Below are 71,732 nucleotides of genomic sequence, written 5' to 3' on the forward strand. Positions count from 1 at the left end.
GGGTTCCAGATCTTGCGCTAGCTTCAGATTACTACAGACTGTTCTGTTTTTGACAGATTCTGTTTTTCATGTGTTGTTTGCTTATTTTGATGAATCTATGGCTAATAAAATAGTTTATAAACCATAGAGAAGTTTTAATACAGTAGGTTTAACACCAACATAAATAAATAATGAGTTCACTACAGTACCTTGAAGTGGTCTTTTGTTTTATTTCGCTAATGGAGCTCACGAGATTTTCTACTTTAAGTTTTGTGTGGTGAAGTTTTCAAGTTTTGGGTAAAGATTTGATGGATTATGGAACAAGGAGTTGCAAGAGCCTAAGCTTGGGGATGCCCATGGAACCACCAAGATAATCTAAGGACTCCTAAAAGCCAAAGCTTGGGGATGCCCCGGAAGGCATCCCCTCTTTCGTCTACTTCTATCGGTAACTTTACTTGGAGCTATATTTTTATTCACCACATGATATGTGTTTTGGTTGGAGCGTCTTGTATTATTTGAGTCTTTATTTGTTAGTTTACCACAATCATCCTTGCTGTACACACCTTTTGAGAGAGCCATACATGATTTGGAATTTGTTAGAATACTCTATGTGCTTCACTTATATCTTTTGAGTTATATAGTTTTGCTCTAGTACTTCACTTATATCCTTTAGAGCACGGTGGTGGATTCGTTTTGTAGAAACTATTGATCTCTCATGCTTCACTTAGATTATTTTGAGAGTCTTAAATAGCATGGTAATTTGCTTAAATAATCCTAAAATGCTTGGTATTCAAGAATAATAAAACTTTCTTATGAGTGTGTTGAATACTATGAAAAGTTTGATGCTTGATAATTGTTTTGAGACATGAAGATGGTGATATTAAAGTTGTGCTAATTGAGTAGTTATGAATTTGAGAAGTACTTGTGTTAAAGTTTGTGATTCCCGTAGCATGCACGTATGGTGAACCGTTATGTGATGAAGTCGGAGCATGATTTATTTATTGATTGTCTTCCTTATGAGTGGCGGTCGCGGACGAGCGATGGTCTTTTCCCGCCAATCTATCCCCCTAGGAGCATGCGCGTAATACTTTGCTTTGATAACTTGTAGATTTTTGCAATAAGTATATGAGTTCTTTATGACTAATGTTGAGTCCATGGATTAGACGCACTCTCACCCTTCCACCATTGCTAGCCTCTCTAATACCGCGCACCTTTCGCCGGTATCATACACCCACCATGTACCTTCCTCAAAACAGCCACCATACCTACCTATTATGGCATTTCCATAGCCATTCTGAGATATATTGCCATGCAACTTTCCACTGTTCCGTTATTATGACACACTCAATCATTGTCATATAGCTTAGCATGATCACGTAGTTGACATCGTATTTGTGGCAAAGCCACCGTTCATAATTCTTTCATACATGTCACTCATGAGTCATTGCATATCCCGGTACACCACCGGAGGCATTCATATAGAGTCATATTTTGTTCTAAGTATCGAGTTGTAATTGTTGAGTTGTAAGAAAATAAAAGTGTGATGATCATCATTATTAGAGCATTGTCCCAGTGAGGAAAGGATGATGGAAACTATGATTCCCCCACAAGTCGGGATGAGATTCCGGACGAAAGATAAAAAAAGAGAGAGAAAAGAGGCCATAAAAAGAGAAAAGGCCCAAATAAAAAAATGAGAGAAAAAGAGAGAAGGGACAATGCTACTATCCTTTTACCACACTTGTGCTTCAAAGTAGCACCATGATATTCATAGTAGAGAGTCTCCTATTTCGTCACTTTCATATACTAGTGGGAATTTTTCATTATAGAACTTGGCTTGTATATTCCAATGATGGGCTTCGTCAAATTGCCCTAGGTCTTCGTGAGCAAGCAAGTTGGATGCACCCACTTAGTTTCTTTTGTTGAGCTTTCATATACTTATAGCTCTAGTGCATCCGTTGCATGGCAATCCCTACTCACTCACATTGATATCTATTGATGGGCATCTCCATAGCCCGTTGATACGCCTAGTTGATGTGAGACTATCTTCCCCCTTTTTGTCTTCTCCACAACCACCATTCTATTCCACCTATAGTGCTATATCCATGGCTCGCGCTCATGTATTGCGTGAAGATTGAAAAAGTTTTGAGAATGTCAAAAGTATGAAACAATTGCTTGGCTTGTCATCGGGGTTGTGCATGATTTAAATACTTTGTGTGGTGAAGATAGAGCATAGCCAGACTATATGATTTTGTAGGGATAACTTTCTTTGGCCATGTTATTTTGAGAAGACATAATTGCTTTGTCAGTATGCTTGAAGTATTATTATTTTTATGTCAATATGAACTTTTATCTTGAATCTTTCAGACCTAAATATTCATACCACAATTAAGAATGATTACATTAAAATTATTCCAAGTAGCACTCCGCATCAAAAAATTTGTTTTTATCATTTACCTACTCGAGGACGAGCAGGAATTAAGCTTGGGGATGCTTGATACGTCTCCAAAGTATTTATAATTTTTGATTGCTCCATGCTCTATTATCTACTGTTTTGGAAATTATTGGGCTTTATTATCCACTTTTATATTATTTTTGGGACTAACCTATTAACCGGAGGCCCAGCCCAGAATTGTTGTTTTTGCATATTTTAGGGTTTCGAAGAAAAGGAATATCAAACGGAGCCCAAACGGAATGAAACTTTCGGGAACGTGATTTTCTCAACGAACAAGACCCAGGAGACTTGGACCTTACTCAAGACACAAAAGAGGAGGCCACGAGGTAGGGGGCGCGCCTCCCCCCCCAGGCGCGCCCTCCACCCTCGTGGGCCCCCTGTTGCTCCACCGACGTACTTCTTCCTCCTATATATACCTACGTACCCCCAAACGATCAGAGACGGAGCCAAAACCCTAATTCCACCGCCGCAACTTTCTGTATCCACGAGATCACATCTTGGGTCCTGTTCCGGAGCTCCGCCGGATGGGGCATCAATCACGGAGGGCTTCTACATCATCACCATAGCCCCTCCGATGAAGTGTGAGTAGTTCACCTCAGACCTATGGGTCCATAGTTATTAGCTAGATGGCTTCTTCTCTCTTTTTGGATCTCAATACAATGTTCTCCCCCTCTCTTGTGGAGAACTATTCGATGTAATCTTCTTTTTGCGGTGTGTTTGTTGAGACCGATGAATTGTGGGTTTATGATCAAGTCTATCTATGAACAATATTTGAATCTTCTATGAATTCTTTTATGTATGATTGGTTATCTTTTCAAGTCTCTTCGAATTATCAGTTTGGTTTGGCCTACTAGATTGATCTTTCTTGCAATGGGAGAAGTGCTTAGCTTTGGGTTCAATCTTGCGGTGTCCTTTCCCAGTGACAGTAGAGGCAGCAAGGCACGTATTGTATTGTTGCCATCGAGGATAACAAGATGGGGTTTTCATCATATTGCATGAGTTTATCCCTCTACATCATGTCATCTTGCTTAAGGCGTTACTCTGTTTTCATTAACTTAATACTCTAGATGCATGCTGGATAGCGGTCGATGAGTGGAGTAATAGTAGTAGATGCAGGCAGGAGTCGGTCTACTTGTCTCGGACGTGATGCCTATATACATGATCATACCTAGATATTCTCATAACTATGCTCAATTCTGTCAATTGCTCAACAGTAATTCGTTCACCCACCATAGAATACTTATGCTCTTGAGAGAAGCCACTAGTGAAACCTAAGGCACCCGATTCTACCTTCATCATATTAATCTTCCAATACTTTGCTATTTACTTTGCTTTTATTTTACTTTGCATATTTATCATCAAAATACCAAAAATATTATCTTATCATATCTATCAGATCTCACTCTCGTAAGTGGCCGTGTAGGGATTGACAACCCCTTATCGCGTTGGTTGCAAGGATTTATTTGTTTTGTGCAGGTACGAGGGACTCGCGTGTAGCCTCCTACTGGATTGATACCTTGGTTCTCAAAAACCGAGGGAAATACTTACGCTACTCTGCTGCATCATCCCTTCCTCTTCGGGGAAAAACCAACGCAGTGCTCAAGAGGTAGCATACCCATATTGGCTCCCACATGTTCCATGATGATCTCATCGGATGAACCATGATGTCGGGGATTCAATCAATCCCGTATACAATTCCCTTGGTCCATCGGTATGTTACTTCCCCGAGACTCGATCATCGGTATCCCTATACCTTGTTCAATATCGTTACCGGCAAGTCTCTTTACTCGTTCCGTAACACATGATCCCATGACTAACTCCTTAGTCACATTAAGCTCATTATGATGATGCATTACCGAGTGGGCCCAGAGATACCTGTCCGTCACACGGAGTGACAAATCCTAGTCTCGATTCGTGCCAACCCAACAGACACTTTCGGAGATACCTGTAGTGCACATTTATAGTCACCCAGTTACGTTGTGACGTTTGATACACCCAAAGCACTGCTACGGTATCCGGGAGTTGCATAATCTCATGGTCTAAGAAAATGATACCTGACATTAGAAAAGCTCTAGCAAACAGACTACACGATCTTGTGCTATGCTTAGGATTGGGTCTTGTCCATCACATCATTCTCCTAATGATGTGATCCCATTATCAACGACATCTAATGTCCATGGTCAGGAAACCACAGCCATCTATTGATCAACGAGCTAGTCAACTAGAGGCTTACTAGGGACATGTTGTGGTCTATGTATTAACACATGTATTACGGTTTCCGGTTAATACAATTATAGCATGAACAATAGACAGTTATCATGAACAAGGAAATATAATAATAACCATTTGATTATTGCCTCTAGGGCATATTCCCAATAGTCTCCCACTTGCACTAGAGTCAATAATCTAGTTCGCATCGCCATGTGATTAACACTCATAGTTCACATCGCCATGTGACTAACACCCAAAGAGTTTACTAGAGTCAATAATCTAGTTCACATTGCCATGTGATTAACACCCAAGAGTTTACTAGAGTCAACAATCTAGTTCACATCACCATGTGATTAACACTCAATGAGTTCTAGGGTTTCTTTTAGTGGAGCATGGTATAGTTTCTTTTAATGGAGCATGGTATTGTTGGTACTCCTGGATCTCCTAGTTTCTTTGGTATTCCACCTTTAAAAGTATTATTGGCAAGCATGGTGGAAATTTCAGCTTCCAGTATCTTTCTTTTATTTGTAACAATATCTTTCATATACTTAGCATAAGGATTCATTTTAAGCATATTAGTCAAACGCATATGCAAAAAGATAGGTCTAATCATTTCAGCAAAGCATTCAAAATCCTCATCATCCTTTTTCTTGGATGGTTTATGAGGAAAAAGCATGGGTTTCTGAACTGATGGTTCTCTTTCTTTACCGTGCTTCCTAGCAACGAAGTCTCTCTTATCATAACATTGATTCTTTGATTGTGGGTTATCAAGATCAACAACAGGTTCAATCTCTACATCATTATTATTGCTAGGTTGAGCATCAACATGAACATCATCATTATCACTAGGTTCATGTTCATTACCAGATTCTGTTTTCGCATCAAAAATAGAAATATCATTGGGATTCTCAGGTGTCTCAACAACAGGTTCACTAGAAGCATGCAAAGTCCTATCATTTTTCTTTTTCTTCTTCTTAGAAGGACTAGGTGCATCAACATTAGTTCTCTGAAAATCTTGCTCAACTCTCTTAGGGTGGCCCTCAGGATACAAAGGTTCCTGAGTCATTTTACCCCCTCTAGTCATAACTCTAACATCATTATCATTTTTCTTATTATTTAATTCATTGAGCTAATCATCTTGTGCTTTAAGCACTTGTTCTACCTGAGTGGTAACCATAGAAGCATGTTTACTAATAAGTTTAAGGACACCTTTAACTCTAGACATATAATCACTCAAGTGTTCAACCATAAAAGCATTACGTTTCAATTGTCTACGAACATAAGCATTGAAGTTTTCTTGTTTAACAATAAAATTATCAAACTCATCCAAGCATTGGCTAGCAGACTTATTACGAGGAATATCACCTTCATCAAATCTATAGAGATAATTTACCTTTACTGCCTGTGTCGGGTTATTAAGACCATGTATTTCTTCAATAGGTGGTAAATTCTTAACGTCTTCAGCTTTAATACCATTTTCTTTCATATATTTCTTTGCCTCTTGCATATCTTCAGGACTGAGAAATAGAATACCCCTTTTCTTCGGAGTTGGCTTAGGAGTTGGTTCAGGAAGTGTCCAATCATTATCATTACTCAATATATTATTCAATAGAAATTCATTTTGCTCAACAGTTCTTTCCCTGAAAACACTACCAGCACAACTATCCAGGTGGTCTCTGGAAGCATCGGTTAGTCCATTATAAAAATATCAAGTATTTCATTTTTCTTGAGAGGATGATCAGGCAAAGCATTAAGTAACTGGAGAAGCCTCCCCCAAGCTTGTGGGAGACTCTCTTGTTCAATTTGCACAAAATTATATATTTCCCTTAAGGCAGCTTGTTTCTTATGAGCGGGTAAATATTTAGCACAGAAGTAATAAATCATATCCTAGGGACTACGCACACAACCAGGAGCAAGAGAATTAAACCATGTTTTAGCATCACCCTTTAATGAGAACGAAAATAACTTAAGGATATAGTAGTAATGATTTTTTTCCTCATGAGTGAATAGGGTGGCTATATCATTCAATTTAGTAAGATGTGCCACAACAGTTTCAGATTCATAGCCATAAAAAAGATCAGATTCAACCAAAGTAATTAACTCAGGATCGATAGAGAAATCATAATCCTTATAAAAAATACAGATATATGAAGTAGCAAAAGCAGGGTCATATTTCATTCTAGCATTCAAAGACTTTTCTTTCAGCTTAGCTGACAGTTTCTTAAGATCATATCTATCTTTGCAAGCAAAAAGGTCTCTAGCAGTTTCTTCATCCATAACATAACCCTCAGGCACATCAGGCAATTCATATCTAGGGGAGAATCTTCATCATCACTTTCATCGATATTATCTGTTTCAATAATTTCATTCTCTCTAACCCTAGCAAGTTGTTCATAAAAAATCACCTAATGGCACGATATTACCAAGCACAGAAGTAGTTTCATCATAAGCATCATGCATAGCAGAAGTGGCATCATCAATAACATGCGACATATCAGAATCAATAACAGGTGTAGGTGTCGCAAGTTTACTCATAACAGAAGGTGAATCAAGTGCAGAGCTAGATGACAGTTCCGTACCTCCCCTCGTAGTTGAGGGAAAAATCTTGGTTCTTTCATCTTTCAAGTTCCTCATTGATCAACAGATATAAATCCCAAGTGACTCAAAGAATAGAGCTATGCTCCCCGGCAACGGCGCCAGAAAATAGCCTTGATAACCCACAAGTATAGGGGATCGCAATAGTTTTCGAGGGTAGAGTATTCAACCCAAATTTATTGATTCGACACAAGGGGAGCCAAAGAATATTCTCAAGTATTAGCAGTTGAGTTGTAAATTCAACCACACCTGAAAGACTTAATATCTGTATCAAAATATTTAGTAGCAAAGTAGTATGGAAGTAACGGTAACGGTGGCAAAAGTAACAGTAGTAGTTTTTGTAGCAATCATAACAGTGGCAATGGAAAAGTAACTAAGAAAAGATCAATATGTGAAAAGCTCGTAGGCAATGGATCAATGATGGATAATTATGTCGGATGTGATTCCTCATGCAACAGTTATAACATAGGGCGACACAGAACTAGCTCCAGTTCATCAATGTAAAGTAGGCATGTATTCTGAATATAGTCATACGTGCTTATGGAAAAGAACTTGCATGACATCTTTGTCCTACCCGCCCAAAGCATTAACACTTAGTGAATACATGAACTCCTCAAACTACGATCATCACCGGGAGTGGTCCCGATTATTGTCACTTCGGGGTTGCCGGATCCTAACACATAGTAGGTGACTATTGACTTGCAAGATAGGATCAAGAACTCACATATATTCATGAAAACATAATAGGTTCAGATCTGAAATCATGGCACTCGAGCCCTAGTGACAAGCATTAAGCATAGGAAAGTCATAGCAACATCAATCTTAGAACATAATGGATACTAGGGATCAAACCCTAACAAAACTAACTCGATTACATGGTAAATCTCATCCAACCCATCACTATCCAGGAAGCCTACGATGAGATTACTCACGCACGGCGGTGAGCATCATGAAATTGGTGATGGAGGATGGTTGATGATGACAATGGCGACAGATTCCCCTCTCCGGAGCCCCGAACAGACTCCAGATCAGCCCTCCCAAGGAAGATTAGGGCTTGACGGCGGCTCCGTATCGTAAAACGCAATGAATCCTTCTCTCTGATTTTTCCCCTCCCAAAAGTGAATATATGGAGTTGGGGTTGAGGTCGGTGGAGTCCCAGGGGGCCCACGAGGCAGGGGGTGCACCCTGCACCCTCGTGGATAGGGTGTGGGCCCCCTAACGCTGATTCTTTCGCCAATATTTTTCATTAGTTCCAAAACGTGTGTCCATGGATTTTCAGGTCATTCCAAGAACTTTTATTTCTGCACAAAAATAACACCATGGCAGTTCTGCTGAAAACAACGTCAGTCCGGGTTAGTTCCATTCAAATCATGCAAGTTAGAGTCCAAAACAAGGGAAAAAGTGTTTGGAAAAGTAGATACGTTGGAGACATATCAAGCGTCGGGCACGGGGTTGGGGTCTGGCAGTGGCGCAGGCCCATGGCACGGGGTGGGGCATGAAGGGCTCAGGAGGGTGCTGCTCTCCCTTGATCAAACGCGGGAGGCTGCAGGGGCACTCAGAGATCGATGGAGGGAGGGATTGGCTGGTGTGTGAAATCGAGGAGGGGATGGATCCCAAGAGAGAGAGAGAGATAGAGAGAGAGAAGGTAGGTAGGTGGTGGCGGGCAGGAGGATGGATGGGACAGGTTCCTAGAAATTAGGGTTCTGTATGATTATATAGGTAGGGAACTAGGCTTAGGATCATACGGTCCCTTCGATCGTAATCGGACGGTCCGAGATAAATATGTTAGGAGAGTCCAACGAGAAACCGATGATGATCTAGGGATGTTTGGGGATGATCCAAATCCAACAGTTGATACGTCTCCGTCGTATCTACTTTTCCAAACACTTTTGCCCTTGTTTTGGACTCTAACTTGCATGATTTGAATGGAACTAACCCGGACTGACGCTGTTTTCAGCAGAATTGCCATGGTGTTATTTTTGTGCAGAAATAAAAGTTCTCGGAATGACCTGAAAATCAACGGAGAATTGTTTTCGAATACATAATAAATACTAGAAGGAAGATCCACGTCAGGGGGCCTCCACCTGTCCACGAGGGTGGGGGCGCGCCCCCTGCCTCGTGAGCCCCCACCGACCTCAACCTTGACTCCATATATTCACTTTCGGGGAGAGAAAAACCAGGAAGAAGGATTTATCGCGTTTTATGATACGGAGCCGCCGCCAAGCCCTAAACTCTCTCGGGAGGGCTGATCTGGAGTCCGTTCGGGGCTCCGAAGAGGGGAATCCGTCGCCATCGTCATCATCAACCATCCTCCATCACCAATTTCATGATGCTCACCGCCGTGCGTGAGTAATTTCACCGTAGGCTTACTGGACGGTGATGGGTTGGATGAGATTTATCATGTAATCGAGTTAGTTTTGTTAGGGTTTGATCCCTAGTATCCACTATGTTCTGAGATTGATATTGCTATGACTTTGCTATGCTTAATGCTTGTCACTAGGGCCCGAGTGCCATGATTTCAGATCTGAACCTATTATGTTTTCATCAATATATGAGAGTTCTTGATCCTATCTTGCAATTCTATAGTCACCTACTATGTGTTATGATCCGGCAACCCCGAAGTGGCAATAATCGGGACCACTCCCGGTGATGACCGTAGTTTGAGGAGTTCATGTATTCACTATGTGTTAATGCTTTGGTCCGGTACTCTGTTAAAAGGAGGCCTTAATATCCCTTAGTTTCCAATAGGAGCCCGCTGCCACGGGAGGGTAGGACAAAAGATGTCACGCAAGTTCTTTTCCATAAGCACGTATGACTATATTCGAAATACATGCCTACATTACATTGATGAACTGGAGCTAGTTCTGTGTCACCCTAGGTTATGATTGTTACATGATCGATCGCATCCGGCATAATTCTCTATCACTGATCCATTGCCTACGAGCTTTCCATATATTGTTCTTCGCTTATTTACTTTTCCGTTGCTATTGTTATCATCACTACAAAACACCAAAAATATTACTTTTGCTACTGTTACCTTTTACCACCGTTACCACTACTATCATATTACTTTGCTACTAAATACTTTGCTGTAGATATTAAGTTTCCAGGTGTGGTTGAATTGACAACTCAGCTGCTAATACTTGAGAATATTCTTTGGCTCCCCTTGTGTCGAATCAATAAATTTGGGTTGAATACTCTACCCTCAAAAACTGTTGCGATCCCCTATACTTGTGGGTTATCAACGGTCATGACTGCCCGGGTTGGGTCCGGGAAGTTTCAGACACGCACGCAAAGGGTGTTAGGCAGTCACGGTCAAGAGGGAAGCGAAAACCCGATTGGTCTGGAATGGTCAACGAAGGCAAGGCGGTTCGAGGGAAGGTGATGAAGGCAAAGGGAGAAACGACAACGACGATCGAATGCAAGTTTTTGAAAAATGATGGCAACAGAGTGTCAACGCAATGCGAATGACGCGATGATGAATGCAACAAACAAATAAATAACAGAGCTGACACGCAAAAAATGGAAGGCATCTGGAGCGCTGGTCTTGGGGCGTCATAGCTCTGCCAGACGTTCTTAACATCATCAGTAGCATCTGCAACAGGCCTAGCACCTAGCGGTGCTTCCAGGACGTAATTCTTCTGTGCAGCAATGAGGATAATCCTCAAGTTACGGACCCAGTCCGTGTAGTTGCTACCATCATCTTTCAATGTAGCTTTCTCTAGGAACGCATTAAAATTCAAAGGAACAGTAGCACGAGCCATTTATCTACAACAACATAGACATGCAAAATGCTATTAGGTACTAAGTTCATGATAAATTAAAGTTCAATTAATCATATTACTTAAGAACTCCCACTTAGATAGACATCCCTCTAATCATCTAAGTGATCACGTGATCCATATCAACTAAACCATGTCCGATCATCATGTGAGATGGAGTAGTTTTCAATGGTGAACATCACTATGTTGATCATACCTACTATATGATTCATCCTCGACCTTTCGGTCTTAGTGTTCCGAGGCCATATCTGCATATGCTAGGCTCGTCAAGTTTAACCTGAGTATCCTACGTGTGCAAAACTGGCTTGCACACATTGTATGTGAACGTAGAGCTTATCACACCCGATCATCACGTGGTGTCTCGGCACGATGAACTGTAGCAATGGTGCATACTCAGGGAGAACACTTGTACCTTGAAATTTAGTGAGAGATCATCTTATAATGCTACCGCCGTACTATGCAAAATAAGATGCATGAAGGATAAACATCACATGCAATTAATATAAGTGATATGATATGGCCATCATCATCTTGTGCCTTTGATCTCCATGTCCAAAGCACCGTCGTGATCACCATCGTCACCGGCTTGACGCCTTGATCTCCATTGTAGCATCGTTGTCGTCTTGCCAACTATTGCTTCTACGACTATCGCTACCGCTTAGTGATAAAGTAAAGCAATTACATGGTGATTGCATTTCATACAATAAAGCGACAACCATATGGCTCCTGCCAGTTGCCGATAACTGTTACAAAACATGATCATCTCATACAACAATTTATATAATCACGTCTTGACCATATCACATCACAACATGCCCTGCAAAAACAAGTTAGACGTCCTCTACTTTGTTGTTGCAAGTTTTACGTGGTTGCTACGGGCTTCTAGCAAGAATCGTTCTTACCTATGCATCGAAACCACAACGATTTTTCGTCAAGTGTGTTGTTTTAACCTTCAACAAGGACCGGGTGTAGTCACACTCGACTCAACTAAACCTGGAGAAACAGACATCCACTAGCCACCTGTGTGCGAAGCACGTCGGTAGAACCAGTCTCATGAACATGGTCATGTAATGTCGGTCTAGGCCGCTTCATCCAACAATACCGTAGAATCAAAGTATGACATGCTGGTAAGTAGTATGACTATTATCGCCCACAACTCTTTGTGTTCTGCTCGTGCATATAACATCTATGCATAGAACTGGCTCTGATGCCACTGTTAGGGAACGCAGTATTTCAAAAAAAATCCTGCGATCATGCAAGATCTATCTAGGAGATGCATAGCAACGAGAGGGGAGAGTGTGTCTATGTACCCTCGTAGACCGAAAGCGGAAGTGTTTAGTAACGCAGTTGATGTAGTCGAACATCTTCACGATCCAACTGATCAAGTACCGAACGCACGACACCTCCGCGATCTGCACACATTCAGCTCGGTGACGTCCCTCATACTCTTGATCCAGTTGAGGCTGAGGGTGAGTTGCGTCAGCACGATGGTGTGTTGACGGTGATGATGAAGTTACCGACGCAGGGCTTCGCCTAAGCACTATGACAATATGACCGAGGTGGAAAACTGTGGAGGGGGGCACCGCACACGGATAAAGATCAACTTTGTGTGTGTATGGGGTGCCCCCCTCCCGCATATAAAAGGAGGGGAGGAGGAGGGCTGGCCTCCAGGGGTGCGCCCAAGGGGGGATTCCTACTCCTAGTAAGAGTAGGTTTCCCCCTTTCCTAGTCCAAGTAGGAGAAGAAGGACGAAGAGGAAGAAGAGAAGGAAAGGGGGGGCGGCCCCCCTAGCCCTAGTCCAATTTGGTTTGGGCTAGGGGTGCGAGCGCCACCTCTTGGCCTGCCTCCTCTCTTGCACCATTAGGCCCATAAGGCCAATAACTTCCTGGAGGGGGTTTCGGTAGCCCCCAGTACTCCGAAACTTATCCGAAACGACCTGAACCATTACGGTGTCCGAATGTAACCTTCCAATATATGAATCTTTATGTCTCGACTATTTCGAGACTCCTCGTCATGTCCGTGATCTCATCTGGGACTCTGAACAACCTTCGGTACATCAAATCACATAACTCATAATACATATCGTCATCGAACGTTAAGCGTGCGGACCCTACGGGTTCGAGAACTATGTAGACATGACCGAGACACATCTCCGGTCAATAACCAATAGTGGAACCTAGATGCTCATATTGGTTCCTACATATTCTACGAAGATCTTTATCAGTCAAACCGCATAACAACATATGTTATTCCCTTTGTCATCAGTATGTTACTTGCCCGAGATTTGATCGTCAGTATCATCATACCTAGTTCAATCTCGTTACTGGAAAGTCTCTTTACTCGTTCCGTAATGCATCATCCTGCAACTAACTCATTAGTCACATTGCTTGCAAGGCTTATAGTGACGTGCATTACCGACAGGGCCCAGAGATACCTCTCCGATACACGGAGTGACAAATCCTAATATCGATCTATGTCAACTCAAAAAATACCATCAGAGACACCTGTAGAGCATCTTTACAACCACCCAGTTACGTTGTGACGTTTGCTAGCACACAAGGTGTTCCTCTGGTATTCGGGAGTTGCATAATCTCATAGTCATAGGAACATGTATAAGTCATGAAGAAAGCAATAGCAATAAATTAAATGATCATAGTGCTAAGCTAATGGATGGGTCTAGTCCATCACATCATTCTCTAATGATGTGACCCCGTTCATCTAATGACAGCACATGTCCATGGCTAGGAAACTTAACCATCTTTGATTAACGAGCTAGTCAAGTAGAGGCATACTAGGGACACTCTATTTGACTATGTATTCACACATGTACTAAGTTTCTGGTTAACACAATTCTAGCATGAATAATAAACATTTATCATGATATAAGGAAATATAAATAACAACTTTATTATTGCCTCTAGGGCATATTTCCTTCAGCAAGAACATCAATGAACGGGCTGAACCCTAGCACATATCTGAGGCTTGGATAAAAGGGTGCTTACAGACACGATGGAGAGCCGGCGGCGCATCGGAGTTTTTTGGGTCTGATCAGGTCGATGTGGCGGCCTGAGTTGGTGCAGCGTCGGAGGTCGCGGCGGCGGAGCTCGAGCGGCAGATGAGATGCGAGCGGAAGACGAAGGAGGAAGCGAGGGGGAAATGATAAAGACTCCCCGCCCCTATTTATAAGGTGGCGGATACAAGGCATGCACGGGAATCGAGGAGGCCGAAATCATCATATGGCTATATGGGCGCCTCGATTCTCGGGACGTTTATTAAGATAAAGATTAGTTAAGATGCTCTGGGCCACGTGCGAAGTTAATGCGAAGTGACGTCATGGCGGTTTAAGAAAATTCTATGAGCTGGCGTCATGGCGGGTTGCAGCAAGGTTTATCAGATAAGTGATACAAGATTTTGACAGGTCGGGAAGATTGACATGAACAAGTTCAAATCAACCTAGGGCCTAATGTTGGAGATATGACTATTGGGTATGAACCGTGCTACCTCTTGAGCACCGCGTTGGTTTTCCCTTGAAGAGGAAATGGTGATGCAGTAAAGCAGCATAAGTATTTCCCTTGGTTTTTGAGAACTAAGGTATCAATCCAGTAGGATACCACGCGCGAGTCACCTCGTACCTACACAAACAAATAAGAACCTCGCAACCAACACGATAAAGGGGTTGTCAATTCCTTCACGGCCACTTGCAAGAGTGAGATCTGATAGAGATAATAATAATAAGATAAATATTTTTGGTATTTTTATGATATAGATTGAAAGTAAAGATTGCAAAATAAAATAGATTGGAAACTTGTATGATGAAAAATAGACCCGGGGGCCATAGGTTTCACTAGTGGCTTCTCTCAAGATAGCATAAGTATTACAGTGGGTAAACAAATTACTGTCGAGCAATTGATAGAAAAGCGAATAATTATGAGAATATCTAGGCATGATCATGTATATAGGCATCATGCACGCGACAAGTAGACTGAAACGATTCTGCATCTACTACTATTACTTCACACATCGACCGCTATCCAGCATGCATCTAGAATATTAAGTTCATAAGAACAGAGAAACGCCTTAAGTAAGATGACATGATGTAGAGGGATAAACTCATGCAATATGATATAAATCCAATCTTTTTATTCTCGATGGCAACAATACAATACGTGTCGTTTCCCCTACTATCACTGGGGTCGAGCACCGCAAGATTGAACCCAAAGCTAAGCACTTCTCCCATTGCAAGAAAGATCAATCTAGTAGGCCAAACCAAACTGATAATTCGAAGAGACTTGCAAATATAAACCAATCACACATAAAAGAATTCAGAGAAGAATCAAATATTGTTCATAGATAATCTGGATCATAAACCCACAATTCATCGGATCTCGACAAACACACCGCAAAAAAAGATTACATCGAATAGATCTCCAAGAGAATCGAGGGGAACTTTGTATTGAGATCCAAAGAGAGAGAAGAAGACATCTAGCTACTAGCTATGGACCTGAAGGTCTGAAGTAAACTACTCACACATCATCAGAGAGGCCATGGAGTTGATGTAGAGGCCCTCCGTGATCAATGCCCCCTCCGGCGGAGCTCCGGAAAAGGCCCCAAGATGGGATCTCTCGAGTACAGAAGGTTGCGGCGGTGGAATTAGGTTTTGGTGGTGCTCCTGGATGTTTGCGGGGTACGTGGACTTATATAGGAGGAAGAAGTAGGTCGGTGGAGCAACGAGGGGCCCACGAGGGTGGAGGGCGCGCCTAGGAGGGTAGGCGTGCCCCCTGCCTTGTGGCCTCCTCAATTGTTTCTTGACGCCCACTCCAAGTCTTCTGGATCATGTTTGTTGAGAAAATCACGTTCCCGAAGGTTTCATTCCGTTTGGACTTCGTTTGATACTCCTTTTCCGCGAAACACTGAAATAGGCAAAAAAATAGCAATTTGGGCTGGGCCTCCGGTTAATAGGTTAGTCCCAAAAATAATATAAAAGTGTAAAATAAAGCCCATTAACATTCAAAACGGATAATATAATAGTATGGATCAATCAAAAATTATAGATACGTTGGAGACGTATCAAACCGCCCAGAAGGGGCCGGGTCATATCACTGGCGGTTTACAAATGAAGATGGCGGGTCATATGAGCCCATTGACGGTCCAAGGCCCAGAAGAGACTTGAGGCCCGAGATGATGAACCGCCATGTATGTATGACTTATGTTGTAAGGTATGCGTAGTTAGTCACCGAGCCGGACACGTTATGTATGAGCCGGCCAGGACTCTGTGAACCGTCGGGCGTCAACCTGTGTATATAAAGGGACGACCCGGCGGCGGTTTAGGACAAGATAGAACAGATCGAGAACTAGGTCAAGCGTATTCACTCACTGGTAATCGAAGCCCTAGCAATACAGTCCCAAACTGGAGTAGGTCTTTACCTTCATCATAAGGGGACGAACCAGTATAAACTCTCTGTGTCCTTTGTCCCAGCTAACCTAGCTGCGATGGCCCTGCGACTAAGTCTTTCAGCTAGGACATCTGCCGTGACAATTCCACGACAACAGCTATGGAGCAGAATGCAACTATGACGTAGTCGCACAATAGGATCCACTCCAAATCAGCTCGGGTTGACGTAGCAGCTTCAATCCACAGTCCTCATGTGGCTCGGAGGCCGAACAATTTCTCCACCTCATCAAGGAGTAACTCCTCCTCGCCGACGTGACACATCACCGTGTCGTGGGGACCTGACTCCATGGCCACGCGAAGATCAGTACTACAACTGAGTGAGCCCTCCTCAACACAACCTGTATTCGCCTCGTCACTGGGAGCCTTCACTTCCTCAAGTGCTCGGGAACCCCCATCTAGTGCGCTCCCAAGGTGGTCGACACCATCAACGCCATGCTCTCCTGCGCGGTGACCACCTTCCACATCCCCTACTTTGGAACAGGGGCGGACCTAGAATCTCAGCTTTGGGGGTGTAACGGTTCAGAGTTTACACTAAACATCGCCATAATATCAACAAATAGTCTTAAAATAGCACCAATTTCATAGCTATTTATTGTTAAGTACAAAGAAACTATATACTTTACAATTTTGTATAGGGTGCCATGGCACCCACGGCACCCTCGCTAGATTCGCTCTTGCCTTGGACTACTACTTTATATCCGCAAGATCCACGGTTCGATGCTCTTGCCGCTCGTTGACAGATCAATGAAAAAACTGGCTGCCTGGAAGGCATCACTGCTCTCTCACGGCGAGCGGCTTGCTCTCGTTTGTCACGTGCTCATCGCCACATGTGTCCAGTCGCGCCCGCCGTAGCGCCATACAGTGGGCGATCTCCTCCACGTCGTATGGCTCCGCATCACGCAACAGGCTCTCCTAGTCGTGGAGTGTGTTGACTTTGAACTAGGGTTCGTTCAAATATGCGATATATGTGGGGCCAGGATGGCCACCGTAGGCAGGGACGACGTGACAGACGTGTCCGGACCTTTCCCGAATCTGTGTCAGATTTGGTCAGGCTTTGAAAAGTGTTAGTCAGCCTGAACGTCCGTTGCCGAAATGAGGGATGCGTCTCGGTCTGGTTTTTTTGTCCGGCCAGTGACCGACACAGAAGCTGTACTAATTTCAGTCGACTGGTTTCCATTTTCATGGTCAGTCAAATTTTGTGGCCGTCGGGAAAATTAGTGCGTGTGTGTCTGGCTTATCAGTCTTTTCCGGGCCCTGTGTGCGTAGGCAGTTCTTCAGGGGTGGGGTTATCGGGTTTTCTTTGCAAAAAAAAAAAGAGAGACCCGGTTTCGGTGGCGGGGCAATGGGGGCGCGTCTCGTTCAGCCGCGTGTCAGTGCGTTTTCGTTTTCGTTGTTCGGTGAAGGAAGGAGGGGGCGGAGAGGGAGGTAGGAATTAGGAAATGGTGGGGCCAACCATGGCGAGAAAGCAGCATTCGCCGCCGGCGAGACAGTAGACGTGCGCCACACCTCCCCCCATCTCCACACCTCCCCCACACCTCAACTTGGTCGTGTGGATTTTGGCTCAACTAGTGGATCGCCCGGCAGGCTGTTTGTTGTTTTTGATTTCAGCACCATGGTTTGTACTTCTCTTCAGCTAGGTTTTCAGATCTAGTTTTGCTGTAGAGGTTTTTTCTTCTGCGGTGAGATCTTATGTAGAATAATTTTGGGGACGACAGTATGTCAGTATGGGTGTTCTACTCGCAGAGCATTTGCTTGGTGAGAAATTGTTAATTTTGAGCAATGTCTGGTGTGCCTTTTCTGGCGAAATTTAGTGAAGATGAACTCTAAATTCACTAAACCGTACTATGCCATAGACCATAGTTATTGTGGCTGCATCGTTTATTGTTCTCATTGGCTGCTGGATGTGTCGGTGCACTGCCTGAACTTTTACCAGAGAAGGGTAAGAAATAGTTCTAAGTCTGATGTCTCAACTTGCAGTTTGATTCAGAAAGTTTGCCATGTTTTTTTGGTATTCGTGAGAAGTTGCTTTCAATTTCTCTTCTCTTAATGCATGATATGTGCTGCAGATAGTAATCATACTGCAGTTTCTGAGATCAGCTGCCATTGTTCAGCTGTTGAGAAGCAAAGCTCTTTTCTACGCCAACGTGCTTATTTCACTCTTTTTTCTCAGTTGGCTTCAGAGATATGAATGACATTTTGTTCTTGTATGCAGAAGATGATGTTTGTTGGCAAATAACTCAATCTATTTGCACCAATCACAAGACCGAAAGGAGACCATGCTACCCAAGTTTCAATGTGGATGTAGTGGCAGAGGAAACGTGTTTGTGGAAGGATATTTCAGCTGAACCAGATTTGAATCAAGCATTGCAAGCTGTAACTCTCAAGGCCAATCCCTCACACTATGGTATGGTAGTGTGTTTCTTGCATGAACATTGCCCTCTCAAGCCAACCATACTGCTCAGCAGGATCAGAAGATTGATAATCTAAGTGTACATCGATCAGACTATCAGTAACAAGTTGGTTGCCCTCACTCCCCTGCAAAGATAATTTTCGTTATTACCCTCTAATAGCTCGACTGAGATCAAAACCACTTCATGTTTATTAGTTGCAAGTCAAAGTTCAGTCATATATTCCTTTGAAGGGGCATGATCATAATCGGATTGATAGGTGCAGCTCATATTTAATGGCTTACATTATTTTGGAGGGCAGTTTGAGTCCTATTACTTTTGGTGCTTTAGTGATCATGCTGCTTATGCATGCATGGTTCATTTCGGTTATTTATTCAGTTTGTCTTTCAGTTAGTTTTCCTATTTTTTTTTCTTCAGTCCCTCAGTTTCCTAGTACCTCAATTTTTCCTTAACCCTGTCAGTTCCTAGTACCTCAGTTCCTTTTTCGTAAGTCTCTCTGTTCCTAGTACCTCAATTTCTTATTCATGTTTTCAGTGTTCACACTCTCTTTCATCACTATCAGTTTCTCTTTTTTCAATCTTCACTTTTTCTTTCTTCATTGTTTGGTCATTTTTCTCTTAAATACCTCAGCCCTCAGTCTCTCTTTTTTTGTTGTTCAGTCTTCATCCTCTCTTCAATTTCCTTTCTTTAAACATTAGAAATTTAGAACTTCCCTACTCTCTTAGTTTTTTAGTCCCTTACTTTTTAGCCTCTCTTTCTGTTTTAGTTATTAGCCTTCTCATTTTCTTCTTTTTCATTCAGTTCCTTAGCTCCTCAATACTCCAGTTCATCAGTTTATTATTCATTTGTGTATTATTATTTCATCAGTTTATTCACTCACCAGTTGTTCTTGAGACCTTTAGTTATCATTACTCAGTATTCCGTTTCTCACACTGCCTATATCTCCATTGCTTATCTCCCACCACAAACCAGATGAGGTTTGATTTATGTTCTTCAGTTTTTCAGTACATGTTTAAAGTTTTCAGTATTTAGCATTTTTTCCCAGTATTTCAGTTAGTCCAAGGTTTTTGTGGCGAAGAGGCGTTGCACGACGTGGGGGTGGGGGGTGGGGGGGGGGGGGGCTGCTTCCTTTGTGGCATTCGGCAGGTTTTGGCCCTTTCTCTTTTCTCTTTTTCAGTGCTCACTATTAAATAAAATCAGTGTTTATGCATGTGGTTTTTTTCAGAAATGCCTTTTTTAATCATAGTGGGGGTTTTAGAATGTTCATTACTTAGGAATATTCAGACAAAACAGACCTATACAATTTTTGTTAGTTAGGCCTTAGTCTGAAACTGCAATTTTCTTTTCCACCTATTCAGTCTGTCTCTTTTTCTTCGATACTAAAACTGCTCATCTTTTTCTTGGCTCTGAAACTGTAGCTCACACGGTCGAGTCTTCTTATTTTTTTCTGTAGGACCATGTGAACCATGTGTAGAGCCAGATAGGCAATGCTCAGTCAATCATTGTTTCCTTGATTTTTATCGTCGATTATTTTCCAAGCAGCAGTCAGTGTTGTTTTTTGAGGGTCACAGTCAGTGTTGTCCTATCTAGTTCTGTATACAGCAGCTGAAAGTAATGTTTGTTTTGTGTTCAGACAAACTTGAAGCCTTATTTTGCTGATTTCTAGTATAGTCCCAGTAGTTGATTTTAGTGCCAATATGCACCTTATTAGCAATTCTGAACCTATACATCTTTTTCTCCAGAAATGTCCAGCCACCATAGAAATTTTCATCTGCTGAGCGTTTTTACGTATTGGGTGGGGGGATTTTTCTCAGTAAAACCCGGCCCATTAGCCTGGGGGGGGGGGGGGGGGGGGGCGGGGACCGAGCAGGTGCATGGGTGGGGTGAGTGGTCCAGCAACCCAAATTCAACTGAGACTGCCATTGAAATCAGTTGATTTTTGCAATGGACCACACTCAAAAACAAATGAAAAGATGTGTCATCGCCTCATTGGACAGAAAAATCGACTTAGACTGAAATGAAAATCAGTCGACTGATGATTACAATCCAAATACACGCCAAATAATGACAGTAAGCCTGATAAGAAAACTAAAACTCTGGTTTCAAAAAAAAATAAGAAAACTAAAACTACTTTTTGTTGCATTTAAAGTACTAGCAAAATAATGCAAGTCTTATTGCATTCATAGTAAAATTTCACAAAGATAATGATCAAGCCAAGGTGCAGCAGATTGGAAGTGTCCTGATACATCTTTCATTAGCACGGGGGCGCTGGTGCTTCTGTCGGTGGATGATTTCATGGACACTCATATACCACATCCTCATGTCTAGAACTCAATAGGATTGACAAACAGTCGCTTAATCGTCCCCTCAAGACGGTTGCTGAACGTAAAAGCATCTGTCTTGTCATCATACATGAACGGCATGCTGATCATTATATTTGCGACTCGCTGCACCGCCGGAAGCAGCAGCTTAGGGAGCTCAAAGCGTGCTTGGTTCGTAGTCTTCCATGCATCTTCGATCAGAGAACCTATCTTGGCAATGGCAACCTCACTTGCCACGCCGTGCTCACTGATGTAACATTCCACAGAGCTGGCCACATCATTTTTGTTCTTTCCACGCTGCGAACAAACAAATGCATGCTTAATCAGGGGTGTCATCGTGATCAAAGGATAAACAATAGAGAGGTGGTAATCTTGGAGATGTAATTTGTACCTTAAATGAAGCAAGATCATTCATGAAACGTGTCACCTCTGCACAAGCCCTTACAGCATCAGTGCAACCGAGGGCCCATTCCAGTGCCTCCTTGGTTGCAGTATCGCCCATGCCAACTAGCAACCCAACACATACCCATGGTCCGCCTGAGCACACACTTGATACTTTCACTTGATCATTAAATCTTGGCTTGTGATTTTGATGAAACCATTCGGCTTCTTGGAGATAGTTGCTTGATAATATTTGAAACTAGAAGTGAGAAAACGAAAACATATTAGACTTCTGATGAAAGAATCGGATATGTCGGTGTCGTGGATATGAATGTAGACAATTAATCTTTGAAATATACATGCATTTTTCATGATATAGAATCGGATTTGCTATCCACTTGGGCTGGGAGTACATAAATCAGTACTGAACTTCTAGTAAAACTTTTGTCTCATATGATTTCTAGACCTACACAATATTACATATTTGTGCAGAGCATGCTGCATATGTAGCATAAAGTTCTGTAATCTGCAGATCTTCTGATGTGAAAAGTCATCAACTCATAGAGATAGTTTTTTTATATAAATTTAACACTACAAAGAATTGAAGTCCCAAGTGCGGTAGGTGTTATGATAAAAAGGGTAAAATTTGTGACTGAGAGCGTTACAGAAAGAAAACCGAAAATAAATATAGAAAGTAAGGAAAATAGTCATCTTTTGGTTGTGAGATGAGAGTGATGTACCGCTTTTGTGCTAAAAGAGACCCGGCACTTCTCATCTGGTTTCAATTCGTTCTCAAACTCCTTGAAGGTGCTCATCAGCTTGAGGTAGAACTTCTGCAAGTACTCTGGTAGAAGAGAAGTAGCACTCTCCTCCCATCTGCATACAGACTAGTTAGTTATTCCACTGAATGCAATTTTATGAATCATGTTTTATTATTCTGAAATTAAGAAGATCAAGCAGCTAGCATCATGCCAACTCCAACCTTTGTATAGCTTCATTGAGCTGTCTACACTCCACCAAAGTAGCACGGACATCATAAGTGTCGTCTGTCATTATTATTATTGCGATTATCTTGGCGAGAATCATCCTTGCGCATGTATACTCTTTCTCATAGTATGCCGTATACGCCCAGAAGTAGCACTCAACCACGCGATCCCGCGAGTAGTTTAGTCCCACTTCTCGGTACAGATTTTTCCACCATCTGAAAGTGAGCTTTTTGTTAGTGTTCTGTAAAAACAAAATATTGCAGCTAGGTTCATTTTATGAGAAGTATGACTGAAAGTTGTCTTTTGTTCCGGGAAAATGCAAAAGCATTATAGCATCCTAATATCAAGAACTCGACTTTTATCTATTCTTTAATGCCAGATGTATATGTTACCTAGAGAGAGCCTTGAGCTCCTTCAAGTGGAGACGCTGCAGAAGGTTAAAGTCCAGTTTGGCGAACTCCAGAATGGAGGAGTTGTGCATCGGCTCTTGTTTGTACTCTGACATATAATGCAGCGCCTCGACTCTCTTCAAGGTCCTTGGCAGTGGTAAGTGAAGGGCCCGCCTGACTTGCTCTGCCAATGGGTACTCAAGCTTACCTTCCATCGATTCGAGGTGTTGCCTCGCAAACGAGATGCTTTCTTCAAGCTCTGTCTCCCCATGGATAAAAAGGTATGCTGCATTGTATAAACTTAACAGGCCCCTTGGGTCGTTAGTTATGTTAACATGGAAGGCCCCATCTTCGTCTTTAAACTTGCTGAATACATCTGCAAGAAGAGATACATGATACATCTTATGAGCATATATGGCCAGCATTGGTGATTCTTTCTTCTTCATTGCCTGCATATGTTTTGTACTACTTTTTTGAAGCAAGCAACACATCAGTATTCCAGACAAAGTTGTTTTTAATTACGTGACATGATGTGAACTGTAAACTTATAATGTTTCTGTATACTTCTCATATAATGAACCAAAAAACTCAAAGTTTAACAGCGGCTACTTACATAAAACAAGAAACTTATACAGACAATACAATATTTCAGGAGGAGGTTTGGTTATTAGCATATACCTGGAGACACCCAAAGGCCTTGCTGCCGCAGTATGCGGAACCGAAGGGCGACATCATGAAGGCTGGAGCTATTGAATTCACCAGCATGAGTGCTTCTCAATGTGGAGTCAATTTGTTCATGAAAATGATGATCTACACTCAGGTGTTGGAGTGTGTCTACAAGGTTCAGTTGCTCAACTATGGTACTGCAGGAAAATAACCCAATTATTCTCTCCTTCAGTTGATTGGACCTCTCTGTCATCCTTTCCTCTGACATCTACATGGCATTACCAAAATATATGTTATGCAGTGTTAAATGAAACCATGTCCATGGTGACATTTATTTAACCATGTGACAAGAGAAGAAAATAATAGCGCTAGAAGGCAAGATTGTTCTTGGTTAAAGTTGCAACCATTAGCTGTTACTATTGTATTTACATAATCGTTTAGCTATTCTGCAAACAGGCAAAACAGACCATGCCATGTTTAAATATAAATAGAAACTGCTAAGGGAAACAAGAAAAGAAAAACATGAGATGATAGTTCCAAGTTACTTCTAACATCAAAATATGCAGAAGAGGTGTCATTAAAGACTATTTGTGCTGAATATGTTTTTTTTTCATACATTCCAAATGTGATTGAATGCAATCTTGAAGATTTATTGGTTTATCGAATGTCATGGGTCATCTTGTTTCCTATTCATTGGAAGCTACATAAATCATCCCTATATTAAGATGAAGTAAGAAAGCATCAGTCGCTCTTATTTTCTTTCTTCTATGAAAGATCGTAGCTCGCTCTTTCAACCCTTGTCCCCCTCTGGGAACTGTTTGAGTTTTGACATCGACCGCATTTCCTTTTGATCGTATTACGCTTGACTCCTCTACAGAGTGTACACGTAGAGGGTAGTTCCCAAATTATTTTACTATTTATGAAATCACTTAATAACAGTTCTGTGTTTTTCAAGTGTTTGGAAACAAAACTAATAGGAAGATACCAATCAGGCGTGGCTAGTTGTATGAAAATGGTATTGTACTAATCTCAGTTTCTGTGTGCAGCTAGGCGAACCAACAAAGCTGAAAGCCAACAAACAGAATCCAGGCATATCTCAACAAGGGCTCCAGACCAGGTAATTACTTTAGGTCGGACCATGAAACAACTGGGATTCGGCACATAAAACTGAATGAAAAACATGCAGAGACTGAAAACATGTACTGCTCCCAGATGCTGTTGTTACTGCTGTAACAATATGGAGCATGCCTGAAACGGTTCTGGACTGTAGTTGATGAAGAAGTCGCCCCACACCGTGGGAAGAAACACAGGCGCCACCTCTGGAACGGCGGCGGTGGCGGTGTCGGTAGCATCATGGGACGCCATGTGAAAATGTGTAGTCTGGTAATTGGTGTAGTGGTGGTGTGGCTTTGAGAAAACCTGGAAGGGATGACGGCCTTATATATACACAGCATGGCTGCGCGGGAGCACTCATCCAGGAAAGTGCGTCTTTGAACGGAGCAGACTCCTTTATTTCCGCCGGCCGTCAAAGTCCCGGTAAACTTCCGCCGGCTGCAGGCCGCAGTCTACTTCGCGAGACGGCGACGCGCATATGATATCCGCGTCCGTCATGACCAGTTGATTTTGCTGGACCGCGCGATCGAGCTGGTTCTGAAAGCGCGAAAAGTAGTAGTAGTAATCCGGCCCATTCATGCATGCATGCATGGATGGCAGCCGCGCTCTCGTCGTCGGCGTGCCGTGCCGACCGATCGACGACGTCCGGCTGCCGCTAAGCTTGACGGCTATAGCTGAAGCTGACCGACCTGGTGGATAATAAATTAATAATGAAGTAAGAACAGAAACCTTCTCTGGCTGCGTACGAACTGGCTCCTCCTCTTCTAACAATGTCAACTTGTACACAGAGATATGGCTTAGCTTGTCATTAATGCGATATAGCAGCCGCGCGCGCTGTGTTCCGGTCAGCGTATCGGCGAAAACACCTTACGCCGCCGCAAATTACGAAGGCGCGCTCGACCGCGAAGGCGAAGACGATGCCGATGCCGACATGGAGGACCTTTCCCCCCTTGAAGATAGCGTGCATGCAGGACTATTGGGCTCCGCCGTGCTCGATCATTCTGGTCGACGCCATGTCGGGCCCATTGATTTGCCTTTCTTTGTTTTTCTAATCATAGCAGGAGGTTAAGCTTGTGATTCAGCGCATTCCTCTTCGTCGTGCTACTGACACTTTGCTCAAATGGTCTGGTTACTTGCAACTTTGACGGCCGCTTAGCCGTCCCCGGAGGAGAGACGCCATCACCTCCTTCATCACCCAGCTTCTCTCGATGACGCTCCGGATGGCTCCTCCGCTTCCTCCACCATCGCCGGAGCCGGATTAGATCATCTACACCTCGTTGCCGTCGCCTTGTTGTGTTGTGTTTGTGTGGCCTCGGTGTTGGGCTTGTTGTGCTGTGCCCACAGCTGAACCTGGGTATCGTGTGTGACTCTGTGTCGGACTGAGTGCGGTGGCCTTGGGTGAGTGCGTGTTTGTATGGTTGGAACCTTGGTACTGTATGCTCGGCGGTTGCTTTATTTATAAAGCGGTGCGAAAGCCTTTTTCGGTAATCATAGCAGGAGGTTTTAGAATGTTCATTACTTAGGAATATCCGGACCCCTTCGCGTCGCCTCCTCTCGGCAACGCCAGGGGCCCCCAAACCCTAGCCGCCAGCCCGCCTTTGATCCTTCCTCGGCCGCTGCTTCTACCAGCAAGGGATGCGGTGGCAGCGGGCCCGGCGCCAAAGGCTCCTGGGTGGGTGGTCGCGGCGGGATCTCGCGTGAGGTGGATGAGACGCTTCATGGGGGGATGCCGGAGGCGGCAGTTAGGGCGGCACCCCTACTGCATGGCGACGATCGAGGCTCCATGGCCGGCAGAGTGGTCGACCTGGAGATGGATGGTGGCGGTGGCGGCGCTCCATTCATCGAGGTGGGCTGTTGTGCGTGCAGATTGGTGGCAATGGTGGCTGCGGATCTGGTGCCCCGCCTAGGTCCATCTCGGTGCGGCATTTGCCGGACGGTGGCGCGAGGAGGGACTGGTGAGGGGCGGCTGGAGGCTCCTGCTGGTGTGCCGTCGATGGCTTTCATCTTCACGGCAAGGCTCCGTACGGTTCCAGTCAGCGGCAAGGTCAAGGGGGGAGGGGGGCGACTTCTAGTGAAAACCGTGCCAAATACGATCATGGCGGACGAGGCGTCTATGCCATCGTTCCCTTCTCGAGGCATCATTGTTGCGGGTTACGGAACCATTCTCGGGATGCTCTGGAGGAAACCCTGGATCTGGGTCTTGTCCTCCTGGATCGGACGACGACGGCATCTTCGGTGCCGTTTTCCCTCCTGGGGGCGTCGTTTTGGAGCAGGTGCTGACTGGAGAGGCCCAAAGGTGGAGCGGCGTTACATCTTCTGCATCGACGACGGCGGATCTCGGCGGCATGGCGTACTGGAGTCTCGGCGTCTGATGCGTGTAGATGGACTCACACAGGAGGAGGACTCTATGTGGCATCATGGTGGCGTCGGCGACAAAGAGGCCTAGCAAGGTCGGTGCATTGATGCCTCCTAAAGATGGGGCAGCGGAAGGTGGCGGCGGCAATGCCTACAGCATGGCATGCGGTGCGCGCTCAACGTCTGTTACAACCGGTTGGTTCTCTAGACTTGCCGGCAGGCAGTTTGGGGAGACCGCCGGATTAGATGGTGCTTTGGCGCGAGGTCAGGCACTTCATGAAGCTTGTCGGCTGAGCTTGTCAAGTAGGTGGCTTTGGGTTCATCAATGTATTTACTTTGTTAGACTCTGTTGAATAAGTTAATAAAAATGGTTGTGTGCATTCTTGGGTGCAAAGGCCGGGGGTTTCAACCTCCCTTTCGGAAAAAGGAATATTCGGCCAAAAGAGACCTATACAATCACTGTTAGGTAGGACCTAGTTTGAAACTGCAGTTTCCTTTTTCACCTTTGCAGTCTGTTTCTCTATGATACTGAAACTGCTCATCCTTTTTGTGGCTCTGAAACTGTAGCTCACACGGTTGAGTCTTCTTATATTTTTCTGCAGGACTATGTGAACAATGTGTAGAGCCAGATAGGCAATGCCCAGTCAATCATTGTTTCCCGAAGGTCGTTTCGATTTTTATCGTTGATTATTTTTAAGCAGCAGTCAGTGTTGTTTTTTGAAGGGTCACAGTCAGTGTTGTCCTATCTAGATCTGTATACAGCAGCTGAAAGTAATGTTTGTCAGCATTAGCTATCCTCTACTTTTCTTTGAGAAATGTTCAGCCATCATAGCAAAATATTTCATTTTTACTTTTTGTTTTGTGTTCAGACAAACTTCGAGCCTAATTTTGCTGATTTCTAGTATAGTCACGGCAGTTGATTTAGTGTCAATGTGCTGATTAGACAGTTCCTTTATATTTTATTCATAGTATTGTTCACAAAATACACACCAAATAATGCACAGTAAGCCTGATAAGAAAACTGAAGCTACGTTTTGGTGCATTTCAAGTAATAGCAAATAATGCAAGCCTTATTGTATTCATTGTAAATTGTTCACAAAAGATAATGATGAAGCCAAGGTGCAGCAGATTGGAAGGATACATCTTTCATTAGCACAGGGTAGCTGGTGCTTGCTTCTGTCCGTGGATGATTTCATGAACAGGCATGTACCACATCCTCATGTCTAGAGCTCAATGGGACTGACAAACAGTCGCTTAATCGTCCCCTCAAGATGGCTGCTGAACGTAAAGGCATCTGTCTTGTCATCATACATGAAGGGCATGCTGATCGTTATATTTGCGACTCGCTGCACCGCCGGGAGCAGCATCTCAGGGAGCTCAATGCGTGCTTGGTTCGTAGTCTTCCATGCATCTTCGATCAGAGACCCTATCTTGGCAATGGCGACCTCACTCGCCACACCGTGCTCACTGATGTAACATTCCACGGAGCTGACCACATCATTTTTGTTCTTCCCACGCTGTGAACAAACAAATGCTTAATCAGGGTAAGGAATACGGCTGGTAATCTTGGAGATTGTAATTTGTACCTTAAATGAAGCAAGATCATTCATGAAACGTGTCACCTCTGCGCAAGCCCTGACGGCATCAGTACAGCCGAGGGCCCATTCCAGTGCCTCCTTGGTTGCAGTATCGCCCATACCCACTAGCAACCCAACACATACCCATGGTCCACCTGAGCACACACCAGATACCTTCACTTGATCATTGAATCTTGGCTTGTGATTCTGATGAAACCATTCGGCTTCTTGGAGATAGTTGCTTGATAATATTTGAAACTACAAGTGAGAAAGTGAAACCGTATTAGTACTTCTGATGAAAGATTTCGATATGTCGGCGTCGTGGATATGAATGTAGACAATTAATATTTGAAATATACATGTGTTTTTCGCTATTATGATATAGAATCGGATTTGCTATCCACTTGGGCTGGGAGTACCTATATCAGTACTGAATTTCTAGTAATACTTTTATCTCATATCGATGTATATGATTTCTAGATCTAAACAGTATTACATATTTGTGCAGAGCATGCTGCATATGTAGCATAAAGTTCTGTGAACTGGAGATCTTCTGATGTGAAAAGTCATCAACTCGGAGAGATATATTTTTTATACATTACCACTATTTTTTTTAAGTCCCAAGTGTGGTAGGTGTTGTGAGAAAAAGGGTAAAATTTGTGACTGAGAGTTACAGAAAGATAACGGAAAAATAAATATAGAAAGTAGCTAGGGAAAATAGTCGTCGTTTGGTTGTGAGATGAGAGTGATATACCGCTTTTGTGCTAAAAGCGACCCGGTACTTCTCATCCGGTTTCAATACGTCCTCAAACTCCTTGAAGGTGCTCATCAGCTTGAGGTAGAACTTCTGTAAGTACTCTGGTAGAAGAGAAATAGCACTCTCCTCCCATCTGCATACAGATTAATTAGCTACACCACTGAATGCAATTTTGTGACTCATGTTTTATTCTCAAGTTAAGAAGATCAAGCAGCTAGTATCATGCTTCATGACAACTCCAACCTTTGTATAGCTTCATTGAGCTGTCTACACTCCACCAAAGTAGCACGGACATCGTAAGTGTCGTCTGTCATTACTATTACTAGTAGAATGCCCGTGCGTTGCTACGGGCCTTGTAAATTATTTGAGTATCTATACTGACAATTCAATGGTTTTTAGTATAAGATAAACTCCAATGAGGCCCTGGTCTTATATTGACAACGGTTTTTTAGTAAGAAGAATATTATAACCCACACATAATGATGCCACATTTGAGAATCCTCCAAAGAGTGTAATCATGCCCATGACATCACGTATGAGTCCATATTGACCAGTCCATGGTTTTTGGTATAAGATAAACTCCAATGAGGTCCCCGTCGTATATTATTCCAAGTGACAACGGTTTTTTAGCAAGAAAAATATTTATTACCCTCACATGATCAGACGCTGCAGCAATCGTCAATCCTTCAAAGAGTGCAATTAATCAAGCCCAGCTGCCGCTACCCTTGCATTGCAGGAATAAAGAAGACATTGTCAAACATTTGTTCTATTTCAGAAATGTGAGTTAATTCTCGCTCATGCTTATTTCCTCCTCGGTGGTTGTCATGTCTCTTCAAACCATCTTCTACTTGAGAATAGAAGTGACATATTTTTCTCCGCCCCTCCTTCCCCTTCATATCTGCTCTCTTCATCTGCACTTTCCTCCTTGGCAGTTGTCCTACCTCTTTAACCCTCTAATTTTGAGAAGACAAGTGACATCTTTTCCTCCACCCCTCATTTCCCTGCACATCGTCCATCTTTCTCTAGAATTGATGTCGCTTCAAAATATCTCATCTCGCTCTACAATCATAAAAGGAACATTATCTTGAAATCATAGGGAAAAAATAATCTAGCATGCTCTCTGTAATAGGAGCAGCACCGCAACCTGGAGCAAGATATTTTTCTATTTTAACAAATTTTATATAAAAAATAATTTTTATATTATCTATTAATGTGTATCTATCCGTACCATAATATTTTTAAATATTATGGAATTAGAGAAATTTACACGTTTTCTCATTCCATTCCCGTGGAGCTGGGCTGGATGAGAAGAAACTCTTATGTCCAGTTTTGCAGTAGTAATAGGACATTAAGCAGTAAAAAAATAGCATATGATATGTGCAAGTGATGTCGAATGTACATAGGTGTAAATCGAAATCAAATTCTGATTGCAGGGCGCCTCTTGTTAGGTAGCCAAAAAGTGGAAAATTGAATTGAACTTGTTTCAAGTGCCCATTTGTTTCAAGGGAACAAAATAACAAGGAAAAAATAGAGGTTGAATGACAGCAAGTGTCTTACTGTTCCTTTCCCTTCTTCAACCACATTGCACTCATCTACTTCATCGCTAATGCAAAAAACCCGGATCAGCAATCAGACCATTCCGTCACAAACTGGTCACAAAGTGTAGTAAAAATAAATAAATTAAATGCAACAATTATATAGGGAAAGCTAACCTGAATACCAACATAGGTACACAGGTAGAAATCAAACTCATAATCTTTGAAATATGTGAACAAAGCAATTTAAGGACACCAAGGTTGAATAAAATAGACCGCGGCAATAGAAAATGAAAAGGCTAATGCACTCAAACAACTACTTCGACCTGAAGATGGAAAGAAACAACTCGTCTAACACACACATACAATAACTGAATACTAATTTATTTTTTAACATGGAATAAAGTGGAAAAATATCTCAGTCAAAAACATAACTCGCACCTGAATAAGCATGGTGAATTAAATATCTTCAGAAGGAGGCCATTCCTTCACACAGTAACGGGCTTCGGGCTTCTGTTCTTCGTTTGACATAGCAAAAAGTCACAAACATGAAACTTACCGCTAGCAAAAGATTGTCCAGATATTTCTTGAGCACACAAATAAATGTGAACTTTAGAAAGTGCTAACATAAGAGCTATCAGGCCAATTTCATCTACAACAAGAACAAGCAAGGGTCAATACATAACAACTATTAGAAGCAAATTATCTTCCATCAGCCATTTGAAATTAACATCAAAATATTAGAAGTTCATGCATCATACATCTTAACCATGGGAAAGATAATGATTACTGCAGGTGCATGCGCATGTGCCAACTGAAGGTGATGCAGACCACCCCATCTTGCTCTCCTATGCTCCCTACAAAACAATCTAGTCAAGAGCAATGCAAAAATATTAAAATGTAAAAAATCAATTTTTGTAGATGATATGTTACAGATCAAACCGATCTTTTTAGGGTTCTAGATGAATCCAACAGTCTAGAGTATATAGCCTGGACTTTTTTTTCTTGCAGAGTGGAGGCGCGGTAGAGGAAATTGACATGATTTTTTTCTAGCGATTCCATATAGGGCAGTTCACTAATTTAACCTGGTCTTCCTCCATCTCCTTCGGGTCGCCTTGTCGTGCTCAGCTATTATCGACAGACCCTTGTACAGGCCGCCACCGCATGTAGTCGTACACCAGAGCCAACACAAGATGGAAGAGTAGAACTGAAATATGAGAGTTGCCGCTGCTGCCCTTAGTCCGGCCGTCGCTCGCTCTCAATCGACCATAACTGCGTTGAACTGACGGGATTTTTGGGTGGGTCGCAGCTGCTGACCTACCAGTGGTGTTGAAATTATAGAAGATGCGTGCATGGCGGCCGGAAACATCCTTGTCTCCGCTAACGACGCTAAGATCGAAGTGTAACTTTTCTTTATTGGAACTGTGTCCCATAGTGATTTCATAAGATTGCACACTCTGCCGGCGGTGCATGTTCTCCTGCTCGCCCGCCTAGGTTTCCCCCGCGCGCGCGCGCGCGAGAGAGAGAGAGAGAGAGAGAGAGAGAGAGAGAGAGAGTACGGAGGTACAAAATAGATGGGTTGACCAGTGTTTCGCATACCGGCTGAAAATCGGTGTATTCTAAAAACAAGTGTAAATATGTCCCAAAACCGACCATCCAAGCACTGAACTCAGTTACAACTGATTTTTTTGTACGGGTGCATGTTTTACAGGTGTTTGGGGCTGAAAACGATGACCCAAGCGCGGCCTTAGCCTCATTAAGCAGGCAATTAGACAATGTTTGTCGACGACATGAATAGTGTAGCAACATGAAATTATATTAAAAACATAAGTCAGCAAGTTGCGGAACATAATTGAAGTGCGTCTACAATAGGTTTAAGCAATGATGAATTGTGATATACCTTGCTTTTAGCCATTAACCTAAGCTATTACTTGGCATGGCAGAAACCTTTTCACTTGTTGTCATTAACACTGATGAAAAGAGACTGAGCCCGTGTATAAAAAGAAAACATTTAGAGAACGAAAGTTCATAGTCCTAAAGTGGAAAGGAGGGAAAATACAAAAATATTATTTAAGCGAAACAACATGATACATATATTTCATCCATGATATTTAAAATATCCTTCATAAGTATCATCCAACACACAACACAAACTGGACGACTCCTACTATCAGAAGGGTAAAAAAAGGCCGGCGTATTAGCTAATGAAATGTCTCTGAGAAAATAAAATTAGAGCAAATGGAAATTAAACACAATAGAAAAAAATATAGAAGTTATTAGGCTATTGAGAAGCAGTGTACTGTATTGTCTAACTCCACAAATTTACCTTTGTTTTACTATTAAGTCCAATGTTAAGTGAACTACTGAGCAATAGTAGAACGGTGGGGCAGAGTGTTGTCATGGAGCAAGGGATGTTTGCAACCATATGAAAAAAAAATCTGAATATCCATTGAGAAAGGATCTAAGGGAGCATGGACAACCTGCGAACAGCAATGCTAGAAGATGCAGTACGAAAGAAGACATGGATCTGAATCGGATAAACTCGCAGCGTGCAACCAATCTCTCCGAATATCTAGATACTGCCTTCCAAACTAAATACTTATAAAAGGAAGATTCAGTAATGGAGAAGAAAAAACATCATTGTATTGCGTGCTTGCATATTTGGTTCGTTGGATCCAGGTGCTGCTCTTAAAACAGAGGATTTGCAAGCATTTAAGGCCTTCTCTCAGTACCAAATTTTAAAGATATACATAACCTTGTGAAAAAATGTTCATCACATTTTTTCTCTTAGATGTTAGATAGATACTAAAATCTAACAAATTTTCATAGATCAATTGCAGTATTCTTCTGTCTAGTATCATTTGTTTGAGCTAATCAATGAATTATAGGTATCGATATTTAAAATGCTGGTTTGAACGTATCAGCATAGCATAGAGACAGAGAAGAAAGGACTTCACCTCAGTCCCCTTATCTTGCCCTTTTCCGATGCTGATTTGGCATCAGCCTCTCTAGCAGACATAGATTCCTTAATCAATAACAGCCTCTCAAGTCTCAAAGTGTGCATACTAATAAAATCCTTCTCGAGTGATTTCCTTGTTGCCATAATCAATCATGAACCTACTGTAGCAACATGAACAGTCAATACATATTAGTAGTCCACACAGAAATAAATATCACATACTCTTTGCCGTCTCTCTCACACATGATGATCACATAATGTTGCTTCTGATAACTGATAGTCTTCTCCCGCAAACAAATATATCTTTACGATTGGGCTGCATATAATTAGGAGAACCTTATGGACCTCAAGGTGGGTGCAGAAAATTTTCAGCTCAATCTACCTTCCATCACTGGCACGACAAAAGAAAAAAAAACGCTTAGCTGTGAATTTCATCGAGCATCTAACATATAATTCAGAGTAAATGTTGAGGACACTACATCATGTATTCAACTCATACAGGGGACCAAGATCCAACACATGATGATCACATAATGTTGCTTCTGATAAGAGACAGTCCTCTCCCTCAAACAAATACATCTTTACGGTTGTGCTGCATACAATTAGGAGAACGTTATGGACCTCAAGGTGGGTGCAGAAATTTATCAGCTCAATCTACCTTCCATCACTGGGAAGACAGAAGAAAAATAATTCTGAATTTCACCGAGCATCTAACAAATAACTCAGAGTAAAGTTTGAGGACACAACATCATGTAATCAAATCGTACAGGGGCCCAAGATGACATTCATGGATAAAAAATATAGTAGTAAGGGTAATCTGTTGGATATTCCTTGTGCGTTCATCGGATCGATGCTGCTCCCAGTTCGTACATGGATCGATGTAGGAGTATGTCCTCATCGGGCACCGCAAGAATTTGCCTCTTGTCACCAATTTATTTGCAGTGTCGTTCTAATCAAGCACTTGTACAGAACATTGCCTCCACCAGGTATCATTTCTCATCTACAATCTATAGATGGAAACCAACCCAAGTTACTGTTGTCGAACACAATCACTTCGCCATGGAATCGCTGGCGTTGATGACCAAAAAAAAATCCGATCAAACACCATTTGATCAAGAAACTTAAAAAGCTACGTACAATCAAAGAAAAAAATGCTACTACCACACAAACCAGGACAGATTCCGATGTGCACCCATTCTCGCGGGAGCCACGCCGAGGAGCCCGGCGTCGTCGGTGTTCCAGCCGGCACCGAGTGGGCCATCCCAAAGCTTTGTATCCACCTCTAGGGAATATGATGGCGGGGGAGAGGTGATGGTCATCGATACTTCACTCCATCACAGACCACAAACAAGGGGATGGCGGGGACGCGAGCAGGCGGTTGGTGATGGTAGAAGAAGACGGTGAGGCGGCGGCGTTGCTCGCGGTCGGTCGAGGAGGAGAGCCTCGGGTACCAGTATTGATTGAGTGGGGGTGGAGGAGATCCAGCAGTGCTGCCGTCGCTCGAGGTCGCCGCCCCGCCGAGATTGGAGGCGCCATCTAGATCGGGGGCAAAGAGACGAGAGGAGGCGGGGTGGGAGGAAAGGCTTGCAGTGGCGGCGAGATTGTACGTCGTAGGTGATCCCATACGGCGGCGGCGAGATCGTACGGTGGAGGCCGCGATCGAGGGGGTCGACCTAGGACAAAATGATAGTTCGAGGGGATGGAGGGGAGCGGTGTTCTATGGGATTTTTTTTCATGCGTGGTGATATGGTTTATTTTGGGAGCTAAGTATGGAAGGGGATCAGTGGGAGAAATAAATCGGAGAGGGAGTTGATCTATTTGAAAGGTGATCTCATGTATATGGTATTATTTCTGAATTCTTAATCATCAAATATTTACATGATTGAATTGAATCGACAACTAATCAAAGCAAACACGAATAAATGGAAGGAGTATCAAACACGATTCGGTTTTAAGTGCGAAAAAGAAAAAATTAACGTGGGAGGGGCGGTGGAAGGTGGGACGAAAATAAACCGGACGAAAATTAACCAGACGAAGACTATTCAACCAACTCGTCCATCTCTACTCCTAATGGATGAGTTGGTTGAATAGTCCCACTACTTTCGTCTGGTTTTTTTTCGTCTGACTTTTTTTCGTCCGGTTTTACTTCGTCCCACCTTCTCTCATTGGTTTTTCTTCCTCCCATTAAAAAAACCAAACCCCATTAAGGAGAGATCTTGTTTCATGGTTCCTTTGGTAGGTGTTGATTCAATTCAATTATGTAAACAATAAGTAATTCAGAATTCAGAAATTACGCCATATATGTGGGATCACCTTCCTAAAATACAGACACGAGATTTTCTCGATAATCTTCCATAATAAAATAATATATTTCTTCATAATAAATCACTAATCACGCGTGCCATGCTTGACAATCACAAGTTTCATATGGGATCACCTTCCTAAAAACCCCACGCTTTGGACCCCCGCCTCCCATCGATCGAATGAAACCCCACCCCTTCGTCCGCCTATCCCGTAAATCTTGCTTCCTTCCTCCGCAGCCTCCTCAAATCCTCCTCGTCTCTCCCCCAAGCTGTTTTGGACGAGGCAGACGCGGCGGCGGCGGATAATGTGCGCATGGTCGGGTGAGTTTTGAACGTGCACATGGTAGGGCGAGCAGAGCAGAACTCGTTGGTGCACCTACTGCCGGCCACGGGCGCGTAGCGCTGCCTCGTGCAGCCATCGTGGACGCACCGGATCGCCTTGCCAGCGCGTTCCTTCCATTCGACGGCCGGGTCCGATCGTGACGGCACCGTGCCGTTCTCGTCGATGCCAGCCACCTCCGACCAGCTACTCGCCAGCCGACAAAACCGCATCATGGGCGGACGTCTCATCCCCGCCATGCCCTACCCGGCCGCGCACTACCATGGTCGTCCTCTTCGACGCGACACGAGATCGTAATCTGCCAAGGCGCCATGTGGGACTCGGAGATCAGCTCTGCCGGGGGCAAGCTCCACTGCGCCGCGCGCTGGCACCAACGTTGCCAGTTCACTGGAGCTTGGAGGAGGCTGTCGCGAAGCTGCTGCCAGCCTGCCACCTCGGCAGACTATACCTAGGCAGAACGAAAATGGGTCCGGCCGGTGCTCTGGACTTAGAGGAGGAGGAGGAGCATGGTGGAGGACGCGCAAGGCTTGTGCTTCACCCAGATTGTGTACCATTGGTATTATTCCAGTCATCTACTTAGTTGAGGAGCATGTGAGCTCTAAAACAACTTTTCTCTTAGGTATCGATTCTCGTTTTTGTACTTAATTAACAAGCTACAGGACTGCAACGTATGGTGGGCATCCTCATGGGAGGGCTGGGAGTGTTGGACTGGAGCCTCGCTCCATGACGTACGCTCTCGCCAGAGTACTCTCCTTGGCCTCTTCTATATACACAGATATACTTGATGAAGCTTTTCGTCAATTGCAAACTATGCGTAGTTCAGTACTCAATAGTGATCACTCTGTATTGTTGATTCTGATTCAGAAAGGTAGGTTTCAGAAAAATAGTGAACACTCTGTATTGTAAGAGCCATGCTAATTCAAGTCAAAGGTGTGTTGACAAGTTAATTTTAGCCTGTATAAGATGGAAGTATCTCGAAGATAAATTTCATAGCTGATGTTCCTCTCATACATAGCAGGATGTGGATCTACCTCCTTTGTCAACGACTCCCATTATGTCTAGGCAAGTAGTTATTAGTAAAATTATGGCGCATGTATGTTTGTTACTTTCAGTTGTTATGCATCTACGCTAGATTTAGAGGATACCCTTTTTTAATTAATTTTTTTTGGAAGCTTCTATGTTCAATAGAGTCCTTGCAACTTATGTCGTTATGGGTACAAACTTATTTTTTTTCTCTGAAACTCAAATATATACTTCTTTTGTGGGCTTACAACATTAGAGAGAGTTCATGGATTCCAATTCGGTGACAGCACATATTATGAATTTAATAAGAAGATATGGGATGGTTTCACAGGAAGATTATCCAAGGTGGGTATTTGCATTTGTATGTGGAACAGTGTCGCTCCAGCAAGGTTCTGTTTCACGTAATCTTCAGAATATTATAAATCACACATCCGTTCTTGAGCAATGTTTTACTTGTTGAACTCTAGCAGCGGTTTTTCTTGATACATAGAGCAAACGGGTTTTTAATCTATTGTCCAGAATTGAATGTATCATTTTTCCTCATTGTGAACTTGTGTAGAGGGTGGTCAGAGAATATGTAATTATATTGGGGTGTTTCTTTTTCATCTTAGGTATTGAAGGATACAATGAGTTGACCAGTTATGATTCCCTTCAATCCGTCAAATACATATTTCAATACATCACTATTTTTTTTTCTAGAAGAGCCATGGCTTTAATTCTTGATGATGCGTTGGCGGCTTCATTTATAGTTCCGTTCGATAGAGGATCACAACCAGCCAACAAGTTTTTTATTTTGTTTTTGGCCTCTAACAAGTTAGCCTAACCAATCAATCATAAACAACATCCTGCATCCATAGTACATTGTCGCTGTCAAGTTTGTATCTTGCATAGTAACATCACTCTTATTCTTAAGAATTCGTACAGTAGACAATGGCGTTTACAGTTTGCACTTCTCAGATATTAGAATAGCTACAATAAGCTTATATTAAGTTGTCATGTGAGCTTGATTCGTTCATTGGGTGTGTGCTTTAAATTTTCTCTTTGTATAGATTTTTGTTTATTACGTTTTAGCTGGTTTTCCCTGATAACTCCGAACATTTTGAATGTTGTATTTAGCTGACGGGTCCAACTTGTGTTGAAGGGAAACTCAAGGTTCCAACATGATATGCCCTCTCTTTCATTGGGTTTATTGGAGCGTAGAATTGGTAAATTTTGTGACATCAAGGCAGTTTTTGGTGTAGGAGATAGAAAGTGAGGGGATTTTTTCTTGCTCTTCTCACGGGTACATAAATTTGTATCACAAATCAGGCATGTGCGCGCGAGGGAGGGAAGAGGAGAGAAACATTGACATTTTTCATGCTTTGGAAGAACATTTCTATTCATAGTTTTCTTTTTCCGTGGCCACACATGAGTGTCATGCCATCATGGTAGAGCCCGGATGAAGGGTAAGTCCAATATAGAACCAGGAGGTAGTAGCACTAAGACAAGAGGATGATTGTCGCCCTTGTCCCATGTTGCAAGCATGCCACAATGTTGTCGGTCATTGGCTCACTTAGAACATGAGTTAATGTACTTTGTGATAAGAGTGAGGGTTGAGAGTGAGCCGAATGTGGATTGGGATTGGTCGAATCAATTACGACTGTCTAAGTGGAATAATATCCCTACTTTAGAAAATGTGGCAAATTGCATTTCATTAGAGATGCCATATGTAGCAAACTGCATGAGCGGGCGGTTCATATTTTTTTCATCAACACGTACAATTGATTGGTTAGGATAGAAGGATAAATGCATTGGTTTGGTTGCTTCAAGAGTTAATAACGGGCAGGGTATGTATCAATTGCATGCCCAACAACAGACACCATTTTTTTCGTCGCAATGCATGACATTGTACGTTATGGTACAATGTGACAATGCTTCAAGAGACATCAGATCCTTCTTCTTAGCTTGGGGGCGTCATGAGCAGCACACCCCCCCCCCCCTGATGGCGGTGGTGAATAGACACAAACACATGGAGAGGTGATCATGGTGGAAAGCAGGGCGGTTGGCGGGGGACTCATCCTTGGCGTTCCGCGGGTAAGTACGGTTTGAAGGAGAGAAGGCGCCATGGTGAAGATGAGCTGGGTCACATCAGGTTTTAGAGGAGAGGGCTCCAACGAGAAATGCCCCGCTGCATCAGGAAATGAGTGAGAAGGGGAGGGTCCGGCAGGAAAAAGGAAAAGTGCGTCATGGGGTGGGGTTTTTGTGTTGGGACTACGTGTTCAAGATAACATGACATATAGTCCGGGCAATCACATTTATCCCCATATGGGCTGGATTTGGGGAGCCCGGACTATCCAGTTGGTTATTGAGAGCCTGCATGGCGCCCGTTTAATGCCCGAACACGCCCGGACATTTGAGAGAGAAATGAGCTTCGACCTTGGAGACGACCTTAATTTGTTTTATTTATTTATATGAATTATAGCCCGTAGCAACGCACGGGCATTCTACTAGTTAGGAGTAGATATTGCGATTATCTTGGCAAGAATCGTCCTTGCACGTGTATACTCTTTCTCATAGTATGCTGTATACGCCCAGAAGTAGCACTCAACCACACGATCCCGCGAGTAGTTTAGCCCCACTTCTCTGTAAAGATTTTTCCACCATCTGAAAGTGAGTTTGTTGTTAGTGTTCTGTAAAAACGATATTGCTGCTAGGTTCAATTTATGAGAAGTATGACTGAAAGTTATCTTTTGTTCCGGAAAAATGCGAAAGGATCAGCATCCTAATATCAAGAACTTGATTTTTATCTATTCTTTAATGCCAGAATTTGATCATAGATTTAACTGACAAAATGTTAATGCATGTCATCAGAACTTATGTCGCTGGATTCGTATTTGGACATGGTTTCCAATGATACTATTTTTTATGACATGCATTAACATTTTGTTAATTCAATCCATGGTCAAAATTTGACACAAAATACTAAAGGGACCAATAAATCAGGACGGAGGTAGTATATGTTACCTAGAGAGAGCCTTGAGCTCCTTCAAGTGGAGACGTTGCAGAAGGTTAAAATCCAGTTTGGCGAACTCCAAAATGGAGGTGTTGTGCGGCGGCTCTTCTTTGTACTCTGACATATAATGCAGCACCTCTACTCTCTTCAAGGTCCTTGGCAGCGGCAAGTCACTACCAGAAAAACTAGGGTTGCCGACGGCCAAATCTATGCCGACGGCCCCCGTCGGCATCTATGGACCTATGCCGACGGCCAAGGATAGGCCGTAGGCGTAGAATAGCCGTCGACATGGGCCGTCAGCATAGAAGAGGCCGTCGGGACCGCCCGAGCTACGCCTACGGGGCCCGTCGGCATAGGATAGGCCGTCGGCATAGCCCGGGCCCACCTGCCCGGTCAGCGCTGACCATTTGACAGCGTTGATCCTACGCCGACGGCCGGTAACGGCAGCCGTCGGCATATCTATGGCAGAGGTATGCCTACGCCGCAGCCGTCGGCATAGGCCCCTCTGCCATGTCAACGATCCGTGTGCCACACCACGTCATCGATCTGTGTGTGCACAAATATGCCGACGGCCTTGCCGTCGACATATGTTTACTTTACTTAATTTTTTATTTTTACTTTGGTTATCTGTGGCAGAGGTATGCCTACGGCACAGCCGTCGGCATAGGCCCCTTCGCCACGTCATCGATCCGTGTGCCACGCCACGTCATCGATCCGTGGGACAACCTCCGTCATCGATCCGTGTATTTTACTTTATTTTTTTTATTTTTACTTTGTTTTGTTATTTTTACTTTATTTTATTTTTTGCTTTTGCATAAGATAATTATGCCTTATCTAAAAAAACATACCCGATGGTATATCGATTGCCCCCCGTTAAGAACTTCGCTATCGCCGTGTCACGGAGGGGGGAAACGGTCGACACGGAAGGAATTCTGGTTGGTGGGGGGATTCGGGGTGTAGCTATGTCACCGAAACATCGCACGGGTCCCGATGCATATGTGAAAGTGTTCATGCATGCGTAGACGCCCGTCTTGGGGCTCCGGGGTGTGCCCCCCCTCACGGACGGCGCTGCCGCCGGCACCTGGAGGGGGGAAACGGACGCGTGGGGTCTACACGGAGGGGATCTTGCTGTGAGTCTGACCCGGATGTTGCTCCAAAGTGTTTCTATGGGCTGACCTAACACAATCGGGTAGGGAGGTCCACTGACTAACCCCATTAAACATTCTTCTTCTTCTATTTACCATCACTTTTTTATGTATGACTAACCTCTGTTTGGTGGTGCAGGAGGAGAAACTGAAGCGGCCGCTCTCACACATACAGGCGTGGGAGATCGCCCATACGCGGAAGGACCCCAAGCCTGGCGAGACCAAGTACTACGGCAAGAAGACCGCAGGGAGGAAGAAGGCCTACTCCGAAGCGTATCTAAAGTTACATCCTGACACACCTGACCCCATTGCGGTGCCTCTGGACGACATGGTGGTGGTGAGGATGGGGCCCAAGGAGCACGGTCGGGAGGCGGTTCTCGATGCTGTGATCACTCCTAGTATCTCCTACACACAGCTTCGTCGGATCGACCCGAGCCTGAGCCAGCGCACGAACCAGCCAGTGACCAGTACACAGTCCCTCTTTTAGGAGCAACAATCTGTAAGTATTTTCCCTCTTATCTTCATTGCTCACTTTATTTTCCGCATTTAGTAGTTTTATGAGTTCCATCATGTCATACCGTAGGCCTACCTGGAGTACACACGCCAGGAGACCATGGCGTGGCATCAGAGGCTTTATGAACACCAAGTGCAGAGGGATAGCCAGATGCAGTAGGCTTTTCAGGATATAGCGGCCGACAGGTGTCCTCACTTCCCTCCAGCACAATGCCCTCCAGCACAACCAGTGCTGAAGAGCTTTGAGGAGTTTGTGGCACAGAACGCTGGCCCCTCGCCGGTTAGTTCATCCCCAATCTATTCACCCAAATCATGTCATGCCTTTCAACACAGTCATATATCCCGTGCATATGTCTTTTCAACATCCAGGGAACAGGTGGATCTACCGTTGGCGGTGGTTTTCGCAGCACTCCGGAGACACGAAGCCCGACCACTCCGATCCACGGAGGCGGAGGCGGAGGTGGAGGCGGAGGCGGTCTTGGCGGTAGCGCTGCCGCTAGCAGTGACGACCTGGGCTTCGGCCGTTTTGGCGGTGACGACCTCCGCGGTGCTCGATGATCCTTGTGTGTGGTGATGATGCTTGAGATGACTTGTGTGTGGTGATGATCATTTAGATGACTTGTGTGCTTCTCTATATGCTTATGCTTATGTTGGTTGTGATGATGTTCATTTAGAGACTTGTGTGTGATGATGCTTATGCATATATTGTTGTGATGGTGCCGGATGATATCCCGTTGTGTTTTATATGTCTATCCCATCATATATATCTGCTGATATGTGCTGCTATTTGAATTGAATTGATTTGAAAACAAACAGAAAAAAGAAAAAAAAAAGCAAAAGCAAACTATGCCGACGGCTAGGCCGTCGGCATAGGGCTAGCGTGAGCTCCTAGTAGCTGACACGTGGCACCTATGCCGACGGCCTAGCCGTCGGCTTAGTTTAAAAACTGTGCCGACGGCTAGACCGTCGGCATAGGCGCCCACGTGTCAGCTACTGGGAGCTCTGTATGAAGGACTATGCCGACTGCCTGGCCGTCGGCTTAGTTTCAAACTATGCCGACGGCCCAGCCCTGGTCCACGAGCAGCGGCTAGTCGCCACGTGGCACACCTATGCCGACGGTCGAGCCGTCGGCATAGTTTTTGACTAAGCCGACGGCTAGGCCGTCGGCATAGGGGTGCCACATGGCGACCAGTCGCTGGGCAGACTTGACGGCGGCCGCCGTTAGGCGTGATAGTTGCCGACGGCCGGGGCCGTCGGCATAGATGTACGGTCCCCGTCGGCGTATCATATATGCCGACGGCCTCCCTGGCTATGCCGACGCATATGTTGCCGACGGCCCTATGCCGACGGGGGCCGTCGGCATAGGTCTATCCCGACGGGACTCAGGCCTATGCCGACGGCCCTGGCCGTCGGCATAGGGGGCGATTCCGGTAGTGAGTGAAGGGCGCGCCTGACTTGCTCTGCCAATGGGTAATCAAGCTTACCTTCCATCGATTCGAGGTGTCGCCTCGCAAATGAGATGCTTTCTTCAAGCTCTGTCTCCCCATGGATAAAAAGGTATGCTGCATTGTATAGACTTAATAGCCCCCTTGGGTCGTTAGTTACGGTAACATGGAAGGCCCCATGTTCGTCTTTGAACTTGCTGAATACATCTGCAAGAAGAGATACATGTTACATCTTATGAGCATATATGGGCAGCATTGGTGATTCTCTCTTCTTAATTGCATGCATACGTTTTGTAGTTTTCTTAAAACAAGCAACACATCAGTATTCCAGACCAAACTGCTTTTACGTGACATGATGTGAATTTTAAGCATGTAGTGTTTCTGCGTATTTGTAATTGCATCAAGCGAAAAACTCGAAGTTTGACAACGGCTACTTACATAAAACAAGAAACTTTTATGGACAATACAATATTTCAGGAGGTTGGGTTATTAGTGAATACCTGGAGACACCCAAAAGCCTTGCTGCCTCAGTATGCGGAACCGAAGGGCGACATGATGAAGGCTGGAGCTATTGAATTCACCAGCATGAGTGCTTCTTAATGTGGAGTCAATTTGTTCATGAAAATGATGATCTACGCTTAGGTGTTGTAGTGTGTCTACAAGGTTCAGTTGCTCAACTATGGTACCGCATGAAAATAACCCGATTATTTTCTCCTTCAGTTGATTGGACCTCTCCGTCATCCTTTCCTCTGACATCTACATGGCATTACCAAAATATATGTTACGCAGTGTTAACTGAAACCATGTCCATGGTGAAATTTATTTAACCATGTGACAAGGGGAGAAAATAATAGTGTTAGAAGGAAAGATTGTTCTTGGCTAAAGTTGCAGCCATTAGATGTTAGCTATTCTGCAAACAGGAAAACAGACCGTGACATGTTTAAATATAAATAGAAACTGCAAAGGGAAACAAGAAAAAAAAAAGAAACATGAGATGATAGTTCCAAGTTTGTAACATCAAAATCTCCGGAAGAGGGGTTTGAATGCAATCTTGAAGTTTTATCGGTCTATCGAAACAAAACTGAAAGCCAATAAACAAACAGAATCCAGGCATATATCTCAACAATGGCTCCAGAGTCCAGACCAGGTAATTACTTTAGGTCGGGCCATAAAACCGAAGGAAAAACACGCAGACTGAAAAAATGTACTGCTCCCGGACGCTGTTATTACTGCTGTAACAAGAGAAAGCATGCCTGCAGTAACGGTTCTGGATTGTAGTTGATGAAGAAGTCACCCCAGACCGTGGGATGAAACACAGGCGCGGTAGCATCATGAGACGCCATGATAAAATGTGTAGTCTGGTGATTGTTGTAGTGGTGTGGCTTTGAGAAAACCTGGAGCGGTCGACGGCCTTATATACACAGCGTGGCTTTGAGAAGACCTGAAAAGCTGGTCTTTCGTGTTCACATGCTACTCACCTGCAAGGAGAGGAACAGATCTTGTTCCTTGCGTTACCTTCTCCATGGCGACCAGGGGCACTAACCCTAGCCCCCGCCGCCACCACCACCTCCTCCTTCCCGTGCCCCCCTGCCCCCCTCGCCGTCCCTAGAGGTGGCCATAGGGAAAACCCGTGCACCGCCGGTAAAGGGTACGACGGGGATCTCGCGTCCGTGGCGCGAGATCTTCCTACAACGGCTGCTCCTCTCGGTAGCACGGCGTTGGTCCGGTGACAACGTGGGGACGTAAGACTCGGCGGAGATCTACGGCGCAAGGCCCCCCGGGGCAGCGGCTCCGATCACCACGGCGGCGTCCCTTTCATCGGGGATGACAGGCCAATAGGTGGCTTCATGTGGCGGTGCCTAGAGGCGGCGTCGAGGGCGAGGTGCGTCCGCCGGTGAAAACCTCGCCGACTTCGGTCATGGCGGATGATGGTAGTGTATTTACGTCATTTGCTTGTTGGAGATGTCGTTGTTGTAACTGTCATCTTCCCGTCATGCTGCTCTGGAGAAGTCCTAGATCCGGGTTTCTTAGATCGTACGATGGCAACAATGTGGCGTCGTACATTTTTTGGAGCATGTGATGGCTGGATGGGTCCTGAGGTGGAGCAGCGTGGTCTTCCGAGTCGAAGACAGTTAGTCTTAGCGGCGCGGTGTAGCTGGTCTCGGCGGTGGACTCTTGGTGATGGACGAGTGCAGGGCAATGACGTTGTCTGGTGTCGACGACGGGCCTGGCAAGATCATTTCATTGATCCATGTACCGAAGATGGGTTCACCAAAGACAGTGATGACGACTTCTGAAGCATGCGCATGCGCTATGTGCGAAGGGTCTGCTGGACCGGTGCTCCGATTTTAGATGGTATGTGCAGGGGTGAGATTAGGGCAAGGCCATGAACATGACCATCATTATCATTAAGTTTGTAGGAGTGATTTTTGTTGTCTAGAAAGTGGATTCGAAAGGATCAATGTTTTATTTTATACCGCATTATTGAATAATAAAATAATTTGACTGTAACATTGTATGATGCAGAGGGCGGAGCTCAACCTCCTTTTCTAAAACAAACACAGCATGCCCGTGCAGGTCTTTGAACGGGCAGGCGCCATCCAATGTTTTCTTTTTCAAAAGTGGTCAGCTAGGATTATACACCTACACGTCAGATCCAATTTAGTGGAAATTGCACAAACCACCAACTATTGATATTGATTTTGCACAAATCACCCATTATATAGGTGTTTTTGGGGGAAAACTTTCAATCTATTCATTTTCAATCATGGCAGTACAACCAACACTAGAAATAAAAATTACATCCAGATCCGTAGGCCACCTAGCGACGACTACAAGCACTGAAGCGAGTCGAAGGCGCGCCACCGTCATGGCCGCAACACTACTTGTTGCAGTAGACAGTTGGAAAGTCGTCGTGCTAAGGCCCCATAGTACCAGCATCCCAGAACAGCAACCGCCGCCGATGAAGAATAACGTAGGTCGGAAGGACCCAAACCGAAGACACACAAACGTAGATGAACAACGACGAGATCCGAGCAAATCCACCAAAGATAGATCCGCCAGAGACACACCCCCACACGCCCACCAACAATGCTAGACGCACCGCCAAAACGGGGGGCTAGGCGGGGAGACCTTTATTCCATCTTCAGGGAGCCGCCGCTATCTCGCCTTCTTAAGCAGGACACAAACCCTAACAAGATTGAAAAAACGACTAAAAACGGAGCCCTCCCGCCGGCCCTTGCCAAGATCCACCGCGCCTCTATGGCCCTAGGGCCACCGGAGACGAGGTGGACCTGCGCCGACGCCGGCGAGAGGCACGAACCCTTACTTTCTTTCTTGGAGGAGGAGGCTGGAGTGATATTACTCAATACCCATTATATAGATTTGTTGCATATAACACCATATATTGATGTAATTCGTTGCAATCGTGTTTAATCCAACATTCAGGTATGTTGACATGATTTTCAACAAGTGTATTCTGCTTGTAAGTGCACACATTAACAAGAAAGAAAAATCTGCTTGTAAGTGCACCCATGGGAAAAGGAAAAAAAATACTGGACACATCAGCGGACCAACTAAAACTTTCAATATCTTCGAAACGCTTAGTCCAATTTAGCTTTTCTTGATTAGTTGAGTAAATGTACATTCTACCGAGTTTTTTCACATTTTTGTAAACATGTTTAATTTTGAACATGTGGTAGATTTTTTTTGCCAACATGCACTTACATGTCAGACCCACCCATTAGAAATCACATCAGCCTATGTAAACACTGGATTAGACCTATCTCCAACAGATGACACCAATATGTGTTATTCTGTGCAACAAACTCGTATGGTAGGTAAAATAAGCATTAATAGTTGGTGGTTTGTGTAATTTTGTTTCCAATTTAATTCGCGTCACCATTGAGACTTTGGGAGAAGACGAGCCTAATTGTCAATGGCGTCTGACATAATTCCAACGAACACAACCTTGCCGAGCATGCCCTTGGTCATCTTGAACGAATCCGTCGTGTCGTGCGCGTACCTCCGTGTAACTTGCACTTGAAGTGTTGCCACGAGGTGAGCTCAGGTGGTGGTTCAGAAGCTGCAAGTCCAGTCTTCTTTCCCCATCACGGTCACTACTCATGAAAACTAGGGTCCCAATATTGCATTTTACGCCTATGCCTCCGTGTAGACCGACGCACATATGATATCCGCGTTCGTAATGAGTAATGACTAATGACCAATTAATTAATTTAGCTAGACCGCGCGAGCTGGTTCTGAAAGCGTGAAAAGTAGTGATCCGGCCGTTCATGCATGCATGGCAGCCGCGCTCTCGTCGTCGGCGTGACGACCGATGGACGACGTCCGGCTGCTGGTAAGCTGACAGCCATGGCTGACCGGCCCGATCGATAGTGAAGTAAGAACAGAGACCTTTTCTGGCTGCGTAGGAACCTGCTCTCCTCCAACGACGTCAAGTTGTACATGGAGGTATGGCCTAGCTGGTCATTAATTACGACATAGCAGCCGCGTGATGTTCCGGTCAGAGTTTCGGCGAAAATACCTTGAGCTCGGCTGCGAAGAGGACGGCGACATGGAGGGCCTTCATTGAAGATAGCCAGCATGCTGCCCTGCTCGATCGATCTGGTTAAGGGCTTTTTTTTTGCGAATGATCTGGTTAAGGGCTTAACCGCTTAAGGTCATGTCGGGCTGATTGATTGTTCTTTCTCTCTTGACTTACCAGAGGTCTTTTCATGCGGGGGCTCTTCTTCCTCTCTCTCTCTCTTACATGCATGCAAAGATACATAGACATGACATCATCAAAGATTCTTTTTATTTATTTTGAGATATTATTATTTTTATATCTTCCAAATTGTTAATCCGATCGATGATCCGCTTTCACTGTTAGCACCCTCGCGACGATATCTTCATGTTGACATGTTTTGATAACTTCTGTTTTCATCAGTAGTTGGCACATTAATATCACTTAGTTTCCAGATTATGAGCCACTTAGTTGTCAGATTATATTAACTTGGTTGTTGGATTGTTGAACGCCAATATATATCACTAGCAAACTTGCTTCGTGGTACTTGTATGGGATGATGCCACTCCTTTTCTATTGTTAACACTTGGTTATTCACTCTCTACCCTTACATCACATTACAACGTCTAAACACATACAAACATATTATCTGGTAACTGTACATAATTATTGTGGCAATTGTTCACGATTGGCAGAGACAATTATGTTGTCATATTCTAACAACCAGAGTCCGTAAAAAAATTGTTCAAACACGGCAATATGATATGTTGTTTTGAAGTCCTCGCCAGAGACAAACTCGCTGGTGAAAATGGATCACTAATTGGGTTAACAGTTCATGAGATAAATTATTTTGAATATTTGAATGTGTTAATTAATGTGACGACAACAACACATATGGTGCTCTCTCTATATAAAGGAACATTTCCATTGTAACGGAGCAGCATGGGAATACCACGGTGCATGCTACGCACATTAGATTTTCCCTTCTTTCTTTTAATTTTCTTTCGGGTACTCCTGCCATTCCAAAATAATTGAAGTTCTAATATTTTCTCAAGTCAAACTTTTAAAGGTTTGATCAAATTTATAGAAATTTACGTCAAGATCTATGATATCAAATATATATAATATGAAAATTCATTTCATAATGAATCTAATGAAGGAAATTTGGTTTTATAGACATTGATACATACTATTTGTGTATTTCTGGTCAGACTTAATAAGTTTTGACTTAAGATACTCCTAGAACTATAATTATTTTGAAACGGAGGGAGTAGTAAATGATATCGTCCAGTTCTTCATCTGGGAACTGATTAATGAAGTCATTGTAGTTTTTTTCTTCAATAACAATATAAATATCGGGGAGCGCTAGATGCGGTATTTTCTACATGAATTTCCTGGATGACGCCTGTTGTGTCAAAGTGTAGATCCTTAGCACGAGCAACCGAGTAAGCGGGCCGTCCCATTTGTAAAAAAGGCAGTACATGATGATCTGGTTTCGGGATCGTCTTAGCAGGTTCTTCAATGGGTTTTGTTTTTTTCTCATGTTTTCTTCACTTGTTTTTCTGGTTTTTCATTTTTTCTGTTCTTTTTCTTGGTTTTTTCTTTAATTTTTAAATGGTAAAAACTAAAAAATGTTCTCATTTATGAAAAATGCCACATTTAAAAATTACAATTTACAAAAAATATGCACACTTTCAAAAAATATTCACATTTTTTTAATTTTTGTTCATAATTTCAAATTCTCTTTGTGTTTTTAAATTTTTCCCATTTTCAGAAAGTATTAGGAATTTCAATATTTTTTCATATTTTAAAAAATGTTCGGAATTTCTAATTATGTTCGTGTTTTTCAAGAAACGTTTGAAATTCAATTTTTGCTCACATTTTCAAAATAGTTTTCCTGTTTTTTCCAAAAAAATGTTCTGTATTTCTATTTTTTTCGTGTTTTTCAAAAAAAAATTAAAAATCATCTCACATTTTCAAAAATGATTTCGTGTGATTTTAAAAATGCTCGGGATTTTGAAATTTGTAACAATGCTGCCGTCCGTTGAGGGGCCGGCCCGGTCAGGTCACCCTATGCGTCTTTTCCCTTTTGTTAGGGATTGCTTCTGGAATTCTTGTACTAGCATGTGATCTAGACATGTTGCTTTTATCTTACATGACTAGTTTGAGTAGCACTGATGTTCTTTTCTTTATTCATGTTTGGTATGTTAATCATGATTTATTTGCCGCATTTTTGGATTAAAATTATTGGAAAATTTCTCACATATTCAACAATCAAAAAACCTTATCATTGGCAATTTCTCCAACTGTTTTGCTGCAACCCTCAAACTTCATGTGTTTGAGGGTGTGAATTACGAGGAATGGCACACAAGGAAGTTCTTTGGCTAACCACAAACCTTCAAGGGAAAGCCACAAGGACCATTTACTCCTGAAGATGAGAAAGCTTTCCAGGCTACTGATACCCTCTTCAAAGGTATTGTTCTCAATGTTCTTGACGACAAGATTGTCGATCCTATCATGACCATTATGGTTGTCAGTATTTCAAGACCGTCAGTGTTATTGAGCGGCGACATATTTATTCGGAGGAGGTGTGAGCGGCGGATTGGGATGGTAAGACATGAGACATGAGATTTGCCCAGGTTTTAGCCCTCCGGGAGAAGGTAAGACCCTACTCCTATGGTCCTACCTTTGGTGGTTGTATTGCCTCCAGCACTCATAGCGATCAAAAGGATCATTGGGGAGATTAGTTTCTTAGGTTACAAGCTCTCAGCCGGAAAGCGGAAAGAAAGAAGATAGTGGTAGATGAGAACCTAGCTATAGTATGATCTATAGAACGTGTCAGATCCCTGAGAAGGCCCCTATCTCGCCTTATATATACCTAGATAAGCTACAATTACATGGCTCGACCCTGATTGTTGGTGAGCTCGCGCCCCTTGGTCCCGCGCCCACGGTTACTTGATGTAGTTCATACTTCCTGACTTCATGTTAAAAATAAAAAAGAGACGATATTTGTTAACAAGGTTCAAAATCAACATAGTATATACATCCTTTCAAAAAAAACATAGTATATACATAGTATATACAGATCGACAACAAACCGCCAGGGCAGGCCGCCAAACATCCCTGCCACGAGAGTGTCCGGACCGTCCCTCTGTTAATCTCGTGTCTATGCTACCAACCCCGTCATAGTCTATTTTGGCTACCCGTGGTGCCTTTATATAATAATAAGCTCATATTACAAATGTTTGACTCAAACACCTAAATCTCTTGTGTAGCCTAACTGTAGTCCTATACACATATTCAACAAAATTTTAACACTTCCAAAAAAAACCTAGTCATGTACTACCACTGGACCCAAGATTCTGAGAAACTTGTCCCTATGACACTTTGGTGTTCTGCTTCTGCACATCTCTCTACATTTACAAGCTACAGATAAAAGAACCACATATCTGTCATGCTAAAAATGTTGAAACCATCCCATTGGCTGAATGCCTAAAACCATGCAAATGCTGGCAACACTATACACCAGCTTGTATGAATAATGACTAGCTGGAACTGCTCGGATCAGTCTGCACGCTATGATCTGCAATGATGATATCGACAGGGTTCTTCCACGTGATAACATTACTCTTAAGATACAATTGGAGCCGTTCGACGCTCTGGGCCATGACGATTCTGCAGGTGCTCCAGTCGTCTGCTGCTATCTCAACACCCATGTAGGTCAGATGGTCTGAGGCGCTCAAGAACAACGCAAACACACTCCTATAAATGCAGAGACAGGGAGCAGCCGAACAGGTGTTAGGACTTCGAAACAGGAGACGGGGTGAGTTAACCAAATCGCTACCAGAGAAATGAATGGGCCCCCACCTGCAACAATCTGGATCTTCTCCGCTGCCGTCGCAAACTCGGAAGGTTGTGTTGCCATCAACATCATGTTCCCATACCTTAAATTTGAATGCACAGTGGATGGTGATTCAAGGATGTATAACAGATATATAGTAAGAGATCTTTCCAAAATCGATTCAGAGCGAAATGTTCGTATAGATAGTCCGGTTCTTCAAACAGAGACAACACAATGGTAAACTACTGCATTTCATCAAAATAGTAATGCGTGGTGACAAATGTTTTGCATGGTAACTGATGTTCAATTGTATTACACATCATGCAGATGTTTATATCACTTTGGGAGCACCAGGCGTCCTGTTGATGCTGTGTCTGTCGACAGTGTCCAAGTAAAAAAATATCTAGAGTGCGTTTGGTTGAAAAGAACAATGAGCATATAATGTTGAGAGAGTTTTTACAATGATCAAGTCATGCAATTTCTAGGTTTATGCAGGGGCATACCTCTCTAGGGAAGTGGTGGTATGTCAGGCGCGGGAGGAAGAAGAAATAAGGGGGTAAATGAGGCACAATATCATGTTCATGTGTCACTCGGATCGCACTGGGTACATATTGTTCAAAGTAGGAGGCAAAGGCAGCATTGCCAATACGTGGTTGCCCAAAAGTCATGAGATGAACAGTGTCACTTCCAAGGCTAATCTGTAAATGGGAGGAACATTTCAGAGATCATGAATCAGCAAATACAGAAGTGTTTAATGTCGAAAGATAGTATTCCCTTGTTCACCAAAACAAAAGGTGAGCCTTATGCCAATAACATAATCGCGGGGGCACTTACAGCGAGATCAAGTGCACAGAAAGAAGCCATAGCTCCTCCCATCGAATGCCCTGTAACTATTATGCTAATATCTCCATACAATCTTCTTGCCTTGCGAACAGCATTTGTGATGGCTGGACGTAAAAGTGTATTATTGTAAGCAGAGTAAAATCCAGTGTGGACCTTTAACCAGAACATAAACCTCATCAGAAAATAAATAACAGCTACTCCTATATAAACAGAGTATATATCTCAAGTTCGTGCCAAAGACCTTCGCATCAGGCATGTTTGGATAGTTTAGGTCAACCTGCTTCCATACCAGGTCCTTAATCCAGTTCTGTACACTGAATGAGATAATTTAGAAGTGAACAGAGAGGGACATAAACACAAAAGCCAGTAAAGCTATGCCAAATTATTCCAAAACCTGTTCTCTTGAGTTCCCCTGATTGCAACGATTACAGCATTGAGATTATGATCAACACCAATGAATGCCTGTCAGGTTATTTAATCGCAAGAATATTTTAGTCCCGTGGGGAACAAACTTTACCATGTAAATTAAGGTTGTAGCAATGTAGCATACAGACCTGCAAGCAGTTCTGGATATCGACAATTATACACCTAATCTCAAAGCCCTGTTTTGAAATAAGATACCCGGCGACATCGGTAGTGAGTTATTTGTAGTAGTTGAACTTAAAAGTAAACCAAACGACACAATTAGACAAGATAAATAACAAGACGACACAATTAGTTGTCTCACTTTAGTCAAGTCATTACATCTTGAGCATGTCCATGTATATAGAGCTGTTAGGTCCGTCATATACACCTAAGAATGAGAAAAATAATATGAGCATAAATTAATTTTGGTTATATATAAATATATACAAGAAATTCGAAATAAAACGGAATTCCAATATTTAATTACAAATTTGTAATGTGCGAATGATAATACAAGAGCCTAGAACGCATGACAGGTTGAGAGAAAAGAGGACGAAGTAACTTACAGCTGAAGCATATTCCACAATAGTCTTCGCTAGGGTATAATTAAAAACAAAAGTCCGGTTGTTGCTGTTGAAACTGGGTCCTGTGAATGATAATCAGGGCATTTTGTTCATACGACGGAATCTGGGAACAGATTTCTGGTAGACTGGAGCTTGCGCCCAAAAGGAGATGCTAACACAATCACAAAAGTTGTACGGCGAACAGAGAAATACCTCTCCGTCCTCCGTGCGAGGCTGCGGACAGCAGCAAGAAGGCCACCATGGCCGCCGCCGCCGCCGCCGCGACCCACCGCCGACTCCCCATTTAGAAGCGCGGGGAAATCGGGCGCGGAGAACCGATTAAGGACCAACGATGCGTGCTTGAAAACTTGGGCGGAGGATGAAGAGGCGAGGCCGATCAAGCAAGAAAGGGATGAGGAAGGAGGGTGGGATGAGGCGGGGCGCCACGGCTCTGCTCGGGTCGCTGTCGTGTTGGTGCGTGTTTGGTTGGACTGTGTCACCGGAATCGGCCATGGAAAGTCAAGCAGGAGTTCTAGCAGAGTACTCTGCCCGTGGCCTGGGTGGTGGGGTCTGGGTGTGACGTGCCAACGTTACACTGGGTGTCAGGGTTGACGTGTCAACGTTACCCAGAGATGTCACAGGTTGGTTTTTCTAGTGGCAGCGCCGTGCACCGGTGCACGCGTGTTTTTATTTATTTAATGCAGTACAATCGTGAATGTTCACCGAGCGCTGCTACACCGACGACAGATTTGGACGATCAACGGACGACACTACACATCAAGCCGTTGATACGGTAGAGCAAAAGCAGACAACACTGTTTATTCCTGCATCGCGTGGGGTTCGGCCAGTTAATGTCGTCCGCCCAGCAGTTTCGATGTTCACCTGCACATGTACTCATCTGCACACGCGCACATTGCATCAGCCTCTTCGAGCTAACTAGTAATGATGCATCGTGCAATGCATGTTTATATTAGGTAATATATTAGTTGCACGTTATATTAGATAAGATATATCTGTTGCACGTTGGTATCTGGTAAGATATCAATTACATTTTCACGAAAATGGTATGATATTAATTACATGGCAGATTTCAAGGGATAGCGTTGAGTCAAAACGTGTTTATAACAAATGACAGTGATGGGTAATTAGAGCGTTAAACGTGTTTGGTGCTCAACATTGGAGCGATTTGAACTGCTAGATAACATGATTTGACGGTCGAGATAGTTTAGATCTGTCCATTTGGATCTTTTTATATTGGTATAGATATAGATATAGATAAGCCGTAAACGCATCGTAGGTGAGGGTAACGTTTTCTTCCACTCAACAATCATAACGAAAAAGGCTAAAATAAATCTGTATCCATACCAATATAGAGAATATCTAAAGGGGTATATTCAATTAATTTCAGCCATCATATCAATCCGACGGCCTATATTGCTCCAATGATAAGTGTTGAACGTGCAACTAATATCATGTTAAATATCCAAAGCCCAATTTTGAACCCGAGCTCAAACGTACCATGATAAACGGTAAAAAAAATAATAGTTGAAATAAATAAAATAAGCAGATTTTTTACAAACATTGACAAATGTTTTGCATGCTTACCAAATTTCAGCGCAAAATGACATTCGTGAAAGTCATGAAAATAAATCAGCACTCTAAAATATTTTCAATACTAGCATTTTTTATCATCAATATATGTTTTTTTGCCATGATTGTCCATGAATGTCATTTCATGCTTGAATTTTTGCATGCATACAAAACATTTGTCAAAGTCTATCATCAAAACTTTTAGAATTTTTTAAACTTGTTTACTATTTTCTTCTTTCGCTTTTACTCTTCATCAGGTAGCATTTGAGCTTGGGGACAGATGCTTCGCAACTTTTGTGTGAATCACATAACTAATGTGTAGTTGATATCCTACCTACTATCAATGTGCAATTAATTTCCTTCTTAATATCAACGCGCATTGCACGTGCGTATTTACTAGTCCAGAAAAATGCGAGCACAAGTGCTAAGTGTAGAACTTGAACCTTGATAGATGGTCCATCACAAGAAACTTTACCATCTGAGCTACACTCTGTTTGCGCGTGCTAACATTACTTGTTATAGAAATAAAAATAACAGAGTCAATTGCCGAAAGTCCTCTTTTGCGAGCTCACATGAACAGTAAATCAGAAAACTAAAAAAGATTTTAATTTTCTAGAAAACTCCTGTTAGGAAGTTTCACAATTTTCACGAATGACATTCCGTGGTCAAACTTTTGAAGCACTCAATTTTTTTGTCACTACTCGCCACAAGCATAATTCAGATTCTTCTTTAATATTTTTTTCAAATATTTGGATCTTACTATTTACACAAACTTATTCGGTCTCAAGCTAAGAAATATCGTCTTCACCAATAGGCTGTATCTTGTTGTGAGGTTATTTATAAGTAGGTGCTTCTAGTGTTGTCGATGGACATGTGAAGGTGTGTGTTCGACGAATCATACGGGGTTAGTTGGTATTTCTTTTCGGTGAATCTAGTTGGATCCGATCTTCGTTCGTCTATATTCATGTGTCTACAACATGGATCCTTTAGATCTATACTTTTATTCATCGACGTGGTTGGTTTAGTGGGGTCTTAGTATAACTATTTACTATAACAAGGTTTGTCCGACTCTGTCGAGGAAGAACGATGAGAGCGACACACATTCGACTCGTTCCAGTGCCTCTAGTGCTACGTCTATGGATCTGGATGTATTCACAATTGATGAGTGGATGGAAAGTTTTACAAAAAAAATATGAGTGCTATGTACTTCTGTGTTCAATCAAAAATAAATAAATAATTATACTAGTATAAACATGTGTTAAGATGTCTTTATGGTGTCTTTTCTTAAACTAGTAATAATGTACGTGCAATACACGTTTATATTAGGTAGGATATTAGTTGCATGTCATATTAGATAAGATATATCTGCTGCACGTTGGTATTTGGTAAGATATCAATTACTTTTTCGCAGGAATGGTAGGATACTAATTACATGACAGATTTCAAGGGATAGCATTGAGTAAAAACGTGTTTATAATCAATAGCAGTGGTGGGTAATTAGAGCGTTAAACGTGTTTGGTGTTCAACATTGGAGCGATTTAAATCGCTAGATAACATGATTTGACGGTCGAGATGATTTGAATCTGCCCGTCTGGGTCTTTTTATATTGGTATAGATATAGATAAAAAAAAACAATAGCGTAACCGGCGACCGGAAAGGAGCAGGCGAAGGTGCCTCGCTTCCGCCTCCGCGCCATGGGGGCGATCAGCTCGGCGCGGATCTCCAACATCCCAGCTCCGCAGGTGCTGTTTACCTTCCCCTCTTCCCCCCTCTCCTCCCTTGGCACCGGCGGCGTTCCGGCCTCCGGCACCACTGGTCGCCCTCGAGATGTTAGGGCCATTTTATCACCATACTTTTTGGGTTCACATAGACATAGGCAGTCCGGCACCTTTCTATACTCAAATCGGCAGCGGGGATTGATCCGAGAAGCAAATATCAGTGGTTTCTGGGGGATCGCTGCTGACTGCGGCAGTGTTTAATGGCCAACCTCGAGGCGGGTGGCAGAAAAGTTCAGCTTTCGTGGTGTTAGCATAAACCTAGACTTCACAATGTCCCTGTGCGGATCCTGTTGCTAGTTAAAATCGTTTATTATAGGCTTTACCACCCGTGACTAAACTTAGATAATATATCATCGTTAGCCGGCCAATTAGCAGCACAAACTTGTGGAGTCTCTAACATCTGCACTGAATTCGGTGCGTCTTGAGTGAGTCTCGACTGCTCAATGTCACACTGAATTACTGAAACAATGCAGACCATCACCCAATCAGACCTGGACATTTTTAGGCTCGAATTGCAACATTGGGACCATGCACCGCAAAATATATTGTCTTATTTCTGAAAAAGCCATGTTTGTATGGCTCCATATCTTGAAAAGTATTCATAACCATTCTTTCGCGCTACTCTCGCCATGGACTATCCGACATCGCCTCCTGGATACGCTCACAGATTTTGCCCTCTGGCTTCATGTCATATGCCAACCTGTCCACATGAAGCAGACTTATTATTTGCAAGATTATATGTGCGTTGACATCGTACTACGGTACTATCTTCCTCTCTTCAACCCTGTTGTCATAACCTAGATGCATAATCCTATATTTTCTTCTAAACATTGGACATTTGTTTTGAGACACAATCCTTCATTGCATCGGTACCAACCTAATGAGAATTTCCCTGTAACAGTTTATGCCAAAACATTGATGTCTTGGAACAAGGTGAAGAAATATTCACTCGAAACCCACCAGATGCATCAGAGAGTGGTTCTTTTATCTGACTGTTTTGTCTTTCAGTCGACGCCACTGTCGACGGTTCTGTTCATTTTCACGTTTTGTTGGCATTTCTTCTAACACAAATATGACATCCATATAGATGCACGTTCTAGCAAAAAATATTAACAAAATCGACGGAGTCCCTTACTGTACTGCAACATACAATACACTGCAATCGTGGATGGAGAATCTCCTACAACTTGCTTATGAAATGAGAAATCAAATGTGTTCAGAACTCCTACTGCCATCTACTGATCTACGGTTGAATTGTAGTCAGTCACGAGACATAAGCTCTTTTGCTCTTGCCACAAGAGCAGACATAGGCGTGCTGTACTCCATGAAACCTGCATCAGCCATGAAGAGCTTGTAGTTCTCAGCTTTTGACACTGTTTGTTCTACCCTTGATAGTGCTTCAATTATCTTGAATTCGTTGAAGCAATCTGCATAGCGAGGATTGCACTCCATCAAGTGTATGACTTGCTCAAGTATCACCCTCCTGATTCCAGGACAATGAGCGCTAGGTTTCATATTTGCATTCAGTATGTCGACAAGCCTCTTCAGAAATCTCTGCTTAATCGGATCATTATCTAGTTGTCGCGTGAACTCTTCAGGAATAACTTTACATGTCTGTGAACTAAGTCCAATCAAGATCTCTAGTTCTGCCCCATCCGCGCCCATTATTCTTTCCAACACCTGGCGGGCTCGGTCTCTCGGCAGGCCGCCTACTGGCGGCAGCGCGGGAAGTGCCGAGCGGTGGCGGAGGGCGACGAAAACACCGGTTTCTTCCACGCCCGCGCCTCTCACCGTCGTTGGTGCAACGCCATCCACGTGCTCGTGGTGGATGGCATTGAGCTTGTGGCGCACCAGGCCAAGGAGGCGGCGCTACGCCGCTTCTACTCCGCCCTGCTAGGGCGAGCCCCGGTTACTAACTGGGGTTCGACCTGGCTGCCCTCTACGCCGCGGCTCCACGGGTGGACGGCGCTCCCCTGGTGGCCCCCTTCTCCCGGGCGGAGATCCGGGCCGCTGTCTTCGCCCTGGACCGGACGAGCGCGCCGGGGCCGGACGGGCTCGGTCCCGCATTCTACCAGGCCGCCTGGCCGGCGGTCGCGGACGACCTGCAACGCCTCTTCGACGACGTCCACCGCGGCATGGCTTCTCTCGACGGGATCAACTGTGCTCTCATTGCCCTGCTCCCGAAGAAGGATGGCGTGCCGGGCCCCGGCGATTTCCGTCCTGTTTCGCTTCAGAACGGGGGTGTGAAAATCATCTGTCGGGGGTTGACCTCTCGGCTCCAATCGCAGATCGGGGCTATCATCGATGAGGACCAGTCTGGGTTCCTGTCCGGGCGCAGCATCTCGGAGAACTTTGTGTATGCGGTTGAGCTGCTGCAGTGCTGCCGTCGGCGGGGGGCTCCCACGCTTGTGTTCAAGCTGGACTTCGCTAAGGCGTTCGACTCCATCGCATGGCCGAGCCTTCGCCGGATCATGGAGGTTCGGGGGTTCCCGGCTCTCTGGTGTGACTGGATGGACCTCATTCTCCGTTCCTCCAAGGCCGCGGTCCTTCTCAACGGCGTGCCGGGGCGCTGGTTTGCGGTCCGGAACGGGCTGAGTCAGGGGGATCCCATCTCCCCTTACCTGTTCCTCCTGGTCGCGGACGTCCTCCAGCGCATGATCAGGAGCGACGGGGCTCTTTGTCACCCTCTGGTGGATGGGGCGCCGGCGGTGGTCCTCCAGTACGCGGATGATACTCTGATCATCATGCGTGCTGATCCCGCAGCGGCTGCTCGGCTTCGGGTCATCCTCGACCTCTTCGCGGCGGCTACTGGCCTCATCATCAACTTCGCCAAAAGCACGCTCGTGCCGATGAACGTTAAGAGTGGGGTCCTCGACTCCGTCCTGGCGTCCTTCGAGTGCACTGTGGGGGCCTTCCCACAATCGTACCTTGGCTTGCCTCTCTCATCCGACAAGCTCAAGCTAGAAGACTTTGCCCCCATGCTCGCTAAGGTAGACCGTTACCTGGCCGGGTGGCGGGCGTGGCTGCTCTCGCCGGCGGGCAATTGGTGTTGATCAATGCCGTCATCGACTCCATCCCCACGTACTCTATGGGGGCCATGCGACTTCCACGGGCGGTTCTGGATCGCCTTGATGCGCTGCGACGGGCGTTTCTCTGGAGCGTGGCGGACCGGGCGTTTCTCTGGAGCGTGGCGGACCGGGCGTCGGGTGCTCAGTGCTTGGTTGCTTGGGAGCATGTCTGCCGCTCCAAGGCCAAGGGGGGCCTCGGCGTCCGGTCTCTCCGGGATCAGAACGACTGCCTCCTGCTCAAGCTGCTTCACAGGCTACACTCCCCGGCGCCTTCTCGGTGGGCCAGTTGGGTCTGGAGCCTGATGGGAGGAGGATCCCTCCTGGCCCCTGGTCGCCCCCCTCTCCCCGGCGAGCATTGGCAGTCCCTCCTCGACCTGTTGCCGGCCTACCGGGCCCTTACGAGGGTCGTGGAGGGGGACGGCAGGAAAACCTCATTTTGGCATGATCGGTGGCTTCCATGCGGGGCGCTCGTCGTGGCCTTCCCCGCCCTATTCTCGCATGCGCTTCGCCGGGAAGTGTCGGTCTGGGAGGCCCGACGCTGCGGCGTCCGCGCCATTCTCGTTCCCCGGCTAACTCTCTTGGCGATGCGCGAGTGCGCCGCCGTTCAGCGTCTCATGGAGGGGGTGCCGCCCCATGATGGCCCGGATTCTAGGGTGGCTGTCCTTTGCTCGGGACCAAAGGGGAAACTCTCCTCGCGGGGGGTTTACGCCCTTGTTCGCTTTGGGGGGACAACATGGTCGCCGGCGCCCTTCCTTTGGTCGTCCCGGGCTCCATCGCGTGTTGCGTTCTTCGGCTGGCTGCTGGCCCTGGCTCGCGTTCATACGCGGGATGTGCTCCTGCGGAAAACCATCCTGACGGTGGCGGAAGCTGGGTGTCCCTGCTGCGCGGCCGCGCTTGAGACTGCAAACCACCTCATCTTCGGGTGCCCCTTTGCGGCTCAGTTCTGGCGATGCCTCGGCATCTCCACGGAGGGAAGGACGGTGGAGTCCATCCACCGCCTAGACGCGTCTCCTGCAGTGGGGGGGGGGGGGGGGGGGGGGGGCGTCGCCCGCTGCCTTCATTCTCCTCTATTGCTGGAGGAAATGTCGGAATGCGGTTGTTTTCCGCAATGACCGGCAGTCCCTTGCAGTCACCTTAAAAGCCTGCCGCGACGATGCCGTTCTTTGGCGGACGAGGCTGCCCATCGGAGACCGTGCTCATATTGACGTATGGCTGTCTGCCCTTAGGGGTTGAGTAGCCCCCCCCCCCCCCTCTCCCTCTCCCCCTCCCTATTTCACCCTTGTATATCTTTACATCTCTGTACTCAGCGCCGTGGTCCTTTTTTTGGGTAATATATTCAGGTGGTGGAGGGCCCCCCCCCCCCCCCCCCCCCCCCCCCGGTGAAAATTCAAAAAAAACACCTGTAATGAGATGTATCACTATCAGTCAAAAGATGATACATAGCTCTATCTATATAATTCAACGGTAATAGTAAATTTTGTTATCCATCTGTAATAGTGCACATATTGCTTGAATTAGCAGCGGTCACCTCTCGTAAGGTATGAGATAACTCCTGCAGGTCTGACTCTTTGAGCTTGGATCGAGCGTGCATGCTCAGATTACTCAACACACTTGCCGCCACATATATGTACTTATTATCATGGATCAGGATCATAGTTTTGAGTTCCTTCATCAACTCTGGTTCCTTCAATATAACCAAGCAGTTATGGACACTTTCTATTGTCAGCATGGCCAGTGCTTGCCCGGCGACCTTTCGCAGCAAGTGATCAGCATTGGTATTCATGGTTCCTTCTGCATAAAGAAATGCCTGCACCAGCTTGGTAATGATCACTTCGACGCAACCAATGTCCTGCCTCGTTTTCTCATCAATGGCAATGTTTTTGAGGATTTCCGCAACCAACTTCCTTGATTCCTGGCTGCTGCTGTTGTCTCCAAGGATGTCTGAGAGGTTACTCAATAGGAAGGGATGTTTTGATATCTTGTACCGCAGTGTTGTGCCGATTTCCCCACCAATGCTTGTTAGCCTTTGCAGCACCTTCAGTGATGATTTCAGCAGTATCTTCTGCTGTGCCTCAGTATTCATCGTGTCACTTCTGTAGCTTGTGAATCCGATGATCTTCGGAATGAGGTAATCTGCTTTGCTGATTTCCACACAAATGTCTTGATCACAGCTAGCAAGACTGTCTATAATTGACATGGCTAGTGCAGGCAGAAGATCGTGGTCTGTGAGCAGCTGATCCTTGGGCATTGACCAGAATTCTGAAAATCGCTGCCAGCATCTGAGCATGAAGGACTTCTTTTTGTAGATGCCAACTTGTTGGGTCGAGCTCGTTTGTGTTTGCATCAGATTTTCGGTGTCCAGAACCAGAAGTTTGCTTCGTTTCTGCAATTGGTTGTCAGCTGCTTGTTGGGTATCTTCTGTATTGACAACTGGATCATGTATTTCTTCTTGTTCATGGTATGTGTCTAGGAGTGGATTTCCTCTTTTCAGTCTGATATCAGTGTCAAGAAGTGCAGATACAAGCTGCACTGTACCAGGGATAGTGACCACACGAAGGTTCTTTGCAAGTTCAGTGGTGACCATCGCAGCATATATTCTGATACCTGTATCCTTTGGACTTGTCCGATCCAACATTCTGATTATTCTGGCCACCGTCTTGGTAGAAGTAGTGAGTGTTGAAAGTAGTTGTGCCTTGGTTGGCTCCCATTGCAGAAAGCTGTGCATCAAACGAATACCGTGGAGCTGATTCTTGGATGAATCCAAATTTACAGAATCCATGGCAAAGTTGCTCAGGCTGATCTTCATTGGAGCAAGCACACCTTCTTGCATTCATTTCTCTAGGGCATATGCATAGTACAGATCGACAGATCCCCAGTAACCTCTAAACCCACCACAATGGACAAGGAATCTCCGAGGGATGAAAGAAAAGAACTCGAGAATGCAAGCCACAACATAAAGGATTCCTTGTCCAAGCACCATCCAATAGAAGATTTTAAGAGATGCTGCCAGGTTCTGTTCATCATCCTTGTACTTATGCTGTAATCTCAAGCTTGCTAGGCAGATACGCAACACTGCTGCTGGAACCTGGAAGTTGCCAAATGACACCACCACCAAGGCACACACTTGGACCATCATGATAATAGACATGTCCATGAATGGATCTAAGTGTAGCATGTACACCTGTATCCCTAGCGCAGCAATCATCCACAAGTTTATAACAACTCGGCACCAAATTTCATGTTTGATGCCAAGAATACTATCCGCTAGTTTGACGATTCTGGTGAACTGTAGCCTGCTTATTGTTACCAATAGCACTGGCACAAGTAGTGCTGTGAATACAATCCAACTGGTCGATGGGCCTATAACTTCGTTGGACAGAGGGGGAACCATCAGTAGGATTGCAACCAAGGGGCTCCAAAGTGATGTGGCACGGCGTAGCGGATTGCATATGTTCAGTGTCAGCCCAGACAGGAATCGTGCAGTTGCAAATATCATTACCATCGATAGTAGAAGCATCATATCAGACAAATAATTTTCCTTCCAGAAGATCACGAAAACATCAAAAAGGCATAGTACTGCAACCAGTCCATTCCAGCCCACAGGTCTAAAAGCTCCCCTTGTGTTAAAGAACAGTTGGTAATCCATTCTGTTGTTGCGGGTGAACATCCTGAAGTATGTATATATGCATTCATTTAATTATATATGGGTATTATATAAATCACAAATCCTAGATGGTGTGTAAGATCATAATGTTTAAGAAAGGTAGAAAGGTAGACATGCTTTCAGTAGGTTATAACAGAGCTGGTTTCTTAGTTTGGACCGTTAAGTTTGCATGACAATTTTTGCAGCAGTGTTCTAATTAATTTCAACCAGTAGAAAAGTTACAGTACTATTCTAGGGAAATATCTAGTGCATACGTATATTTCGAGTGTAAAGATCTGTATATAACTACTGACATGTTATTTACGCCTTGGAGAATGTCTAATATGTACATCCTCTATTTCTAAACATAAGACGTTTTGTCAGTTTAACGTCTTATATTTAGGAACAGAGGTAGTACATATGTCCGAGTATATGTACCCCTTTGTGAGTTTGTATACTTAAAAAAAATCCGAAAGTGTTAATAAGATCAGGACAACCCATTTTTGTGTTTTCTATTTCAGCCATAGAAGCATCTATAACAGGTTCCCCTACTCCCTTCCCCCCAATATGCCGGGATCGTACTGTCCGTAGAAAAATAGGCCTCCAATGGGCTCCCATACTTCACTAGGCAAGTACACTCTGCCTATTATCTTCCCTACTCTGCTAGCAGTGTCAAATCATGGGGAGGAGTAAGGGATGTTCGGACAATCTGCCACGTCGGCATGATTACCTTACCTCACCCGGACCCCTCCCTACCCACCCACCCCTCCTTCTCCACTCTCTCTACCCTCACCCGGACTCCGACGCCGTCACCACACCCACCTCGAACATCGCATGGGTTGTGCTAGACCTTCGGCCGCTCTACCTCATCGCCCTGCTTGTCCTCCTATCGTTAGGCCGCTGCTCCACCTCCACAGAGTCCGTCTGCTCCACCTTCATACAGTCTGTACTCGCCGCCGCTTCCCTTCCTCTTTCATCAGTATTGTCCACCCGAAGGCGTCCCACATTGATGTCGCCGTCCCCTGACCTTTGGATGACGAATCTAGGACCCAATAACCCCGTCCACCGCCCATGTACACCCCTGACTGCCGGCGTTCTGACACTGGTAGTACTGCCGAGTGACGGAAGATTTGTTCGCGTGCGCGGGGTTGGGGGTATGCGAGTTGCAGACCGAGATGGTAGCATATGAGACAAGCGATCTGCCCAAGTTCGGGCCCTCCCCAGAGAGGTAATTCCCTACTCCTGCTTATGGTGGTTGTCTCTAGATGTCTCTAGAATGTCTTGGATCCTCTTAACTCGCCTTATATACATGCTCGAGTTAGGTTTACATGGCTCACATCAGATTAAAGGTGGGTTTGTGCCACCGGGTCGAACGATGGTCGTGTGCCAATGGATCAATGTTGCCTTATCTTTCAAGTCGACGCGGTATCCGGCTGGCACCTAGGCTCGAGTGGTTAACTTTTCATCTGCGGGGACGACGTGACTGGCCCCTTGCCTAGCTGGTGGTACCCTAGTTCCATATCCTCTTCATCGACTGGCGTCGTCCATGCCGAACACCGCATGCACCATGTGTTCAGTGAAATGATCGAACATGCCATAGGGCATTATTGTCATTCAATACTCGCTCCATTCCAATATATAGTGCGCATAGATTCTAGCATAGATACCAATATATGTGCTTGCACTAGAATTTGGACGAGAAAGCCCCCAACTCCTCACACGATATGAAGTACTACTTGAGAGTTGGAGTACTACTTGGTCTCGCGAGTAGAGAAGAAAATGGCGGCATGGATAGGTCTTGATGGCAGCGAGCCCTCGCGACTTGATCTTGCTGGACGCGGAGACGCGTGCCTATCATATTCTTCCTCCTCTCCCCTCCAGCGCTCTTGTTCGTGATAAGAATTAGAACACAAATGCACTTGTGGTTAACTAAAAACTACAGCGGAAACAAAGCAATCCCAACACCACATCATGTACTAATTCAAAGATCGTTACTTAGCACGGAAGAAAACATATCCAGCAACATGAGATAAAATATTACTTAGATAACAAGACACTCCTCATGCGAGTGTCTTGTGGTAGGAGTAACTTTCTGAACACAGCAAGCATCAACAAAAGAGACACCAAATTTTTACATGGGACCCCCCCCTCCAATTTGGAGGAAAAACCACGGACTGAAGCGACCCAAATCCTCTTCCACTATTATCAGTTGTGGGATACAACAGTTCTTCTCTAGATATGTAACGCCCCGAGACCGATGTGCCAGGTGTCGTCCAGTTATTCGCTGTCGTTACCATGCCATTTGCTTGCGTGTTGCATCTTTCCATGTCATCATCTGCATTGCATCATCATGTTTTCAAAACTCGCATTCGTTCGCGTCTCCCAGTTCCGTCCGTTGTCCGTTCTGAGCCCAGCCACACTTGCACGCGCCCGCGACATGTCCGAGATAGTATTTTATAAGTGGCCGAAAAATGTTCTCGAATTGGGATGAGAGTTGGCGTGCGATCTGGTTATGATGTAGGTAGACCGCCTGCCAAGTTTCATCGCAATCGGAGTTCGTTTGATGCCCCAACGATTAACTATAGCGGCAATATAGCCGGTCTAACGTCGGACGTTTTCGGTCTCCGGAAACAGATGCCGGGCCCCCTCTCTCTCTTCTTCCCCTCGCAGTCTCGCCACAGCCCACCTAGCCCATCCTCCTTCCCCTCTTCGCTTCTGGAGTTGTCCGATGCGACCGCACGGTCCGAAACCCTCTCTGCACAGTGCATCGAACCCCTCACGTGTGCGTCCGAAATTGTCCCGGACCCGACCCGGGCAGTCGTCACCGTTGGATCCAGATCATCCCCAAACGTCTACAAAACGTCACCGTTTTCTTATTTGGACTCCCTAGCTATTTCATTCGCGACCGTCCGATTTTGATCGGAGGCTCCAAATACCCCTAACCAAAAATCTTCGTTGCTATATATATAGACAACTAACCCTAAATGCCATCCCATCCGTCAAATTTTTCCCCTGCCAAGTCGGCCGCCGCCACCCTCTCCCTTGGGATCGCTCCCGATCCAAAAATCCCCTCAGCCAACCACACCTCCTCGATCCAAATCCTCCCCGACCACCGTCCTTGTTTTCCGTCGCCACCCAATCCATTCATCCAGCCCGCAACAATGTCTCCCCTTGATGGCTCCATCGCTCATGTCCGAGCTCCTCTGCGCGTCGCCCCTCTCCTGGAGCCGCGAGCGCCCAAGGCTCCAGCCGCCCGAGCATCGGCCAGCTCGCTGGAGCAGATCACCGGCTACCAGGACCAACCTTCCCTGCTCCTTTCTTCTTCCCTTCCTTCTCTCTGCCTCCTTTCTCTTCCCCGTTCTCAACTCTCTCTTTCTCTGTCTCGCTTTGGACAGGGAACCGAAGGAGGCCGCCATGGCCTTGGAGTTTCACCACCGCCTCGTCGCCTGGATCCGTTGCTCTGCGCCCGTCCAAGGCCTTCCTCGCCCGGATCCGCGCGACTCTGGCCTCCCTCGCCTCTCCCGCGTCACCGGAGCCCCGACGACCCCTCCTGGACTTGCTGCTGCCGCCTGCGTCCTCCTCGGCTTCGAGCCGCATCCTGCATCGAGCGAACGCTCGTCCTCGAGCGTTGACCGCGCCCCCCCTCCACCTCCTCGTTCGGTCCAGCCAAGGCCCAAGCCGCCCACTTCGTCAGCCCGAGCCGCCAAGCCTGCAGCCAGCTCCACCGACCGGGCCTTGGCCCATGTGAGCAGCCTCTCCAGCAAGGACCGGCTCTGTGAAGCTCAATGTGAGGAAGCCCATCTTCGGTTGCTCCTGTAGAGCCTAGTTCATGCCAGTTTTGGCCTGACTCATGTTTTTTTCCGCGGAGTGATTTATCTATTTATCCAGGAGTCTGCATATTTTCAGATTACCCCCTCCATGTTCATGCATTAATAACTCTTAAACCGTGCTTCGGATTAAAATGGTTTAAATATGTAAAATGCTTAGAATTTCATATAGTTTCATAATATGTCACTTTCATCCATGTTTAAAATGTTTAAAATGATGTTTGGTTAAATTTACTCCTATGCCATGCTATAATGATTTATTTCATAACTAAATAACCGTAACTCGGAATTTAATAAACTTTATATGTAAATGGGGTGGAAAAATGCCTAGTTTAACATGGTGACATTGCTTTGCATGGTTAACAACTATAAAATATGGTTTAGGGCAGAACAGTACCGAACCTAATATATGCATATGGGGATTACCGGAATTGTTGTTCGTTGCTTTCGGCCTCATTTAAACTTGATTAGATAGGTAGTTTTACTTTGCTTCACCCTCTTGCCATGCTAACAACATTTAATCTTGTTGGGTACCTAAACAAGAGAGAACTAAATAAGTCATGTGGTGTTTTCTTCAATATGCAACTCCGTTGCATATTGTGCTCCACTTAATTTGTAGGATTGTTTGTGCATTTTTGCCATGCCATGCCCTCTTTAAACCGGACATGCATCATACTTGTTTGCGCATCATGCCGTGTCTATGTGGTGGTTGTTTACTATGTTGTTTGCTTCTTTCCGGTGTTGCTTCTTCGGGTTGGTTCCGATAACGTCGTGTTTGTGAGGAACCGTTCGACTACGTCCGTTTGTCTTCTTCATGGACTCGTTCTTCTTCCTTGCGGGATCTCAGGCAAGATGATCATACCCTCGAAATCACTACTATCTTTGCTTTGCTAGTTGCTCGCTCTTTGCTATGCCTATACTGCGATACCTACCACTTGCTTACCATGCCTCCCACATTGTTGAACCAAGCCTCTAACCCACCTTGTCCTAGCAAACCGTTGTTTGGCTATGTTACCGCTTTGCTCAGCCCCTCTTATAGCGTTGTTAGTTGCAGGTGAAGATTGAAGTTTGTTCCTTGTCGGAACATGGAGATGTTGTTCCTTGTTGGAACATGTTTACTTGTTGGGATATCACAATATATCTTATTTAATTAATGCATCTATATACTTGGTAAAGGGTGGAAGGCTCGGCCTTATGCCTGGTGTTTTGTTCCACTCTTGCCTCCCTAGTTTCCGTCATATCGGTGTTATGTTCCCGGATTTTGCGTTCCTTACGCGGTTGGGTAATAATGGGAACCCCTTGACAATTTGCCTTAAGTAAAGCTCTTCCAGCAATGCCCAACATTGGTTTTACCATTTGCCACCTAGCCTTTTCTTTTCCCTTGGGAGTCGCGCTCCTGAGGGTCATCATTATTTTACCCCCCCAGGCCAGTGCTCCTCTGAGTGTTGGTCCAACTGAGCGATGTCCGGGGCTACCAGGGGCAACTCTGCTGGCCTACCCGACGTATGGCTCATCTGAGTGTGCCCTGAGAAAGAGATATGTGCAGCTCCTATCGGGATTTGTCGGCACATTTGGGCGGTGTTGCTGGTTTAATTTTACCCTGTCGAAATGTCTTGTTGTACCGGGATACCGAGTCTGATCGGAATGTCTCGGGAGGAGGTCTATTCCTTTGTTGACCGTGAGAGCTTGTCATGGACTAAGTTGGGACACCCTGCAGGGATTTGAACTTTCGAAAGCCGTGCCCGCGGTTATGGGCAGATGGAAATTTGTTAATGTCCGGTTGTAGATAACTTGAACCTTAACTTAATTAAAATGAATCAACAGCGTGTGTTACCGTGATGGTCTCTTTCCGGCGGAGTCCGGGAAGTGAACACGGTGTTGGAGTTATGCTTGACGTAGGTTGTTCTAGGATCACTTCTTGATCATAGATTCTCGACCGTGCTTTGCCTTCTCTTCCCGCTCTCTTTGCGTATGATAGCCACCATATATGCTAGTCGCTTGCTGCAGCTCCACCTCATACCTTTTACCTTACCCATAAGCTTAAATAGTCTTGATCGCGGGGGTGCGAGATTGCTGAGTCCCTGTGACTCACAGATACTTCCAAAACCAGCTTGTAGGTGCCGATGAGTCCGTGCAGATGACACAACCAAGCTCATGAGGAGCTCGATGAAGACCTTGTCCTTTGTGTTGTTTCGTTCTAGTTGATCAGTAGTGGAGCCCAGTTGGGGTCGATCGGGGACCTTTGTCGCATTTGGGGTTCTTCTTTTATTTTGGTTCCGTAGTCGGACCTTGATTGTATTTGGATGATGTAATGCTTTATTCATGTATTTGTCTGAAGTGGCGATTGTAAGCCAACTATGTATCTCTTTCCCTTATGTATTACATGGGTTGTGTGAAGATTACCTCACTTGCGACATATGCCTTCAATGCGATTATGTCTCTAAGTCGTGCCTCGACACGTGGGAGCTATAGTCGCATCGAGGGTGTTACAAGATAGCACTAGACGATCGCATACATCAAGATTTATAAATTTTGGATGAACACAACAAGATTTGGGGCTCAAGAGCTAGGGATTGGAACAATCTCACCAAAGATGATGGAACCGGAGCTTGGAGACAAGGTAGTGGATCTGGACCATCACAAACTTGGGGAGGAGTTCCATTTGCTTCTTCCTTCCATCTTTATCTTCTCCCCTTTCTCTCCTGGTTTTCTTTCTTCTCCCTTGAATGATGAACTAATTTTCGTCCCTCTTTGTGGCGGTTGCTAGATGGAGCGTAAAGCCTTCCCATCCTCTCAGTGCAAAGTCCAAAATGACCTAGGTCATAACCCTAATGGGTAGTGGGCTTCTGCACCTCTTTGGGCTGCCTAAAAGGCCTCAAATGGTCATCTTCTCACAACCCACATGAGGGGGATATCCCAACAAATCTCCCCCTCCGACTCATGAGGGGGGCACCGCCATGCCCACTACCTTGCAACATGCTTTTAGCTCCTCATTTGGCAATAACTTGGTCATCATATCAAAACCATTGTCATTGATATGGATCTTCTCAAGTTTCAGCAACTTGGCACTCACAACATCTCGAATCCAATGATACCTCAAACCAATGTGTTTGGTTCAACAGTGATAGCTTGAATTCTTAGCGGGATGAATAACACTTAACATATTTCTCTTGCTTCATGCCGAGCTCTTGCAAGAAATTCTTCATCCACAAAACTTCCTTGCCAGCATCAACTATTGCTATGCACTCATCTTCTGTAGTTGATGTAGAAACACATTTCTGCAATCTTGATTGCCATGGCACTGCCCCCCTACATAAGTCATCAGGTATCCAGATGTGGACTTCCTACGATCTTTATCACTAGCATAATCTGCATATGTATAGCCCTGCAATACAGGATCACCGCTTCCAAAGCATGAACAAGATGTAGAAGTTCACTTGAGATACCTGAGAATCCACTTCACTACTTCCCAGTGAGCTTTTCCTGGATTTGTCATGAACCGCTAACAACTCCAACTGCATAGGCAATATCAGGCCTAGTGCATACCATGGCATACATCAAACTGCCCACGGCAGATTGGTAAGGTACTTTTCTCATTTGTTCTTTCTCCTTCTTGCATGCAGGACATTGTTTTGAATTCAGTTTGTGATGGCCTGCAAGTGGAGAGCTAACATATTTTGCATCTTTCATATTGAACCTTTCAAGTACCTTCTCAATGTATCTTTCCTGTAAGAGTCAAATTAGCTTCTTTGATCTATCATGGGAGATTTTCATGCCAAGTATTTGCTTAGCCGGTCCTAAATCCTTCATGGTAAATGATATACTCAATGCCTTCTTGAGAGAGCAATCATCTTTGTGCCATTTTCAACAATCAGCATATCATCAACTACCTCTTCAGAAAGACACAATGATTAGGTTGTGCTTTATGGTAACCAAGCCCAGCCAAAAAGGATTCAAACTTCTTGTACCACTG

General features: G+C 44.6%; 4 protein-coding genes, 1 long non-coding RNA gene and 1 pseudogene across 6 annotated transcripts; all 6 read right to left on the bottom strand.

Moving 5' to 3' along the window:
- Positions 1–21,148: 21,148 nt before the first annotated feature.
- On the bottom strand, positions 21,149–25,702 carry LOC123191554 (tau-cadinol synthase). Its single transcript, XM_044604242.1, has 9 exons — positions 25,622–25,702; positions 25,165–25,512; positions 24,871–25,041; positions 23,635–23,890; positions 22,960–23,332; positions 22,564–22,782; positions 22,322–22,457; positions 21,592–21,840; positions 21,149–21,497 (listed from the first exon to the last, which is right to left on the bottom strand). The coding sequence occupies exons 1-9, from the start codon at positions 25,700–25,702 to the stop codon at positions 21,204–21,206; spliced, it is 2,127 nt and encodes a 708-aa protein (XP_044460177.1). The 3' UTR covers positions 21,149–21,203.
- Positions 25,703–28,298: 2,596 nt separating this feature from the next.
- On the bottom strand, positions 28,299–45,022 carry LOC123187696 (tau-cadinol synthase-like; annotated as a pseudogene).
- LOC123187697 (uncharacterized) lies at positions 29,999–35,643 on the bottom strand. Its single transcript, XR_006494095.1, has 7 exons — positions 34,398–35,643; positions 34,141–34,309; positions 33,917–34,079; positions 31,721–31,816; positions 31,401–31,611; positions 30,982–31,073; positions 29,999–30,483 (listed from the first exon to the last, which is right to left on the bottom strand). It is a non-coding gene; the product is annotated as an uncharacterized lncRNA (long non-coding RNA).
- A 6,346-nt stretch (positions 45,023–51,368) lies between the features above and the next one.
- Positions 51,369–54,374, bottom strand: LOC123187698 (lipase). Of its 2 annotated transcripts, XM_044599616.1 has the most exons (10): positions 54,067–54,374; positions 53,857–53,936; positions 53,613–53,678; positions 53,440–53,487; positions 53,280–53,347; positions 53,127–53,199; positions 52,877–53,038; positions 52,546–52,740; positions 52,069–52,145; positions 51,369–51,963 (listed from the first exon to the last, which is right to left on the bottom strand). In XM_044599616.1, exons 1-10 carry the CDS (start codon positions 54,155–54,157, stop codon positions 51,747–51,749), a joined length of 1,077 nt encoding a protein of 358 aa, XP_044455551.1. In that variant the 5' UTR covers positions 54,158–54,374; the 3' UTR covers positions 51,369–51,746. The 2 variants fall into 2 exon arrangements, 1 of the variants encoding a protein (XP_044455551.1); XR_006494096.1 differs by having other exon boundaries at positions 52,877–53,192; positions 54,067–54,370.
- Positions 54,375–58,136: 3,762 nt separating this feature from the next.
- On the bottom strand, positions 58,137–58,888 carry LOC123184856 (uncharacterized). Its single transcript, XM_044596901.1, has one exon. The coding sequence runs from the start codon at positions 58,884–58,886 to the stop codon at positions 58,482–58,484; it is 405 nt and encodes a 134-aa protein (XP_044452836.1). The 5' UTR covers positions 58,887–58,888; the 3' UTR covers positions 58,137–58,481.
- A 2,881-nt stretch (positions 58,889–61,769) lies between these two features.
- On the bottom strand, positions 61,770–64,010 carry LOC123191555 (uncharacterized). Its single transcript, XM_044604243.1, has one exon. It carries the CDS (start codon positions 63,117–63,119, stop codon positions 61,770–61,772), a length of 1,350 nt encoding a protein of 449 aa, XP_044460178.1. The 5' UTR covers positions 63,120–64,010.
- Positions 64,011–71,732: the final 7,722 nt, after the last annotated feature.

This window comes from Triticum aestivum, chromosome 2A (genome assembly GCF_018294505.1).
Source record: "Triticum aestivum cultivar Chinese Spring chromosome 2A, IWGSC CS RefSeq v2.1, whole genome shotgun sequence".
Classification (NCBI taxonomy): Eukaryota; Viridiplantae; Streptophyta; class Magnoliopsida; order Poales; family Poaceae; genus Triticum; species Triticum aestivum.

Excerpts from the sequence above, each read along its gene's own strand:
- LOC123191555 (XM_044604243.1), bottom strand. The coding sequence starts at position 63,119 with ATGCAAGAAGGTGTGCTTGCTCCAATGAAGATCAGCCTGAGCAACTTT.
- LOC123184856 (XM_044596901.1), bottom strand. The coding sequence starts at position 58,886 with ATGGGCGCGGATGGGGCAGAACTAGAGATCTTGATTGGACTTAGTTCA.
- LOC123187698 (XM_044599616.1), bottom strand. The coding sequence starts at position 54,157 with ATGGGGAGTCGGCGGTGGGTCGCGGCGGCGGCGGCGGCGGCCATGGTG. Across the intron at positions 53,200-53,279 it reads AGGGGAACTCAAGAGAACAG|TGTACAGAACTGGATTAAGG; the intron begins GTTTTGGAATAA and ends TATCTCATTCAG. Across the intron at positions 53,039-53,126 it reads CAAACATGCCTGATGCGAAG|GTCCACACTGGATTTTACTC; the intron begins GTCTTTGGCACG and ends TTCTGGTTAAAG.
- LOC123191554 (XM_044604242.1), bottom strand. The coding sequence starts at position 25,702 with ATGCACGCTATCTTCAAGGGGGGAAAGGTCCTCCATGTCGGCATCGGC. Across the intron at positions 23,333-23,634 it reads AGGCCTTTGGGTGTCTCCAG|ATGTATTCAGCAAGTTTAAA; the intron begins GTATATGCTAAT and ends CTCTTCTTGCAG. Across the intron at positions 21,498-21,591 it reads ATGATCTTGCTTCATTTAAG|CGTGGAAAGAACAAAAATGA; the intron begins GTACAAATTACA and ends GTTTGTTCGCAG.